The 60,948-nt window shown below is 36.7% G+C and overlaps 6 protein-coding genes and 1 pseudogene across 9 annotated transcripts; 5 read left to right on the forward strand and 2 right to left on the reverse strand.

Moving 5' to 3' along the window:
• The first annotated feature begins 6,147 nt into the window (after positions 1-6,147).
• On the forward strand, positions 6,148-7,762 carry LOC121251475 (heavy metal-associated isoprenylated plant protein 23-like). The gene is made up of 3 exons (XM_041150734.1): positions 6,148-6,772; positions 7,015-7,186; positions 7,283-7,762. The coding sequence occupies exons 2-3, from the start codon at positions 7,033-7,035 to the stop codon at positions 7,579-7,581; spliced, it is 453 nt and encodes a 150-aa protein (XP_041006668.1). The 5' UTR covers positions 6,148-6,772; positions 7,015-7,032; the 3' UTR covers positions 7,582-7,762.
• A 2,767-nt stretch (positions 7,763-10,529) lies between these two features.
• On the reverse strand, positions 10,530-15,060 carry LOC121253154 (photosynthetic NDH subunit of lumenal location 4, chloroplastic). 3 transcript variants are annotated; one of them, XM_041153093.1, is made up of 6 exons: positions 14,534-15,059; positions 13,872-13,964; positions 12,346-12,406; positions 12,182-12,250; positions 11,563-11,687; positions 10,530-10,898 (listed from the first exon to the last, which is right to left on the reverse strand). In XM_041153093.1, exons 1-5 carry the CDS (start codon positions 14,924-14,926, stop codon positions 11,608-11,610), a joined length of 696 nt encoding a protein of 231 aa, XP_041009027.1. In that variant the 5' UTR covers positions 14,927-15,059; the 3' UTR covers positions 10,530-10,898; positions 11,563-11,607. The 3 variants fall into 3 exon arrangements, with proteins under 3 accessions (XP_041009027.1, XP_041009026.1, XP_041009028.1); XM_041153092.1 differs by having other exon boundaries at positions 10,530-10,918; XM_041153094.1 differs by lacking the exon at positions 10,530-10,898 and adding an exon at positions 10,970-11,470 and having other exon boundaries at positions 14,534-15,060.
• Positions 15,061-17,613: 2,553 nt separating this feature from the next.
• Positions 17,614-21,006, forward strand: LOC121253326 (agamous-like MADS-box protein AGL104). Its single transcript, XM_041153358.1, has 11 exons — positions 17,614-17,845; positions 18,197-18,250; positions 18,367-18,385; positions 18,531-18,592; positions 18,739-18,769; positions 18,921-18,982; positions 19,264-19,363; positions 19,555-19,614; positions 20,045-20,178; positions 20,337-20,583; positions 20,771-21,006. Exons 1-11 carry the CDS (start codon positions 17,661-17,663, stop codon positions 20,909-20,911), a joined length of 1,095 nt encoding a protein of 364 aa, XP_041009292.1. The 5' UTR covers positions 17,614-17,660; the 3' UTR covers positions 20,912-21,006.
• A 7,330-nt stretch (positions 21,007-28,336) lies between these two features.
• LOC121252466 (pentatricopeptide repeat-containing protein At1g32415, mitochondrial-like) lies at positions 28,337-31,343 on the forward strand. Of its 2 annotated transcripts, none has more exons than XM_041152131.1 (3): positions 28,337-28,663; positions 28,768-30,168; positions 30,256-31,343. In XM_041152131.1, exons 2-3 carry the CDS (start codon positions 29,109-29,111, stop codon positions 31,338-31,340), a joined length of 2,145 nt encoding a protein of 714 aa, XP_041008065.1. In that variant the 5' UTR covers positions 28,337-28,663; positions 28,768-29,108; the 3' UTR covers positions 31,341-31,343. The 2 variants fall into 2 exon arrangements, with proteins under 2 accessions (XP_041008065.1, XP_041008064.1); XM_041152130.1 differs by having other exon boundaries at positions 28,768-28,846; positions 29,048-31,343.
• Positions 31,344-31,350: 7 nt separating this feature from the next.
• LOC121253327 lies at positions 31,351-34,511 on the forward strand (annotated as a pseudogene).
• LOC121252467 (pre-mRNA-splicing factor cwf26-like) lies at positions 34,499-44,720 on the forward strand. Its single transcript, XM_041152132.1, is given in 8 exon segments — positions 34,499-34,589; positions 34,695-34,762; positions 34,853-34,919; positions 42,716-42,819; positions 43,410-43,482; positions 43,661-43,719; positions 43,721-43,839; positions 44,073-44,720. Coding segments are annotated over 6 exon segments (504 nt in total). The 5' UTR covers positions 34,499-34,589; positions 34,695-34,762; positions 34,853-34,856; the 3' UTR covers positions 44,159-44,720.
• A 14,105-nt stretch (positions 44,721-58,825) lies between these two features.
• LOC121253328 (putative B3 domain-containing protein At3g24850) lies at positions 58,826-59,800 on the reverse strand. Its single transcript, XM_041153359.1, has one exon. It carries the CDS (start codon positions 59,798-59,800, stop codon positions 58,826-58,828), a length of 975 nt encoding a protein of 324 aa, XP_041009293.1.
• Between the last annotated feature and the right edge of the window lie 1,148 nt (positions 59,801-60,948).

Consider the following 60,948-nt stretch of genomic DNA (forward strand, 5'->3'; position numbering starts at 1 on the left):
TTCTTTTGAGTGTTAAGATTTTCTCTTTTTTGGATTCATTTTCTTTCAGGGAGAGAAAATAATGGCAGGTTTCTCTTCTTATTCAATGGCTGTCATTGGAATGGTGGTGCGTATGGTTTGCGGGGTTCTGAATCCGTCTGCAGGAGTTGGTGTTGCATGTTGGTCAATCCCTTTTTTTCGTTTTCTTTTTTGGTGAGCCCACAACCAAGATTCAACACTACTATTTTGTTCTTTGCTTTGCTACCAACAACACATCACAATATCAAATTTGTCGAGATTTGCAAGTTGGGAAAGTACCGAATGAAGCAAGGAGGAATAAAAAAGAAAATGGCGGAAGAGGGCGAAGTGATTAGCTACCACACCGTTGATGCTTGAAAACTACACATGCAGAATGGAAACTAGTCCAAGAAACTGGTGGTGGTGGATTTCACGGCTTCATGGTGCGGGACATGTTGTACCATTGCCCCAATCCTAGGAGAGATTGCAAAGAAATGCCCGAGGTTATATTCCTGAAGGTTGATGTGGATGAAATAACACTGTAGCTGAGAGGAGTATGAAGTGCAGGCGATGCTGACCTTTGTGTTCCTTGAAGAAGGCAAAGTGGTGGACACTGTTGTGGGTGCAAAGAAAGACGAGTTGCAGCTGACTATAGCAAAGCATGCCACAGCCACTGCTGCTGCTTGATATGTAACATGGAGGATATTGGAACCTCATAACTCTTTTTTTTGTTCTTTTCTAGTTTGTGTTGGGTGTGGTTATGGATCTTTCAGAAGATATCTAAAGCGTGTGGCTAGCTTATGTGTGCATGTATGAAGAGCTACACATTGCTTTAATTGATGTTATGTTGTCTAAAATGCTTATGGTACTAAGTTTATGTTCTTTTTCTTGTTGTCGTTGCTCATACTGGAGCCATGAAACGAGGAATCAGATTGACGGTCATGGTTAATATGTGAGTGGCTGACCTCATTTTAAGATGCAATAAAAGAATGGGTTTGATTACGTGCCAAAAAAAAAAAAAAAACTACAACACGCACCGACAATCTTCCTTCAAAAGATCATTTGCACATGAAACGTAAGTACCATGTAGAGAAACCCACTTTGATCAACCCCCACAACACTATCGTCTGGTCGGAGTCATTTGGGTTTTTGGAGCTGCAAAGATAATGGCCATGGTGATTGAGAAGGAAATTTTCTTTGCCGGAAGAAAATAAGAGAAGCTTATGAGAGAAGGAGAAACAAGGTGCGATGAAGTAGAAACAAAGTTTGTTCAGTTTTTTTTTTATAAATCGTCTGATGTGACATAAAAATAAATTGACGATTACACCGCGGTTGTACGTAGAAGGACTGATACAATTATATTGAGACAATCCTAACAGTTATCAACTTGGTATTAAAATTCAATCTCAATTACAAAGGATGTCTCATTCATTAATTTCATTTTTAACGTTATTTAGAGACATAACTTTAATGTCATACTACAAACAATGATTCATACTTGCCAAAAAGTCATGTACATGTATGACCATAAATAAAAATATACTCCCACTGACCTACAAGTATATATATTAACAATAAATATTCTTCTTAAATCCAAAAATAGTATTTCTATTATCAAATTTCAGATACCAGTTTTCAAAAAATCTGTTACATTTTCTAAGTAAACATTTTATTCGTTTCTTGTACACTTCATACTTTCACTCTACAATTGTTTTTATATCCATTTGATATAACTCTATACCATAATGAGCTACTAATATCATAGTGATCCTTAATGAGTTCTTTTAGGTTTAATAGAAAATCTCTCTATGAACAATGCTCATTTCTAAGTAAAATATTTGATTACAAGTCTGACTTTATATTGTTCAACATTACCTTTAAAGTCAGAATTTTGTCTTCAAGACTCATTTACATTCGACTTTTTATATTTTTAGACAATTAGACGAAATGACAGACTTTATATTGATTGATATATTTCGATAACTCTTTTATGCTTCGATCTGTTATAGAATCACTTATTCTAATAACTTGTGACAACGTATGTAAAGTTTTATTTGTTTCTATGTCAAATTCAAATTTTGAAGATACACCACGTAGTTTAACCAAATAGCAAATCAATCAAATTACATGAGGTTACCTGTTTGATGTCTCCATGGCCAATTCTTCAGCGGTATTTCTCTAATAAGGTAAATGATCATTTGTTTGTTGTTCCATATTATCATTGAGATAATCATAAAAAGAAACTACAATAATTTTCAAAGTACAATAATAATGCACTTCATGACAATCACATCTTTAATTTCTATACTCTCACTAATTTTGCCAACCTTAAGGAATTTAACATTTCAATTTCCTCAAAATTCAAACTATAAATAGAAACAATATAGTCTAAATTATTTGAATCTCCCTGAGTAATCAATATTGTACCCATTATCTGTTATACGATCCAACTTCCTTTTATTTGGATTGTAAAGTCTTGTTTTAGATTTACTATTCATATATGTATATGCCTTAAATCAGGTATCATATCACTCCACAACTCAAAATGAGTCTTTGAGACTATTTATTAGGAACATAATATAAGATATACACCATATCTTTAAAAATTTTACTGCATAATTTTTCAAGAAGTTAACAAAATAGGTCGGAGTTGAACCCAACTTTTAATTTTTTCATGACACTGCTTCAATCCAATTCAATGATTTTCACTTGTCTACCTCGTTACATTTCCTCCCTATGAAAAGTACGTCAAGAAATATCAATGATTTGAGACTTCTTATGTAGCAGATAGATATATCCATACCGTAAAAATCATCTATGAAAGTAATGAAATATTTATATCTACCAAACATGATAAAAAATGTTTATATGTGCATTAACTCAAGAACCTCCCTATTCTTTATGGCATCTTTTCTGGATATGTTTGATTTTATACAAATCAAACCAACACACATTTTGAGATTAGAAAATGTAAATGCGAAAAATATTTTATTTGTTAATTTTTATAACTTTTCTTTGGTAATAATCTCCAAAATTTTTATATCACAAATAATGTTTCAAATTCTATGCCACAAATTATAGAGGTTTTTTTTTTTAATTTTTTTTAATTTTATAAATCATTTTTCATTTAGTTCTAGTACATGACTTATGAGTGAAAATGGAAAACTTTTAACAAAAACACTATTATGAATGCATGACAAATAAAAATTTTATTGGAAGGAAAAATGGAATCAACATAAATGGTATTTTGAAACAAATTGAAATTCAAACATTTGTGCTCGAGTTCAACCACCAAACTTATACAAAAAAAAAAAAAATAAAGATGAATATTTGCGTTCGAGTTTAATCTTAAAAAATGTATCAACATATATAATATTTGATTCGAAACTTGTACAGAAAGAAAAGTTTACCCTTCCCTTCGATTCAAGTCTTATGTTTAGGACACATAAACCTTCATATGCCCTTATTTATTTCAAAATTCAATTGACATAGCTCTTACACTTTCGTGACCATCATTTGCTTCATTTTCTAAAAGATACAGTTGTTTTTTCAATAAATTTGTATCTAGCTAACAACTATGCTACCAACTTGTTCATATCTTATTACTTTAATGAAATAATAGTGCTTTTAGAGTAAACCATTATGTACAAAACTAAGAAATTCTTATAGTTTGATATATAACAATTAATTCAATCTTCTTAAACATTATACTTTTTTTACCCTTATCACTATTCTCAATAATAATTGATGTTATATAAACTAGGGTCTAAAACTCTTAGCGTAAATTTTACATGCTCATATTTCTTTAAATTAAAATCCATTCTCTATAGGAAACCTTGTAAAGATAGTCATATACTTGCTGCAAGAAAAATATTTTAATCACATTAATGCTTTGAGTTTGACACTCACAAACAATAACAAATTTAAATAATTATGGATGAATTAATAGTGTCATCAAAATCCCTCATTTGGGAGTGACACCCACACACAAAATGTTCCCTCCAATTTTAAATTCTGTGGATAAACTAGCTGTATCATCAAAATTTTCCTTTAAGAGTAAACTCAGACATACAAAATATTCCCTCCAACCTTAAATTATGTGGATGAACTTGCTGTATCACCAGAAATCTCTTTTGGGAGTAAACTCTAACATATAAATTGTTCACTTTAATTTTACTTTAATGAATGAACTAGTAGTGTAATCAAAATCCTCATTTGGGAGTAGATCTTGATACACAAATTGTTTACTTCAACTTTACTTTGATGTATAAACTAGTAGTTTCATCAAAATCCTCATTCGGGAGTAATCTTGACACACAAAATTGTTCACTCCATTATACTCATTTTTACTATGGAGTTTTATGGTTTTCTATCCAAAATTAAGAAAAATTTTGTACCTTTGGGCAACCAAACTTTTCCTTAATTTTGGGGCAAATCATTTGTCCCATATGTGATAAACAATTATATATATATGGCTAACCATACAATAAAAGTAATAAAAAAAATCAGTAATTGAGAATTTTATAACTAATAGTATAATTCAAGTCCAAATAACTCATATTTATATGGCTTACCATACAATAAAATTCATAGGGAGCAATAATTAAGAATTTTTATAACATATAGCCATAATTCAAGTGTAAATAATTCATATATTTATATGATATACCATAAAATAAAACTCATAAGAAACTATAATTAAGAATTTATAACTAATAACCATAATTCAACTTTAAATAATTCATACATTTATTAAACAATAAAGCACGTTAACCATAATTCAACTTTAAATAATTCATACATTTATTAAACAATAAAGCACGTGCTTTGAGAGAGAAGAGAGAAAAATAATTATTTTTCTATATTTTTTTGTTCAGTTTACTTTTCAGGTTGGGCCACATCACTGGCCCATTGTGTTGGCCCGCTTTTCATTTGTCTCTCAGATTGGATCAGGGTCACGACCCAGTATGGGCCCAAAGTCTAAATGGGTTTTAATGTAAAAAACTCTACCCAAGTCTTCTTTTCTTCTTCACTCAAGTTGCCGCCACACCAGTTTATTTCAACCACTGATCTGGACGAGCTGCTGGTGTCGCTGGTGAGGAGAGGTAGGCATGGCATCCCCTGCCTCCTCTCATCGCTGACGTTCACCTCATTTCACTGTTCTCTCTCTCTCTCTCTTTTTTTCCTTTCTATTATTACTGAAACGCGCGGTCACCTTTGCACTGCCATTATAGAGGTGTCGGGGAGGAGGTTCTTAGCCTCCTCCCGGCGCCAAACATCCTCCCTTCCATTTTTTTTTTTTTTTTTTTTGATAAACAGACTTAGAGAGATTCAGGCCACCAAATCGAGGAGATCTCCTACGGCGGTGGTGGCGTTCTTTCATACTGGAGCACCAATAAGGTCATTCTGACCATCTCCATGCTGCCCATGCTGACCCATACGTCGGCCCATTCCTCAACCCTCTCTTCAATCCAGCAAGTGTCTCTCGATGGTATTTGTAGGTGAGAACCCTTTAACCTCTTAATGTTATTTATAGACTTATGGCCATTTTGAAATCTCGTGTCCTACTATGACTAGATATAGAGGTATTCTTGTCTCACTGTGACTTATTAATTAAATTATACCCATTAGGTTATGGGTGTGTTAGACATAGAGTTTTACACAAGTAGGACCAGAACGAAAGCCTTCTAGCTATGAAATTAAGAGATGTTAATCTCTTTATATAAATTTTTACAATTTGGAGAAACAGAAATATTTCCATTTTAAAACATAATTGTATAAAAAATTGTAAAAAATGTTGTGTATTATCAATATTCTTCACTGAGTATTCGGTAGATGGAGCTCCGGCTGACCAATCAAACCCAGCAACCCATGCAAAAGAAAGAAAAGATGGGAAAACAAAAAAGATGCAGTGGACAGCTAGCGAGCCAGCCAGCCCCACAAACAAAGGGAGACACCCAGCCAGCTCCTACATTCCCACTCCAACTATCTCCACCGTCAGATTCTGCCGCGCGTCAATCGGCTGCACTGATGATCTTGTTGCAGCTCCTTTCACCGTCCATTATTAATTTAATCAATCAATCAATTAAGTAGTAATTATCTTTCCCAGGAACATCACTTTCAATTTCAAAAGGTTTTCTGTACTGTTAGAAAGACATCTTTGTAAAATCCTTGGCGGGCTATTGATATCATCCCCCTCTGATCCTCTCCATCTTAGGCTGGTTAGTTTGTGTTTGTTTCCTAGCATCTGCATCACATTGTTTCATGATAAATTGAGTTGAATGAGTTGTCAAAGAGCCAATTTACTGGTTAAATTTTCAAACAAATGATGTACAATTGGAGAAATCTGGGTCCCTTGTTTTTCCTTTTCTCTTTTGTTAGACGTTCAAATTCAAAGGGAAAAAAGGTGTGTAAGATCTTTAAATGAAAATGTAAATATAAATAGTCACCAAGATGGTATGGTTGCACACAACAAAGTTTCCCTCAAATATCCTTTCTCCTAAGCATAAGGTTTTTGTATCAGGAACTAAGAAAAAATTAGGACAAAGTCTACAGCAGAAAAATATCAGGGATTTTAAAGTTTTAAGTATACTGCAGCAGCTCTTTTCCGGTCCACCACCCTTTTTTTTTCTGTTTGAATGTAATGTAAAGCCCTTATAAGAAGCAGGTCTGTGTAATGAAAAGATATTAGAGCAATTAAAGAAGTTAAGACAGCAGCTTTGATTATCTTTTCCTTTGCTGGTTAGAGGTCATGGAAGGATTCCTTTATTTATAGGTTAGTTCCTTGCAGCTTCTTTGGGTGTTCACTTCAAATGCCCTCTCTATAAATTCACCTTAAACATTCCCTCAAATTGATCTGTGTTCTGTTGTCCTCTCCTCTTTGAATATCTCTGTTTTTTTTTCCTGGTCTACTTTCTGTTTTCCAAGAACTTTCTGAGTCTAGTCTCTTTCTATCAAGCTCATCAAACTTGTAATCAAGCTCTTGATTTCATCTTTCAAAGAGGTTTTTCGTGAAAGGGATTTTTAATACAGAAAATGGGAGTTGGAGGCACTTTAGAATATTTGTTTGATTTGATGGCCAGTAGCCATAAACACAAGAAGAAACAACTGCAGACCGTGGAGCTGAAGGTCAGGATGGACTGTGATGGCTGTGAGCTTAAGGTCAAGAAGGCACTATCTTCGTTAAGAGGTAATTAAGTTGCATTTTTCTTCCCCTTTCTCCTTAGCTTGTTACAAAGGATGACAGGCTGCTAAATTTGACAAGAGAGTTTTGATACTTTGCCAGGAGTTAGATCAGTAGGCATAAGCAGGAAACAGCAGAAGGTGACTGTGACTGGATATGTTGAAGCAAGCAGGGTGCTGAAGAGGGCCAAGTCAACAGGGAAAAAGACAGAGATCTGGCCTTACATTCCTTACAACTTAGTGGCTCAGCCTTACACTACTCAGGCCTATGACAAGAAGGCACCTCCTGGTTATGTTAGGAATGTAGAGAACACTGCCACCACTGGCACTATGACAATATATGCGGACCCCTATATCACAATGTTCAGTGATGACAACCCCAATGCATGCTCTATTATGTAGCTGAAGAAACAATACCAAACCTTCTGTCTCATTTACTTCTCCTCCTCTTATGATTAGTCTACCTATAGACCATTTTCATTGTCCTCAATGTAGTAGGGGGTTTAATATTTCATTCTTGTTTTGTGGTTAAGAAGTGATTGAGAAAATCTGTAAGCTAATTCATGTTTTCATTCTTTTCTTCTATGGAGGGTCCTGAATAGGTGAATCCTGATCAGCTGTACTCTGTACTTTTACAGTTCTATGGTGGTTTCTATAGGTCTTGAAAATGTGGAATGATAATTAAGTATATGGTGGGTTGTTCTGTGAGTTGTTATGAGGCACCCACTGTAGCTTCTATACTAAAGCTCCGTTTGGATAGTGAAAGTGTTTATCTAATCCCATTTCATCATTACAATTTTTTTAAATTCTCACATAAATATAATAAACAATTCAATATTTTATTCAACTTTCAATTTTTAACTTTTATCTCAACTCAACTCATCTCAACTCATTATCAAAACGGCACGTAGTTGTTGTTCTCCCTGATGTTATGGTTCCACTTTTTTCTGCCAGGGATGACTCCGGGTGGTCCGCGACTGTAATTCGCCTCAAAGTGGAAACCCATTTTCAAGTTATTGCAAATTCGTCTGCAAGTTGACTGTTATGAAAAAGGTTTATTTACAAGTTCGTTTGTTGACGTATGACTAATGTGAAAATCCGCCATATCAGCTAACTTAAAAAGGTAGAACTCGGCAGCTATATGCAGGCAGTGGGATGGATGTTTGCGATATCTATGTAAAAGCTATTTCATGAGACTAGAGGAAAGTTGAATTGCAAAGTTTTTGCTCTGGAAACCTTGCATGCATTCATGACATTTAAGATACGAATTACGCGTACAATGTGACGTAGTGAAAGATAAGTAGAGATTCTAGTGACCAAGTATTAGGTACAAAACAGGAAGGTACAGATCATAATATTGTCAAGACGGCTTTTTAGCAGCTAAGGCTAAGGAATTCCTCTTGTAGTACATCTCAAAGCACTGGTATTGGATTATACATCTATATATCTACTTACATATTTATATAATATGACTTTAAATTAGACTGTATTGGATTATGCATATCCAAAAATTTGAGCAGCTATAAACAATATTTCTATAAATTTGAAGCTGCACTGTTCACACTCTAAATTTTCTTTTATTATTATTTTTCTCTCTCCTCTCTCTCTCCATCAACTGATAGAATTTTAGGAAAAAAGTTCTAGTGGGTGCTAAATGATAGAATTTGCAGTGGTGCTATTTGCAAAATATAAAAAAAAAAAAAAAATTAGGAAAAAATAAATGACTCAAAGATGCATAATTCAATGTGAAAATTTTTCTTGATATGCAAAATCAATCTCTAAAAAGTATGATTTTGCATATGCAAATAGAGAAATCAATACTAGTGCTCTTATGAAAGTAAACTTGTAAATGTACGATTTAACATGTTAGATTGTAACACGTCTTATGTAATAGGCGAGATTATAAAGTTCATTTTTGTATTATAAAGTAAATCTGAAGTGATATCCATTTACAAGTTTACTTTTCTAAAATAGACCTAACAGTTCTGTGTACTACACCATTTCAGAACAGTATGAAGAGAGAGAGCTGAGGCAAAGAAAGAAACTGCTAGGAAATGCGTATGTTTCTTTCTTTCTTTCTATATTCTCCACCCAGCCAACGTACGGGTGGAGTCATCTTTACTTCCTTTCGGCTTTTCTACTGCCATCAGCCTTTCTAGGATCCGAAGGAAGCGTAAAGGCATGCATCAATCCCTAGAAAAGAGAGATTCACGTGCAATACCTGGAGTCATAAAAGCATACCCACACAGACTTTCCCCATCCCAACTTTCTTCTACAGTCCATTCCCTACCCTGAAGCTAAAATCTCTGGTTCATAATTTCTTTGATCCATAACCTTCCTTAGTTGAGATTTTACTTGACATCATAGGAAACCCAAAAGTCTATCGATCAATTAATACAGGCTTTACTAAAGAATGTTTTCTAATATACTTATTATATGGAGTTGCAATGCCTGCATTGATACCCAACTAGCGAATGGACCTTCTGCTCTTCGTAAACTACGAGCAACAATAGCCTACACAAAATACTTTCATTTTTTTCCATTTGTTTTTTATTTTTCATACGCGATTGAGGAAAAGAGAAGAAAAACAAAAAACATGCCAAGTACGGAGGCCGAGGATGAAAGGAACAAAGCCATTTCCCAATACTACTTGCTAAACAGATCATCTGCCACAAATAAATAGTGCTGATATTGTGGCAATTGATATGGATTTTGACTTTTGAGTAGCAGATTAAGCGATGTTATGAATACTAGCATTGGTTTCTCTATATGCATATGTAAAATCATATTTTTTGAAAATTAATTATGCATATCAAGAAAAACTCCCACATCGTATTATACATCTTTGAGCCAAATAATAATAAATATTATAATTTTTTTATTATTTATATTTTTCCTAAAATTATTATTATTTTTTTATATTTTGCAATTAGCACCACTGCAATTCTATCATTTAGCATCACTAGAATTTTTCCTAAAATTCTATCAGCTGGTGGAGAGAGAGAGAGAGAGAGGGGGGAGGAGAGAGAAAAAAGTAATAAAATAAGATTTGGAGAGTGAACAATACATCTTCAAATTTGCAGAAACACTATTCATAACTATGCAAATTTTTAGATATGCATAATCCAATGCAGCCAATTTAAGATCATATTATGCAAATATATAGATGCATATGCAGATATGTAATCCAATACTAGTGCTCTTCAGTAAAAAACTTCCATGATTTATTTGTAAAAAAATTCGTTTACCATGGTAGATATATTTTTCATGTAGCATTGTAATGGTAAATGTGACAACTTGGGGACAAGATTGATGCACTCGTCAACCCTTGATACCAAAATCCAATTCTCAAAACAATATCTTTTTCTTATCCTTCATTTTGGTTCTCTTCGTGGGGAAGGAGGGATGGGGGATTACGGTTGGGGTTTGGAAACAAAATTCACAATGTTATGTACTCTTCTTAAGATCAATATCACATATACAGGTGGGCTTGTTGCAAGACATGTGCAAAAGACAAACATGTTAAATCAATCGATTACCACCAAAATAAGAACTTCCAGCTTCAAGGGGAGCTTGATGCGAGTCTTACTTCAGGAAGAGAACAGTTGGAAAGCAGTTGGGTTAGGCAGCTATGGCACTTCTTGCACTTTTTGAGAAGGGTGACTAATGTCAGCCATACAATTTGAACCATATTCAAAAGCAAGATGCACTTCAGCGCCCAAAACATTGAAAACCAAGCCTATTACAAGTAGTCAGAGGAGAGGAAGTATATCAGCGCTAATGTTCAGAATTAAAGCAAGTGATGCAAAAAATCTACAATCTACTAGTATTTGCCTGATGATCTTTGATGGTGTACCACCTTGTGTTGGTACTACACATGTTGATTTTTATAAGACCACTATATCATATCAAATATCTAAAAAGAGTCATCCAATCAATGAAAATATGAATGTATGAATGCTGCAGTATGAGGCTTATCGTTATCCTCCGTTAGGCAATCTTGACCCTAGACATTACTCTGGACAATTGGATCTTTGCTTCCTCCTGTATGCATTCACAGCATGTGAGCCGTAATGCCTTTTTATCTTTTCCTGTATTCCTATAGAAGTCACTTCAGTTTGACCCAAGAACCAAAGCAGCAAACATGTTTTGTCAAGGTCTCTGAGAAAGGAGTGACAACTGCAATTATGAGTGACAGCTATCTTGATTTCCCATTTCTGGGAAGGCCAACTCTCAGGCCAAGTGTGCAGATGGTAAAGCTCGTATAGGGTCCTGAATGCTTGATCACCATCTAAACTTCCATCTCATAATCAGGTTCTTGGGTTACCATCTAAACTTCTATCTTTTAATGAGATTTCAGTTCAGGGTGCACAGAACACTCACTTGAACCTCATAGGCTTCCCATCCATATGCTAATGAATGTGAGCTTCACTTTCTGTTCCCGCTGTAGATACGAACAAAATTAATATCATATAGAAGAGTTGCATTGCCAGGTACATTGCAGTCACCTATACAAAAAAGACATGGATGTCAGTATGACCTGTGCACCATTCCAACAAAAGCATGTCATAATCATGATACAATCGGGATAACTCATGCAACCAAGGAGCTTTGAAAATTTTCAATTACTGGCATTTTGTTGACTGAGGTTCACAAAATCTTTGCAGGTGACTTGTCAAGTCTGATCCATTAGGAATTTTTTGTCAACAAAGCTCCACAACACTATATATGTGCCCCGAGAAAGTTTTGACCACAGACTATTTTCTAGGCATATCGTCACACACATTCTCACCAGCAGAGGGAGAGGAGAGGAGAGGGAGAGAGAAAGAGAGAACAGAGGCAGATAGATAGCAATTATAGTTTTTTTCTGTTTTTTTGTTCTGTCCCTTTTCATTAATTCTGTGAGTGTTGTTGTAGGCGTTTATGACCATATAATGTTTCATCTTTGAAGACTACAATCATTATGAGAGTCGGGATATTGAATTTCTCTCTTGAACCCCACCTGAAAAGCATCCCGCAGGTTCTGGCCCATATGCTAATTCAGGAGGAATGTGAAGCTTGCGTTTTCCACCTGTTTAAGGCAGAGTGAAAATTACTTTTTGGCAAAAGAGAAACAAAATACAGAAAATAACCTCTATAAATCTATAAACAGTTTGAGTTACATACCTACGTGCATTGGAGGTACTCCTTCACCTCCAAAAATCCCCTGGTCCAATCCCTTGATGACCTGGACACAAATACTTATATTGAGTCAACCTTGTTAAATAAGGTTTGATTTTTCTACAATTTTGATTGTTGTCTCTAGTTTTGCAGGGAGAAAGGAGAACTAATAAGTGGGAGAAAACCTAAATTGAAAAAATTGCACATTAATGTCAACCGAGCTTAGTTCCTAGCCCAATGTTCGCTTTTTTTTTTTTTTGGCCACTAGGATGCTGATTTCCACAGCTTTTGGCTCTCTAGGTTTTCATACAGTCACTTTGTGCACTGTTTCCTTTTTACTAGAAAGTTCATGAAGGGCTTCTGGGGCACATGAAAATTTATTTCAGAACAGCACATTAAAGCACTAATGTATTTCAAAGAGTGTGTACAAAAGATTCATCACCACTATAAGATTATGCTGCACAACCAATGCCTATAAGAAGTAACAACCATAAGATGAAATTAGCACAAGATAATAGTGGATGAACAAGAAAGAAAGAACTAGACTTTGTCTAGTACTCAATTCATAAAACAGATCTACAGAATGAATAGAATGGCAACATAATTTTTTCCCCTCTCTAATCTGATTAGGTGAGAGAATATTTTCGAGTGTTTGACAACAACCGTGCGGAGTCTGTTCATTTGAAAAGGTTCCATACCATGACAAGAATTAGAAAGGTTCTTATGCTAAAATGTTTCTAGGGTACCAAGTACGAAAGTACTCACTGTCTTGAGAACGGCCTATAGGACAAGAGTTTAGTGGTTCCAGACACTCTATGCCTGTAGCATGAACAGATACAACATGCAGAATATCTAACCTAAAAAACAAAGATAAAGCAGATTAAAGGATAGATTTTTGCTACTCATCATCCCTACACACCACACTTATTTTTATTTTTTTTAGTTTTTTTTTTAATTTTTTTTGTTTTATTCTTCCTAAACTAATTGAGTTATTCTACTCATCATCTATACACCACATATTTGGTGAGAGAAAAAAATTAAAAATTAAAAAATTATGTGTGGTGTGTGGTGTGAGGATGATGAGTAAAATGCAGATGTCCAAGGCATCTCTATGTGCTTCAACTTCAATGCACACAAAGTAGGTTTTGATCATAGGCTTAAAATTTCTAGTATCATCAATAATAAAGTGAGAAATCGGGAGATAAGTAACGAGGCCACTCTAATGATTGGAAATAAGAGTGGGTCATTTTTTTTTTATTGCCATTAGGTGTCCGAGAACAACGTCCCGACTAATCCTGGGGGTACACAGGCCCTCGGCAAAGAGTTTCCCGCAAGTGCACCTCGGGTAATTCAAGAGGAAATCCTCTAGTCCGATAGCCCCTAGAGATCGTTTGCACCCATAAGGATTTGAACCTTAGACCTTGGAGGAAGCATACCAACAAGACCAAAGCCTTTACCGCTTGAGCCAATCCCTAGGGGTTATAAAAGTGGGTCATACCAAGTTAATGTATTAAAGGAGACATCATATATACCTTGCCAACGCCGATACGCATAGTGAGAGGTCTAGCACGTTTATAGCTACTGTCAAAGACTGTCCCATCTTCGAATCTTGCAGTGTAGTGAATCTGTGTAGGAAATAGATTTTGGAAAATTCAATTGCATAACTAGTAGCAATAATGTTATGCAACACTAATATTACATAGAGACATCCAGTACTCGTACTCAGACTGCTGAAAGTCATATCATGACCAGAACAGGTCTAAATGAGGCCAGAAAATAGAGCATGTTAACCATGGGTCTGACTAATGCTACATGCAACACTCCCCATCTCAATTTATCCCACTGTGTAAAATGTGGCACCCTTGGATCCACCTTAATTTTTTTAAAGAAAACTTCAAAGGTTGATGGGCGTATGTTGGATTTTTCCCCAGTATAATTCCTAAATCTACGACTCATTCTAAACGATTATTAATATGATCCAGCAAAAACCTTAAATAATTAAATTAGTTAACTGATGTCCCCGCAAGGGTCATACAACATATAAAAGAACAGCATTTTAAACAAGGATTAGAGAGAGATAGGAACAGGCAATGGAACAATCTAACGACTAAGCGCCACGGTAGGAAATTTACATAAACATAAAACAATCAAAGTAAGAATGAAACCCAATATAAGATTGAATCCTAAAACTCACATCGATAAGCTCAGCGTAAGGAGCTTCGGCACCGGGGCCGACCGAGACGTCACAGTAGCCAAGCCCAGACCGAACGAAATTGAGTTCACACAAAGGCTCTCCCACAGTGGCGTAGTACTCAATTCTAGTAGCATCTGCATCTAACGGTGAGAAAGCCAGAACCGAGGCTGCTAAAATTCCAACACCCACGTCAAAAACACGGTTCTTGATTGCAGAATTTGATAGCTTTGCATTGACTGCATTTGAAAAGCAAGCACGAGAAGCACCGGAACAAAGAGAAGACGAAGAATTTGGAGACGAAGAAGTGGGTTTGGTGGTGAAGAAGGACTTGCGATTGAAACTTTGAAGGCTATGAAGATTTGGGCTCTTAACGTTTAGCGCAGAGACGGCCATTCTGATCTCTGCTTGTTTCGATTAAGCTTGAGCTATCTGGAGCTGCTCGAGGGTTCGATATTGTATGGCTTTGCTTTCGCAAAGCGCTTTTGAGTGGGAAAAAGTGGATATCGTTTGCGACCCACAAGTGGAAAATCCTCGCCGTTAATGTCTCAACTTGTGGAGTTCACTGACAAACGAACAAGAAAACGAAAAAAATCTAGGATTTAAAAAAAAAAAAAAAAATCTATAATATATGAAACCATATTGCATGGAAATGATGAGTAGTAAAACTCTTAAAATAGTTAGATAGAGATTTTTCACTACTTCCAATCTCAAAATGGATACACATAATACAATATGTGAACCATACAATATGAAGTACTAAGAGTCATATTAAGGGATGGGTTTGGATACTGGTATTTTAGAATTATGTGAATAGTAATAAAATAGTCAATAGAATAATTTGAATTAAGATGTTTTATTAAGTTTTGAAAAATGAAAGAAAAAAATGAATTAAAATATTATAAAGTTAAAAAATTATTTGAATATAATTTTGTAATATTATTTGTGTTTTGAAGTTTATAACATTTGTAATAATTAAGTAAAAAAGTTAAATATTTGAAATTAAAAGTTGTTTTATGTTTGAGTGATGTTTGAAATTAAATTTATAAAAAGTTTTGAAAATTTCTCATCCCATCTCATTATTGAAACAAAAACTTCTGTAAATACTAATCTATTAACCTCCTCCTCCTCTTTTTCTTCTTTATATATATATAAAAAAAAGAGTTACACTATTCAAAATTTTATTAATTGTCCTATTTTTTTAGAATGAATAACTTTTTCATAAAAAAAAAAAAAAAAATGAAAATGAAAAAAAAAATGAAAAAGAAAGAAAAGAAAGAGAGCTTAGGCATTCCCGAGCTGACGTGCATGAGTCATAGATCTATTACCTGAGCCAGAGGATTTGAGCACAAATGTAAAGGGAGGTGGAGTTTATCCATCTGACTAGCAGCTGATTTTTGTAGAGCTAAAAGATATGAGAAAACCAATGATACAAACACAAAGGACGAAATTAATTAGCTTGGAATTCATGCTCTGTCAATTGCGGAATGAGCAAGTAGCTGATGATCGTAATTGATCAAGTGAAGAAACATGTAGATCCCAGGTTCACATGTTTGTTCACCCATTTGCAAGTTGGTTTTCCACCCTATATACATGCAATGCATTTAGTACATTACAACAAAGAATAGAGAAAATGGTAGTACATGTGAAATCATCATTTGTCCTAAAAATTTAAATTAATAGGAAGTGATATATTTTATTATTTATTATATACCTTAACACTCTCTGGCCCTCACGTGTAGGCAGGCCAGGCTCCCTCTCAATGTGTGACCCAACACGTAAAATATTTAATTAAATGAAGTAGAGTGTAAAGTTAGGATTCGAATTCATTGACCTGTACTGCTCCGATACTATATGAAATTACTACTAATTCTCCCAAAAGCTTAAACTAATGAAAATAGATATATTTTATTATTTATTTTATATATATCTTAATTGCCAAGTGACAAGTAGTTTCTGTCATGACCATATTAATTGATTTAACATAGTTTCAAATCCCATATATTGCAAAACATGAATAAAAGAACAATATTCATGCAATTTTGTAATGTCTCCACAGCTCGAGGTGCTCGAGTTCTCCTTGGATGCTCCATAGCTAACATTATTAGAGTCAAGAACGAATAAATAAAAAAAAAAAAAGTTTTAGCATTTTGTAATATGGAATATTGAATATATATAGTAGGTACATATAATTCATGATAAATACAAATTGAAGGAATAGTAGTACTCATGAGTCAAGCAGGATATCATGTTTGATATATATGTAGTGTTGAGAACTGCTTGGTCTAAAGAAGAACTACTTTAATAACTAATAGCGTGAGTTTATGCAATACATCAAATTATGCAGTTATTTTTTTTACAAAATATATATGACGCATTCCATCAAACAGTCCAATTTGTTGATTTTTTATTTTTTCATATAATTCTCTCTGTAGGCTTATAATTAATCTTAAGCGCTTGGTTTTTATATTCTTTTATTTGTAGTTTGAGTTAAATAGAGTTTTATTTTGCATATATTTGATACAGATCACTCCAACATTAACTCTCTCTCTCTCTCTCTCTCTCTCTCTCTATATATATATATATATATACTTTCTTTTTGGAAAATGTTATTTTTTATTATAAATTTTATCATCTTCAATAATCGAACTGCATGCACCACATGCATTAATTGGTGTGAATAAAAATAAGAAAATATAAGATGTAGTGTAGCATTAATTTTGTTTGAATGGTGGAACTAAATATTAATGGGGGTACGTATAATATATATATATATATATATAATAGTGTATGAAAGCCGGATTAAATTCTGTCCATTCACTACCTTTTCTGAGAAACGACCTCTTCCACTCTTCAAGGTGAGATTATAAAGATTTAACCAAGTCTGACTCCTTGTATCTCTCCCCTTCCTTCGCATCGATCTCTTGTCCTCTTCCTCTCTCTCTCTCTCTCTCTCTCTCTCTCTCTCTCTCTCTCTCTCGATTTGCAAGCAAGTGTGCTAAATTATATATATATATATATATATATATATATTTGTTTCCTGATCCAAAATAAAATTGGGTTTGGAGGATTGTTTTTGTTTAAACAGAGACGTCGACAGAGAGATGATGATCAAGAGATTTGTTTAAAAATGGGTCGTGTGAAACTCCTAATTAAGAGAATAGAAAACAATACGAATCGACAAGTCACCTTCTCCAAACGTAGAAATGGACTCGTTAAAAAGGCTTACGAGCTTTCCATTCTTTGTGACATTGATATTGCTCTCATTATGTTCTCCCCCTCTGGCCGTCTCACTCACTTCTCTGGCAAGAGAAGGTACCTACCCTCCTCCTCCTCCTCCTCCTCTTCCATTCCTTCACTACATCTTCTTCTTCATTATTTCTGCATCAGTTTTTTCCTTAATAATTTCATGCATGCATGCATGCCTGTTTGTTACCCTACAATCAATCAATATATATAATTTGCCTATGTATATATATTTTTTTAATTCTTTATAAATATTATCTCATATATTCCTTCGTTGATCACCACGATCAGCTAGCGATCTCTGTCGTCTCAGTACTACTACTTCAATGCATGTATTTTTCTGCAGGCCTGTAATTAATTTCCTCTTTTTCATATTTAATTTAGTGGTTTTTTATTATTATTATTTTGTTCTTCCAACAGAATCGAGGATGTGCTTACACGTTACATAAATATGCCCGATCATGATAGAGGAGGGTATGGATGATATCGCACGATCGATTGATCGATATCCTTTAAAGAAATTTCTTGTTTTTTATTTTTTATATTTATGTAAAAATAAATTGTTGATAAATATTTCCCTTTTCTTGCAGAGTTGTTCAGAACAGAGAGGTAACATATTAAATAATGACAAAAAAAAAAAAAAAAAAAAAACACACACACACACACAAAAAAAAATAGTGTAAGAAAGCAGCTTACGTACTGATCTTGCAAATCGTATTATATATATTCAGTAATGATCATCGTATCCATGCAGTTTTTACTCGGAACCCTAAAGAAACTCAAGACCGAAAATGGCATAGCCCTTCAACTTGCCAAGTATGATCATCTCTTAATTAATCCTCTCCTCTCCCTTATATATTATATGTCATGTGATCGATCGAGGTTTTCATTGGGTATACTTCTTCATGATTAATTATTTCTTTTTCTTTTTTCACTTATATACAAACTTCTTCTAACTGCAGTCCTGCGGAAAATGATTCTAATCATGTTGAGGTAAAATACTAGAATTGTAATACTATATTGTCGTTATATACTTCCTTAATAGATTTAATAGTCTAGCCATATGTTTGTATGCGTGTATGTGTGTGTATATATATATATAATTTGTTGATTTCGTATACTGGATGCATGTTTGTATATATAGGAACTCCGAAAAGAAATTAGCAATTTGCAACATCAGCTTCACACGGCCGAGCAACAGTTAAGGTTAGAGAGATTTTTGAATTATTATATTCTCAAGTCGGTATGTAAATCACACGATCATGATTCACATTATATAATTTGAAAGATTTGATTTATAAGATTTAAATTTTAGATTTTATCTTTTAAATCAAATTATATCATAGATAGAAACACTCTTTTTAAGTATGTTGTACATATCGATTTGAGAATAGAATTTTTTCAAAATTAATAAGTAATGGTACAATTTTGGTTCGATTTGTGAGTAATTTCCTTGGTTACTGAATCGATACTCGACTGTTGATAAGGATTTTTGAGCCGGACCTTATGTTGCCGAAATCGATGGAGGAACTCGAGTCGTGTGAGAATAACCTTTTGGAGGCCTTGAGGCGTGTCAAGCAAAGAAAGGTACTGGAAGGAGCCTACCCCTAGCTAATTGTTTTCTACAATATTGGCCTGGCTGGCACTTATTAAATCAGTAGTAGTACTGCTTTTATATATATATATATATATATATATATATATATATATATATATGCATTCCAAAAATTGCAACATTAATTAACGAACGTACCGATTTTCTTAATTTGTTCGTGCAGGAAGATCTTATAATTAGTAACCATTTATCTACGTATCAATACCCATCCAGTGTGCAGCAGGTAATCTTAATTAAGATCATGAGCCCCATTATTTAGAGTTTCATTTACAGTACTTTTCGATCATGCTTTAATATTTTAAGAGTTATATATATATATATATATATATGTATATATACACATACACAACACGCGCATATCATTCCCGTTACACTGTATTGGCTGTGCATATATATATATTGACAAGATCAATATATTCTGTATTACGTCAATACAATAGAGTGTATGACATAAGTGAGATGAGAATGTAATATATACATGGGTTATAAGAAGTTTCACTCTACTCATATTTTACAAAAAAAAAAAATATATATATATATATATATAATAAAAATTGAAAAATTATTAATATTGTTGCATTTTTTAAAATAGTAGTACTCCTTCATATTGATTAATTATAATTAGCATTCTCAAGATCGATGATTAAACGCAGATGTACTTGGACACGAAAGATGGGGTACTACCGACGTCTTTTGAAAATGAGGCTGTAAACTGGTTGCCAGAGAATAATGGACACAACCCGACCCAAATTTGCTTAGGATCTGAATCATCTTGTATCCCTCTCCGGTAATTAATTAATTAATTGACGTAAACTGTGTTTTCTAAATACTTTTCGAATTAATGCTGCATGCAGGCTTTGCATGTGTATATATATGTTTTCGAATTCAATTATATATATATATATATATATATATATAGATATATAATACTTTGATGATGGTCAGGAACCAATCCTCGACGGAGATTTATAATCAGGTCGACGTGTGTAATTCCACAAATATAAAGATGGAGGCATGCAATTACGTGCAGGGAGCAGCTGGGTGCCACATCGGCAATATCAATCCAGGTAGTGATCATGATCATGATGATCATGTTGATGGCTTACCGTCTTGGCATCATTCCTTCACTGCAAGCGAGCTCCTCTCTGCCTTGATGCCCCAAACATCCTTCCAGCTTCCTCCCATGATGAAGGTACGCTTCTTTTAATCTCGTACAAAAAAAGAAAAAGAAAATACAAAATACAAAATATTATGTTACTATTTATGTATCAAAATACAAAAAAAAATAAAATAAATAAATAAAAAAAATAATAATAATAAAAGAAAAAGAAAAAGAAAAGAAAAGATCAAAAATAAAATATATATGTGATTGTCTGCAGGAAATAGCAGGAACAAGCCTTTCATCAATGATGTCGCAGCAACAGGCCGTAGAGATTGCATCAAACTGCCCACCGATATTGCAATCCAGCGATGAAGATAATGCAAACTATGACATGAACACGCTGCATGCCTTGGATTAATTATCATGTAGATCGATCGGTGACAACAATGAATTAATATTCTTGAGTAGTACTAATACTACTATTTATATATAGTACTGTTGTTATTAGTTGTGTCACATGCATTTGTACCTGCAAATTAAAGAGGACGTTTTCTTAATCTCCACATCCTGCCCTTTCGCTGCAATTAATTAAATAATTATTATTACTATTTCTGTATGCATTACAAGAAAATTTTTTATTCGTAGCTAATCATTTTATGTTAAAATGATTATTTTTTACTAAAATAAGTTTAACTATTCTCATCACAAATAATCAATTTTACCGTAAATAACACGTCGTAAAACTCATTTTACTTGTAGCGAGGGGTGGTCAGGTTATGAGCTCAAAGTTCTGTGCTAGCTACCTACCTCTTGTAAGAAGTTGAGTACTATTTGTTAAGCTACTATCTGCAGCACAGCCCACGTATGTAGCAACAGACACATCTACACCAACTGATAGCACGGAGACCACATAATCCCAAACTCTAATCTCCAACTCAAACGCTTGATAGTTACAACACATGTTTATTTGTAATTTATAATTTAAATACTTGATAGAATTAGAGCTGTATTGTAACTTATCATCTCTAATTTTACTTATCAATTCAAGTCTATAAAATCACACAGTGGTCAGTAATAATTTCAAGCTGCCATACTCAATTCCTCTGCTTTCTTTACATGGTATCCTGAGCGAAAAAGCTTTACCGCTCTCATGATCCTCCAATGGCTACTTCCGCCTCCCTAGTTCCAATTTTCCAAACTCCCAATCTTGCACCTTTGATCTCTGTCAAATTAAATGACTCCAATTATCTCCTATGGATTTCTCGGTTCCTTCCAGTGCTCCGCAGTCACGACCTTATGGGGATTGTCAATGGGAGTGAGCCCTGCCCATCAAAGTTTCAGGTTACTGCCAATGGCAAACTAACCGATTCTTTCACACCAGAATTTGTTCTTTGGTATTAAAACGACCAGTTTTTGTTAAGCTGGCTCAATGCTACTTTGTCTGAGAATGTGTTGTCCCTCGTTTATGGTCTCAACTCTTCTCAGCAAGTCTGGAACCTTCTTACCTCTTGGTATGCATTGCAATCCAGTTCTCGGGTTTCTCATCTGAAGCTGCAACTTCAGTCCATGCGACAAGATTCTAAATCCTGCAATGAATTCTTGCGGCTTGCCAAAACTTTATCAGATCAACTGGCCATTGTGGGGAAGCCAGATGATGATGATGATCTTGATGATGATGATCTTATCACCTATATAATCAATGGTTTGTATTAACCATGAGCAAGTCACTGCCTCTCTCAAAAATAAATTGCAACAGACTCCACCTCAGCAGACTCAGCAACGGCACCAGTAGCTCTAGAATATTCTAAATGTTTTGTCGTCTAGCATTTCGGTTGTAACAGATTTTATTCTACTTTATTTTCTTATAGTACTACCTGCTGTACCATCTGTCTATATAAAGCCTGTAGTCTGTCTGTAAAATGTTAAGGTTGAATACAATGGACTTTTGCCAAGGCATCTTTACCTTCATTCTAATATGGTATCGAGAGCCAGCAGACTAGCAGTCCTCTTACAATTTTTTTTTTTTTACCATGGCCACTTCCTCGTCTACGTCTGTTCCTTCATCTTTTTCTCATCTGGTTTCTATTAAACTTAGCTCAGAAAATTACACGCTATGGAAAGGTCAGATAATTGCCTACTTATGAGGCCAGGATCTGTTCTCATATGTGGATGGTACTCACAAACCACCTCCCAAAATGCTTCCTGCCGAAACCAACACCAGTTTCAAAATAAATCCAGCGTTTCTTGCTTGGCAACGAACAGATCAACTCATTTTGAGTATCTTGTTCTCTTCACTAACAGAATCTGTGGTTACTCATGTGATTTCTGCAGGTACCTCACGCGAGCTCTGGCTCACTCTTGAATCTATGTACAGCTCCCGCTCACAAGCTAAAGAATTCCAAGTTAGATTCCAGCTTACCAATCTGTCCAAGGGTGAACAATCCATTTCGGATTATTACAGCAAAGTTAAAATGCTTGTTGATACACTTGCTGCAACAGGAAGCTCCATCTCAGATAAGGAGTTTGTTACATATCTCCTCAATGGTCTTGGTCCCGACTGCGAACCATTCATAACTTCAATTACAATTCGCACTGAACCCATTTCCTCTTATGAGCTATACCACCTTCTTCTCATTCATGAGAGCAGAATGGCCCATAACACCCGTTCCCTTATCTCTTCTCCCTTTGAACCATCTGCACATCTCAGTACAAATAGCCCCAGAGATCAAAGAGGAAGAGGCTTCTATCGAGGTACTCGAAATGGACGAGGCTGTGGACGTTTTTCCTCTAACCGAGGACGTTCCTCCTCACAGCAATATCTTCATACCTACCCAAACAGTCAATCAAGACCCACCTGTCAGGTTTGTAACAAACCTGGTCATGTTGCCTTACAGTGCCATTTTCGATTCGATCATGCCTACCAATATGATCCTCCACGATCATTTTCAGCCAACCATACCACTCCATCAGCCCACTATACCTCTCCATCAGCCAACCCAGATCAAACCTGGTACCCAGATAGTGCTGCAACCCATCACATAACCCATGATCTCTCCCATCTCAACCTCACATCTGAACCCTACAATGGATAGGAGCAAATTCGAGTTGGCAATGGAACAGGTCTTCCGATCCATAATATTGGTGAATCTTCTTTCTCTATTAACTCTACTCCTTTTAAACTTTCTAATCTCCTTCATGTTCCCACTATCACCAAGAATCTTATTTCTATTTTCCAATTCTGCACTGATAATGTGTGTTTCTTTGAATTCCATGATACTCATTTCTTGGTAAAGGACAAAACGACTGGGAGGCTCCTCATCAGCGGACCAGCTCTTAAGGGACTTTATCAATTTCCCACCTCTCCTCTATCGAAGTCCTCTCCTTCAATAAACCTTGGTGAGAAAGTCTCAATCAGTTCTTGGCACACGAGATTCGGTCATCCATCACTTGCTGTTGTCTCCAGAATATTGCACACTCATCGCTTGCCTTATTTTCCCAGTCAGTCTTCATCTATCTGACCCGAATGTCCTTTAGCTAAGGCCCATCAGCTACCTTTTTCTTTAAGTTCAGTTTCTTCTGTAAAGCCCTTGGATCTATTATGGGCCGATGTATGGGGCCCTGCTCCAATTGTCTCAAGAAATGGATTCAAATACTATCTCTATATTGTTGATCATTTTACAAGATTTACGTGGTGTTTTCCTCTTAAGAATAAATCGGATGTTCTAATTGTTTTCACGTCTTATTCAATTTGTTGAACGGTTCTTTAATACCAAAATCATTTCATTACAAACTGATGCTGGAGGTGAATTTCTTTCTCTCAACAAACTTTGCAAAAATCTTGGCATCAATCATCGTTTCTCTTGTCCTCATACACATCAACAAAATGGTCTTGTAGAGAGAAAACATTGTCATATTGTAGAAACTGGGCTTACGCTCTTAGCCCAAGCCTCTCTTCCTTTCTCTTTTTGGGCTGATGCTTTTGAAACTGCTACATATCTCATAAATCTACTCCCCACCCTGGTCTTGCAAAATCGATCACCTCACTTCATGGTTTATCATAAACACCCCGATCACTCTTTTCTAAAAATTTTTGGGTGTGAGTGTTGGCCAAATCTTCGACCATATAATCGACACAAATTAAGTTTTCGATCCACCTCATGTCTTTTTCTTGGATAGAGCACATCTCACAAGGGATATAAGTGTCTTGATTATACCAAAAATCGTCTATACATTTCCCGGGATGTGACTTTTCATGAAACAAGCTTTCCTTATAAAAAAATTGCCCAAGCCCAAACCGAATCCCAGCCTCCCTCCGTAACTCTCCCCATTTTCCCAAATTCTATTCTCGGCCCACCCCAATTTGAACTTAACTCCACTCCTTCTAATTCAAGCTCCGGCCCACCTTCACATTCCTCTAATTCAAACCCACTCTCTCCGTTATCCGCTCAGCCCAACCCACCCTCACATGTCTCTGTGTCATCCTCGTCCTCTCGAAATCAATCTCCCGAAATCCCTAACTCAATTTCGACCTCAACTCCTGCGTTATCCTCTTCATCACCTCAACTCTCCACTCAACTCCTTCCACCTCGGTCTCCTATTATAACCCGTTCACACACTAACTCCTCCAAACCGAGGATCTTCACCGATGGAACTGTTCCGTATCCAACTCCAACTTGCCTTCTCTCTACTGCAGTGGTTTCGGATGAACCATCCTCATTTACCATAGCCTCGAAATTCTCTGAGTGGAAATCTGCCATGACCCAAGAATATCAAGCCCTCATGAATACCAATACCTGGACCTTAGTACCACCCTCCTCAGCTTCTAATCTCGTTGGGTGTCGTTGGGTATTTCGCACCAAGATGCGATCTGATGGGTCCATTGAAAGGAGAAAAGCCAGACTTGTGGCTAAGGGATTTCATCAACAAATCGGTATAGACTATACCGAAACATTTAGTCCAGTGGTTAAATCATCTACTATTCGGTTGGTGCTGTCAATTGCTGTTGCTCGAGGATGGTGCCTCCGTCAAATTGACATCCAGAATGCCTTTCTTCGTGGTAAGCTTTCTGAGACTGTATTCATGCAACAACCACAAGGTTTTATTGATCCTCTGAGACCAAACTTTGTCTGTAAACTCAATAAGGCCATTTATGGCCTAAAGCAAGCTCCACACGCTTGGTTCTCTGAACTCAGTTCTTGGCTGATCAGTTATGGCTTCTCGGCATCTAAGGGTGATCCCTCTCTGTTTGTATTGCATACATCTACTCTCTGTATGTTCATTCTTGTGTACGTTGATGATATGATTATCACTTCCTCATCTTCAATTGCTGTTGATGATTAACTTTCCGCTATTGGAAATGCGTTTCCAGTAAAAGACTTGGGTCCATTGTCATATTTTCTAGGCTTGGAAGTTGAAAATCTTGTTGATGGTGTTTTGATTACTCAAAAAAAATACATCTCGGATTTATTGCACAAAATAAATATGTCTGGTTGTAATCCCATTTCTTCCCCAATGTCAACGTCCACAAAACTCTCCAAGTTTGATTCTCCTTCATTTGATGATACTACTCTATTCAGAAGTACTGTTGGTAGTTTGCAATACCTTTCATTAACTAGGCTTGATGTGTCATTTGCTGTCAATAGAGTCTGTCAATTTATGCATGATCCCAAACTTCCCCACTGGACAGCAGTAAAAAGGATCCTTCGCTATCTCAAATCCACCATCAATTATGGTCTTTTTCTCTCAAATTCATCACCCTTTACACTGCATGCATATTCTGATTCTGATTGGGCTGGGTGCCCGGATGATAGAAGATATACGGGTGATTTTTTGTATTTTTTTGGGAAATAATCTCATTTCATGGAGTTCAAGGAAGCAACATATAGTCGCTCGTTCTAGCACCGAGGCTGAGTACAAGTCCTTAGCCAACACAAGTGCTGAACTTATATGGTTGCAAACACTGATCAAAGAGCTTGGTTTCTCCCTCTCAAAACCTCCTATCTTGTGGTGTGATAATCTAGGGGCGACGTATCTGACCTCTAATCCAGTGTATCACTCTCGCACCAAACATATGGATATAGACTTTCATTTTGTGCGTGACAGAGTGGCTGCCACGACACTGCAAGTTCAGTTTTGCAGTAGCAAAGATCAATTGGCTGATGTTTTTACAAAACCATTGGTAGCTGACCGCTTCTTCATTCTAAGATCGAGTCTAACTGTGCGAGACACCCCGCTAGGCTCGAGGGGGCGTATTAAAAATGAGCAAGTCACTGCCTCTCTCAAAAATAAATTGCAACAGACTCCACCTCAGCAGACTCAGCAACGGCACCAATAGCTCTAGAATATTCTAAATGTTTTGTCGTCTAGCATTTCGGTTGTAACAGATTTTATTCTACTTTATTTTCTTATAGTACTACCTGCTGTACCATCTGTCTATATAAAGCCTGTAGTCTCTCTGTAAAATGTTAAGGTTGAATACAATGGACTTTTGCCAAGTTATCTTTACCTTCATTCTAATAGTTTGAACTCCTCTTACCATGCCTTTGTCACTTCTTATTCTTTTGCTACTCGAAATGCTTCTCTCTCTTTTGATGAATTTTAGATTGAACTCTTGAATTTTGAGATGCTCGTTAACAATCAGTCATTTGGTAATGATGTTGATGCTGGAACATTTGCTCTATTTTCTCAAAAGAAAAAGCAGCCCTACCACAAGCAGCAACGCAATGGTTTCCCTAGGCTGTCACATTCTCAGCAAAATCCACTCAAGTGGTCTTTCAACTCAAAGTCAACACAGCATTCTCCTAAAGATGATAGACTTGCTCCACCTCGTGCACCATGTCAAATATGTGGTAAAAATGGGCACCAGGCTCCTGATTGTTTCCATCGTATGAGTTTCTTTTATCAGGGACGACATCCCCCTTCTCAACTGGCTGCAATGGCTGCCAAATACTCAGATACAGGAGAAGAAGAGACCTAGTTAGCTGAAAGTGGTGCTAGCTCCCACATCACCTCTGACCTACAAAACTTAACACTAAGTGAGCCTTATACTGGTGGTGAGGAAGTCGCAGATGGTAATGGTAATGGTTTGCCTATCACATCCATTGGTTCCTTTGTAGTTCGTAACTCCTCTACATCATTTCATTTATATCGTTTGCCAGATACCAACTGCTGTAAAGATGCTTGTTGCTGCTGCTGTTGGGCCTCCTCTGCTTGCTTGACTCCCGCAAGAGATTCAACAAGTTGTGAATAATCAATAGTGTACCAGTTCCACCTTCCGCCAACTCTGTATACCACTATTACGTGTAATGTAATAGTAGTAGAGAAAATAGAACAATTAGTTACTTCGAGGGAATCCAATCCTCCACGTTGTTTCTGCCATAATCAACTTGGCTTTTTCATTGAAAACTGTCAATTAAATACAACACAGGAAATAACCACCAGTAAAGATCCGCTGGAATTTAGCACCACTACTAACAACATACAAGACTACTAATAACAATATGCAAGAAATAACAATAAAACATCAAAATGATCCTGACAAATTCTTAAGGCTGATTTGCAGCCCAAGACTTGGCAGGACATGCACTAACCATTTATTGTACTCTTAACAAATATCACATTAAACAAATAGCAATAACTAGCTTAGTTGTTTTTACAGATGAGATAAATTGAGATTAAAATTAAAAGTTAAATAAAATAATATTAAAATATATATTTTTAATATTTTTTTATTTTAAGATTTAATAAATTTAAATTATTTATTTTATTTTACGTAGAGATTTAAAAAAATTATAATGAGTTATGAAAACAGACTACACCGAAATAACCAATCAGTTACCGATAACGGCCAACCAGCTAAGCCCAGCTTCCGAACGCTGCACCATCCTTCAACACGAACCAAGCCCATCACCACAAGGCCTGTGGCCGAAGCCCGGCACATGACAACCGTGCGCAGCGGCCACCACCGGGAGTTCCTCTCCCCCCATCTCAACTTTTCTCTCTCCATCTCTTCCTCCGACGGCCTCCCCCTCTCCGTATCTCTCTCTCTCTCTCTCTCTGTGGCCCTCTCTCTATTCTCTCCGGCAGCCCCTCTCTTCTCTCCTCTGTGTTGCGCACCCCGCGAGTTACCAAGCGCCGCCTCCTCCCGCTAGTGGTCTGACTCGTCACGCTAGTAAGTACTCGGCCCGTACCTCTCTCGCTCTATCTCTCTTGTCTCTCTATATATCGCGCTCTCTCTCTCTCTCTCTCTAACTCCTCGGTCGCTCCCTCCTGCAGACGCTCTCTCTCTAGCTTTTAGACCGCGACCGACAGAGGTCACCGGAGCCAACGTGCGCCTCTCCCGGCCAAGTTATGGGTATCTGCTCTTAAAGCTGATCGTAAAGCTGATCTCTTTAAATGATACCCACGTGTGAGAGATATTTTGGATACAGCTTTCAAGTTATGAATTTTTTTAAAGTGTAACTACTTCCCTGATAATAGAATTTGTCTCAATGAACAAGATTTATATTATCATCTCTGGAGAGCTAATACACAAATGTTCTTTTTCTTGGGGTAGAGGGCTGATACAAGAGGAAACCGTTTTGCTTTGACGGTTATCTCGTTTTGAAAAAAGATTAATGTGTGCCGTTTCTTCCAGAAGCTTTCAGCTTTATTCTCTCTCAAAATCCTCAACTAGACTTCAGTGCCGTTTCATTTATGTTCGTCGCTTCAAAACCCAGATCACATTTTCCAAGACTGATTACCCGAAACTCACTAACAATGACTCACAACTGCTCCATTTCCTTGCCGAACATAGTCTTCCGGATGCACGTAATATGCTTGAAGAATTGCCTGTTGGAGAACGGCATGGCCGAATCCGTCTTTGGACTTCGTTTCTGTCGAAGTTCTCGAAGAGTGGCTTTGTTGATGAAGCCCGGGCTCTCTTCGATATCATGCCTGAGAGGAATGTTGTTACTTATAATGCGATGTTGTCTGGGTATGTGCAGAGTGGGAGGTTGAGTGAGGCTTGGTCGTTCTTTGGCGAGATGCCGGAAAGGAATGTTGTGTCGTGGACTATAATGCTTTGTGGGTTGGCGGATGCAGGGAGGATAGACGATGCACGGTGGTTATTTGAGGTGATGCCAGAAAGGAATATTGTGTCTTGGAATTCCATGTTGGCAGGGTTGATTAGGAACAAGGATTTGGAGGAAGCAAGTCTGGTTTTTCAACTAATGCCAGATAAGAACATAGTTTCTTGGAATGCCATGATTGCAGGGTATGTTGAGAATGGTAGAATAGAAGAAGCAAAAGCATTGTTTGATGAAATGGAAGAGAAGAATGTGGTCACTTGGACCAGCATGATGGCTGGTTACTGTAGGGTGGGTAATGTGGATGAGGGGTATAGTCTGTTTCAAAGAATGCCTGAGAGGAACATTGTCTCTTGGACAGCCATGATCAGTGCATTCACTCGGAATAGCTTATATATAGAGGCTTTGTTGCTTTTTCTTGAAATGAGTGGGGATTTTGAAGTAAAACCAAATGGAGAGACTTTCATTTCACTTGCCTATGCTTGTGCAGGTGTAGGTTTTGCTCGTCTTGGCATGCAATTGCATGCTCAACTGATTATTAAAAGTTGGGACCATGATGATTATGATGGCAGGCTCCATAGGAGCCTCATTCACATGTACTCTACTTTTGGTATGATGGACTTTGCACACTCTATTTTTATGAAAAACCCAGATAAACGTTCTTACAATTCTATGATCAATGGCTATATTCGTACAGCGCAGCTCGAAAAGGCTCAACATTTGTTTGACATGGTACCCATCCGAGATAAGATCTCATGGACTTCTATGATTAAGGGCTATTTTGATGTTGGCCAAGTATCGAAGGCTTGTCATCTGTTTCATAATATGCCTCAAAGAGATGCAGTTGCGTGGACTGCAATGATTTCTGGACTTGTTCAAAATGAGCTTTTTGCAGAAGCTACCTGCTTATTCTCAGAATTGCGAGTCCATTGTGTTTTACCTCTGAATTCTACATATTCTATTCTTCTTGGAGCAGCAGGTACACTGTCATATCTTGATCAGGGAAAGCAGTTCCATTGCATGCTGATAAAAACATTATATGAATTCGACTTGATTCTTGAGAATTCTTTGATGTCAATGTATGCAAAATGTGGGGAGATAGGCGATGCGCACATCATATTCTCAAATATGACTTCTCGGGATTTAATTTCTTGGAATTCCATGATCATGGGGCTTTCACATCATGGGCTGGCAAATGAAGCCCTCAAGATCTTTGAAGACATGCTTAGATCTGGGGCCCACCCAAATTCTGTTACCTTCTTGGGTGTCCTATCAGCATGTAGCCATGCAGGGCTGGTCAGTCGAGGGTGGGAGTTATTTAATGCCATGAGTGATGTTTATGCAATTCAAAAAGGTTTAGAGCATTATATTTGCATGATTAATCTTTTGGGCCGAGCTGGGAAACTAAAAGAAGCAGAGGAGCTAGTCCTTAGACTACCTCTTGAACCAGATCGTGCCGTTTGGGGTTCATTGCTTGGAGTATGTAGTTTTCATGAGACAACTACCGAGATTGCTAGACGTGCAGCCCAGCGACTCTTTGAATTGGATCCTTTAAATGCGGCTGCCCATGTGGTGCTCTGTAACATATACAGAGCAAAGGGGTGGCATGTTGAGGGGACAATGATAAGAAAGAAGATGCAACTGGAGGGTGTCAAAAAGGTTCCTGGCTGCAGTTGGATTCTGCTGAAAGGGAAGGCTCATGTTTTCCTGTCTGGAGATAAAATACCCCCACAAGTGGATATGATGCTATCTGTTTTACATGGGACAGCAAGTGAATCATAAGAAAGTGGGTGAAACATATGAAGTGTGGGGAAGTTTGACCCATCATACCTAAGGAGACTCAAACTTATGACCTTCAATCTCAGTAATCAACTTGTCAGAACATCTGTTTGTCAACATGTTCCTTCTCTTTGAGAATACAGCCTTTCCTTTCCCGTGTCCTATGAAATAGCTAATATGTGAGTTTTCTTATTTGTCATGCATATAAACATCTTATGATAATCTTTCCCGTGACTTTGTATCTTCTGAGCAGGCACCACTCTGTTCTTCCCAATACAAATCTCATCTATTGATTGATAGTGAATAGAATGTGAACTAAGATCAGTTGTGAAATCACAACTATATATTTTAAACATGTCTGAAAACTGTTCTGGATCATGGGGAGACTGGTGGCATAACTCCATTTTCAAACTGTACCAAGAGCATCCAAATTTTTCTCTGCTTCTCCCCTCCAGGTATTGGAATGGTACCCTTGCAAATGCACCAGATTATAGCAACTTGGGAAGATTTATGCACTGGTTCGAGATTTGGTAGGCTCAACTATTGGACTTGGGAGCATGTTTGAGAAGTGAAGGTAGACAGAGGAGCGACGATGAGTTGGGACAAAAAGTAAGAGAATGGTGTAAATGAGGGAGTTGGAAGAGAAAGTAGATCAATGGAGAGCATACAGCATTTGGTGGCGAAGGTGTGGTTAGGGACAATGTAGGCCATAGTGTGTTTGTGTTTGAGACACGAAGGTAGGGAGAGGACTAGCGAAGAGTTGTAAAGAGGGAGTTGGAAGATAAAGCACATCGATGGAGAGTAGAAGACGTTTGGTTATGAAGGTGAGTGGATATGATGTGGGCCATTGCAAAACTTAGGGGCCAAGAAACAGTTTCTTGGAGCTTTTTGTATGAGAGGAAGCATGAAAGAAAGTTTAGAAATGTAAAATTTCATACTGAGTGATGAGTGTAGGGGGTGTATGGGATCCCACATTGCTTGGGACCATTTGTGATGCCCAAGGGAGGCCCAAGCCACATTTGGTCCATACTCCAAATTCCAAAAGGACTGGTCAAAGATAAAATTGGAGCCTTATTGGAATTATTATAAAAAGCAAGAATTTATCCCTCCAAGCAATGTAAGATCCCATTCATAATCAACACTCATCAGTCAGTGTGGGGTATCACAAGAAAGAATATCATTTCTTCTTTCTGGGTACTTACTGTGTAGAAAGAGTATTTTTTGTTTAAATGAGACCACCTAACATTAATGCTTAATTAGTCAATTGACCGATCCATCCCAAAATCTATGGCCTAACCTATTTTTACAAGCAGGACCATATCAGAAAAATTCATTGGGAAACTAAATCTATCCCTGACCATGTTGTGATTTGAAACCTAACTTTCCTCAGAAATATATTAATGGGGATTCTCCACCTTTGTGGTCCCCGATAGGCATTATATTCTAATGGTTAATCTTGTCTGTATAGGTAGGTTAAACTCCTTCACAAATGTCATAGCCTAAGGTCCAAACTGTTCATGCCCGTGCCAACAACCCTCCTAGAAACAGCTCTCCTTTTCTTTCTTTTTATTTTTGATGAGTGAAACAGCTCTCCTTTATTACTAGAAAGAGAGGTCAGAAGGAAGAAATTTCCAATTTGGGCGGCATATTTCTGAGAGACTACTTATCAAAGACCCTAATACAAGATAGCCTTGAGAAAGGGCAGATGTATAGAACCTTCAACGAGATAGTGCTTTTGCAACTCTTTCAAAATGGAATCTATTCCAAACATATATGCCATGGTTTCTTACTTTGACAGGGTACAAATATCTAAATCGGATATTTGTAGATACCTTCTCAGACCTATTGCCGATAATATATTTATGTATGGATAGGTAGATGTTGTGTGTATAAGTTAATGAATTGCATGGGAGAAAGAAATGAAAAAACTTCGACATAAAAAAAAAAGAAAAGAAATGAAACAAATTCTAGGTGAAGTTGTAATATGTAAAATTAAATTAAATGCGTTTGTGGAGTTGTGTCAATTATCAATGTTTTTTTAGTTTATTGTATTCTGTCAATCAAGATTCGTCGCTTCTTGAAGAGTCTGAATTCATGGCATAGAAATGTGTGAATGAAAATGGATGCAACTTGATATTTATATTGCCCGGTTTCTTTCTGATCTCTTGCCTATTAGACTGGGAGATTGTGATATGTAGTCAAGCTGCTGATATAGGCAATTGAAGCTGTTAATAGATTCTGCTGCTTCTATGTTGGTAATTCTAATGGGTTTAAAATCCTTTTTTTTTTTTTTTCGTTGAAAATCAAATGCAGTAATATTGTCTTTCCTGCAAGTTCAAGGCCATTGATATTGAATGATGGCGGCGGCTTCAACTTTGGGATCCAAGTCGCTTAAAGAATATCTGAAGAGATATGAGAGCAATGATGAGGAAGAAAAGGAAAATAAAAAAAAAGGAAGAAGGTGGTCCAAAGTAAACCAGATGTAAAAGGTGTTTTAGTCGTGAATGAAGATCCAGTTTGGCAGAAACCATTTAATCTTGAAGAGGAAAACAATGATGATTCAGCTGGTAAAAGTCATTGCATTTTGGTTTCTAGTATATAGTATTCCGTATCTAGTTGAGTTTGTTATAATGGTAATAAGAACATTTTCTGTCGTTTGATGTAGATGAAGAGAAGCCACAAGTTGATGAGGACATTGAGGTTAAGCGGATGAAGAGGCTCGAACAACTGAAGGCTATGCGTCCATATAATGCCATATCAGAGGATGGAAGTGGTTGGGTTTCTCTCTCTCCCAAAGCCACTAATTCTAATGATCCAAATTCTGATATGTCACCACCACGTAAGCCGGCAGTCCGGAATGACACACCTTCACCAGAACATGAATTGAAGCCTGCAGATTTTGGCAGAGGTAGCTCTGATTTGTCACCTTCACGACAGTGGCTGAAGCACCAACAGAACGATACAACATCTGATTTTCCTGACATTTCTCCTCCTAGATGGAGGAGTCGTGGTCCTTCGTGCCAAGATGACTTCCAGGCTTCTCCAGGGTCGGACCTTTCACCCCCAAGGAAGACCAGGGAGGATTTCCAGATTCCTGGGTCGCCTGATCTTTCCCCTCCACATAAACGTTCAACTGAAACCAATGCGTCGCGTGCATCTTTTCTTCAGGAATGAGCAACGAAAAACAGGTCTGCTTACTGGCAAAGAGATCAGTGAAGAGATTGCTAGAACTAAGAAGACTGATTGGTTAAGGTAAAACCGACACTTCCGGCTTATATTATTCTGCATGCTCCTTTTAAGTTTATGTTCAGTGAATATAAGTTGTTTATTGTGTCTGATATTCATTCCTCTCTGTAGGTTTAAAGAGATGGATCCTTCTATAAGTGGTCGAGGTGCGGAACCTGTATATCGTGATAAGATAAAAGGTGAACAAAACTAATTTTTTCATTATTTTTTTGATATTATGTCTGAGTTGGCAATGCTTACATTCTTTGCTTTGGCTCCTAATGCTGCAGGGGAATGCATATTGAAGGAAGCTTTTTGAAGTCAAGGCAGAAAGTAAATGTAGAAGAGAAGCCCAAGGTACTTTGGAATAGAACCTTAAACCTGTCATGGACTCGTGTGAGGAGTGGTATAGTGAGTATTTTTAATAAAATTCTTGTGAGTATTTTATACCTTAAACCTGTCCCGTGTATTTGGCTTAGACTATTTTTAATAAAATTCCAATTTACTGATCAAAAAAGAAAAAAGTCTGTGAGGAGTGGTATAGTGAGTATTGTGAGTCATGTTTGATCAGTGAATAATGTCTTGATCCAGATTCTGCTGGAAGTTTTAGTAATTGACCATTAATTTGATAATAACAATTATTATTTATGGCAACCATCATCATCATCATCACCATCGTAATGGTCAACATTCATTAATTTTGCTAGTTTTATGAGGTTCACGAAATTTTTTTCTTTTCTTGGATTATCATTTCCCCCTTTTCTTCTCTCTCTGTTTTTTTCTTGGTGTGGGAGATATGTAGAATATCCATGCAAACTGCTGATTAATAAAGATCTTCTTACTTACAAAAAAAATGTAGAATATCAGTGCAAGCTGCTGATGGCAAGAAACGTCTGATGTTCATGTTGAGAGAATTACAGTTTTAGAGATCATTACCACATTATATCTGTCCCTCCCTTCTTCCTTCTTTCTGTTTTCTTTTGTTGGTAATTGTCGACTTTTACCCTTGAGCCCATGTTACTCAATTATGCTGACAAGTGCCACTGTGGCCCTTCAGTATTTTTCATGTTTCTTCATAAAAGAAATTTCCATTTTATTACAAGAATTACAATTCTCATGAATGAAGGAAATTGGTGTTTCTAACGGATATATTAGGATAAAGAGTGCATATACATATTTGTTAAGGTTATCCTTCTGCTGAGCAGTTGATCCATTTAATTCTATTGCACATTCTGGATATTTTTTCTTTTTGGGTAATCGAGAAATTTTTTTTTGATAAGTAATAATCTTTATTGATGTGAATGAAATTAGGCGAAGCCCAAGTACACAGGAAATATACTAAGTGAGGCACCTAATTACATTCTAGTAGACTAGAAAGAAGATAAAAACTCATGAACATTCCCTCCCTTCAATACAATAGCAGAAAACCACTGGAAAATAGAGAATACAAAAAAGTTCCAGATTTCCCCCATTGCATGCTCCTTGTTATTAAAGCACCTGTCATTCCTTTCCAACCATAAACACCACATTAAGCACAAAGGAATCATCCGCCACACGGCTGCTAGTTGGACACTACTATGAGGTCTGTTCCAGCATGCTAATAAATCCACCACACTCTATTAAGAATATCAGCCCAAAGCTCCCCAGCCACCTCACAATGTAAGAGCAAGTGATCTACCAATTCCCCACACTTTTTACACATGTAGCACCACTCCGTGATCATCATACCTCGTTTTCTTAAATTGTCAACCGTCAAGATCTTCTCAAGAGCAGCTGTTCAAGTAAAGAAAGCAACTTTAGAAGGTACTAATACCTTCCATATACTCTTCCAAGGAAAGAAAGTGGGCTGTAGGGCTGTCAAAACATTGTAGAAAGATTTAACAGTAAACTTTTCTTTCCTCATGTGAGTCCACAACATACGGTCTCCCCCATTGGCCCCTAGCTTTGCTAAATACAAGTAGCTGTAAAAATCTGCCAGCTCTTCTAGTTCCCAGTCCTGAACATTTCTTGTGAAAGTGACATTCCAAGTGACCATCCCATTGGCACGACATAGAACTTCTGAAACTGGGGCTTGCTGATTTCTAGCCAAATTAAAAACAACTGGGAAAGCCAAACAAAGAGGGCTCTCCCCACTCCATACATCGAACCAAAAGCGGATACGTGTTCCATCACCCACCTCAAACTTAAGATGTTTTTCAAAGGTATTCTACCCCTTCCTTATGAATTTCCACAGGCTTACTCCGTAAGACCCCCTACCCTCCTTAGAGCACCATCCCCCCCACACACAACCATACTTATGATCAATAACCTCTCTCCACAGCGAATTCCCTTCCATATGATACCTCCACAACCACTTCCCTAAGAGTGCCTTGTTGAAAACACACAAATTTCGCACCCCTAACCCCCCATTCGCCAATGGACAGCTCACCCTTTGCCAACTCACAAGGTGAAGTTTGGATTCCTCCCCCAATCCACCCCACAAAAAAGCTCTAAACAACTTTTCTAACCGGTTTGCCACACCCACCGGTAATGGAAATAGAGAAAGATAGTAAGTGGGAAGGTTGGAAAGAGTACTTTTGATAAGGGTTAATCTCCCCCCTTTCGATAGATATAGCCGCTTCCATCCTGAAAGTCGTTGCTCAACCTTCTCTACCACTCCATCCCAAATACTCCTTGCTTTGAAAGACGCCCCCAAGGGGAGACCAAGATATTTCATAGGGAGAGAGGCAATTTTGCAACCTAGTAACTCTGCTAAAGAGGCTATATTGTTCACCTCCCCCACCGGAACCAACTCCGACTTCCCCAAGTTCACCTTGAGTCCCGAAACAGCTTCAAAACACAACAAAACTGCCCTTAAAGCTTGAATCTGTCCACTAACAGCATCACAAAAAATGAGCGTATCATCTGCAAAAAGTAAATGAGAAATGGAACTGGTATTACTATTGCTTCCCACTGAAAAACCAGCAAGAAATCCCCCCTTACAGCTGCGTCCACCATACGACTCAATGCCTCCATTACAATAACAAAAAGGAATGGGGATAGCGGATCCCCTTGTCTTAAACCCCTGGAAAAATGAAAAAAATCACAAGGACTTCCATTGACTAGTATCGAGAACCGAGCGGTTGAGACGCAATGTTTAATCCATTCACACCATCTATCCCTGAAACCACATCGTCTAAGCATATAAAGGAGAAAATCCCAACACACATGGTCATAAACTTTCTCCATGTCGAGCTTGCAAAGGACCCCCGGCATGCCCTCTCTCAACCGACTGTCCAAGCACTCATTTGCTATCAAAACTGAATCCAGAATTTGCCGACCCCTTACAAATGCATTTTGAGGTTTGGAAATGAGTTTGTCCATGACCAAACTCATACGATTAGCTAACACCTTTGATATGATTTTATATATCCCACCTACCAAACTAATAGACCGGAAATCTTTCAATTCATATGCACCGACTATTTTCGGAATGAGAGCAATGAAAGTGGCGTTTAGTGATTTCTCAAACTTTTGACTAGTATGAAAAGCATGAAAGATCTACATCACTTCCTCCTTCACTATGTCCCAACTCTCTTGAAAGAAAGCCATAGAGAAGCCATCCGGACTCGGTGCTTTGTCTCTGCACATACTTTTCACCACAAGATGCACCTCCTCTTCATCAAACGGCCTCTCCAACCAACCTGCTACATCCAAATCCAGCTGAGCAAAGGGTAAACCATCTAGTTTGGGACGCCATTCTTCTTTTTCAGCAAGGAGATTCTCATAATACTGCACTATGTGGTCTTGGATTTCTTCGGAAGAATGTAACACATTTGAACCGGAATGGAGTACTTCAATAACATTGTTGCGCCTATGTGAGTTAGCCACCTTGTGAAAAAACTTAGTACATTTATCCCCCTTCTTCAACCAAATTGCCCTTGAATTTTTGCCTCCAAGATATTTCTTCCAACAACAAAACTTTCTCAATTTCGGTCACCACCACTTTCTTCCGTAATAAAGAATCCGCATTAACTACCCCTTCCTCCAAAGCTTGCAACTCATCCCAAAGGATATTTTTCTGCACTTCCGTATGTCTAAATTCTTCTTCGTTCCATTTCTTCAAGTCATACTTGAGGGCTTTAAGTTTACCCGCCACTATGAAACTAGGGGTACCCTCAAAAGAATAATTGTCCCACCAAGCCTTTACCTTGTCCGCAAATCCTTCCACTTCCAACCACATATTCTCAAATTTGAAGGAATGTCTACCCCCACGAATTCCACCACAATCAAGCAAAATTGGGAAATGATAGGAGCAAACACGTGGCAGCCTTTTCTGACGTAGATCCGGAAAGTGCATCTCCTAAGAAGAGGAGACTAGAAATCTGTCCAGCCCGGACCCCCCTCGGCTATTGGACCAAGTGTAGGCCCCCCCAACCAGCGGAAGATCCACAAGATTCAGATCAAAGATCAACTCTGAGAAGGCTTCCATTGCCCCTGACGACGTAGAGGCCCCTGCCCTCTCACTAGGGAACCGAACAATATTAAAATCTCCACAAAAAACCCAGGGTAAATCCCATAAGGATTGAAGACCTGCCAATTCCTCCCACAAAAAGCTTCTATCTCTATCTATATTGGGCCCATGCACACCCGCTAATGCCGACCTCCACCCATCCGCAATGTTCCTAAAAGATACAGCCATTGTGAATGCCCCTATGCAATCCTCTACCATCTCCACCACTCGCTTATCCCACATTACCAACACACCTCCCGAAGCCCACGATGAAGCTAAAAAACACCACCCCACAAAGGAATAGCCCCACAAGCTACGAATTATGTATCTATCAACACCACACAACTTAGTCTCTTGAAGACATACAATGTCAACCTTCCAACTACGAATGAGGGATCTAATACGGAGACGTTTATTCACGTCATTGATCCCCCTTACATTCCAAGAAAGAATTTTAGGCTTCATTAAATAACGAAGTACCCTTACCCTCCAACCTCTCTCTCCCCACACTTCCCTCCTTGTTATCGTAATTAATAGAGCATTTGAGACGTTTCAACTCCCAGTCCTGTTTCACTGCTGATTTCAGAGCTGTAGGTCTCCCTACCTCCATCGCAATCAAAAGGGCCTTAAACTGATCTTCATACCCAGCAAACGAGATTCCCACACACTCTTGAACTTCCTCTACTTTTTTTAACAGCCAATCTTCTGTTATATTGTACACTGGCTCTGGAGAAATAATGCGTAACGGGATAGGACTTTCCAACTCATCCTTATCACCCTCAATACCGCTGCCCATAAGCTGATCCACTGGTTGAACCATAGAGTCAGCCTCCTTCAACACCACTGAAGATGACCCAGTACCCCTATCAATCCCTCCTTCCATATCCACTAACCACAACTCCCGAGTGTTATACCCCTCATCCACCTCCCCATCCTTCAAAATTTTCTCAAAAAGCCCAACTTTTTCGACCTCCACAGCCTCCAGAGCCCCCTCAGCCACTTCCGCCGCCATGGGCATTGCCCGAACTGCACCTGAACATTCGCAGGTGGTCGGTGGAATGTTCTGTGCATTCCTCGACGCCGCAGGGGCATCAGCGACCTCTGTCGCACCCAACTGTGCAGGTCCCGAGACTGGATCCGCGTCCATCTCCCCTGAAGCGTCACTCCCCAGTGGACTAAACTACTGCAATGATGTCAGAGAGACATCGGAGACCTCCATTGCGCCTATCTGTGCAAGTCCCGATGATTGGACACCTCGTCAACCTCCGTCGACCTCCATCGCACCTTTCTCCTCTATTTCTCGGAGTGCTGCCAATGATTCCGGCACCCCAGATGTCAACGGAATGCCCGTCCCCTCTGACGGCAACCCCTGGTCCATTGTCGGCGGTGGGTGTTGAGACCCACCCGACGATGATGGAGTTTCGGCTCTTGGAGGCCGACGTCTCCAAGCTATCCCTGCGGCCTGCCGCTTGACAGGCTGGGCCTGTTGAGCCACGCAGGAGGCCTTATGGGTCTGCTGGACATTCATTGGCCCATAGGCAGAGATCCCTTTCCCTTTAGAACTAGGCCCTTCTGCCTGACCCAAGCCCAACTCCCTCCATCCCCCCTCCTCAACGCTGCGTTTCACTAACTCCATGTTCCTCTGCAGAATACAAATTTGAGTTTGCATTTCTGACAAGAGACGAACCATGCTTTCCTTGTCAAGTCCGTCACATCCCCTGCCATCCTCCCCACTCCTCTGCACCCCAACCAAACCACCATCCCTCCCACGCATGTCAGAGCTAGAGCCCAGTCTAACAGTACCTCGAGCAATGTCCAGGTAGCTCGGTTTCTGTAAAGCTACCATGCTGCCGCTGGAGTGATGAGGCAGCACTGCCGTCGACGCTGGAAGGACCTCCCTCAAGACCTCCATCAACCTCCTCCATCCCGCTCCCTCACGGTCCTCAGGAATAAAAATACAGTTCCGACGACCCCCTTGTTTATATTCCACCAATGCCATGAATGCTCCTTGAGGGTTGGAACATCGTTGAGCTATAAAGCCCCTATCTCCTTCCTAATGAGCTATGTAGAACTCTCTTTTCCTTACCTTCAAGCAGTCATTCAGTGCCTTAATAAACCAACTTGTTGCAGTTGATCCCAAGTGTAGTTTTTTTACAAACTTCCAACCACGTTCAGTGATGATCACCCCAGAACCATCTCTCACCACCACAAAAGACTTAAGTTCAATGTTAACAACATTCGAATCTACCATCTTCCTATCCATGTACTCACCCATCTTTATCTGAGGAAGTTTCAGATATTGCTACTAAAAAAGAGAAAATTCAATCATAAAAACACAAAGAATGAAACTGGACAAATGGTTAAGATGGAACAACACAACTGCTTCAATATAACAAAATCGAGAAATTTTTCATCTTGATTGTGAAAAATCTTGTCTTGATAGCAGTCATAAATTTTTCTATCACACTTTGTTACTTTGGGCTTCTTCTATTGTATTGAATGGAGGGAATTTTAATGACTTTTATGCTACTTTCCGTAGCGTGTAGTTTGTAACTAGGCTTTTTCTTGTATATTTCCTGTGTACTTGGGCATTGCCTTTTTACGTGGATTAATAAAACTTCTTATTTATCAAAAAAAAAAAAAAAAAAAAAAAGCAGTCATAAAGTCTCCCTATTTTTACCTTGCTGCCTCTTTTAGAGTGACATACTTCTAAGGAATTTACAACCATTTTTTTTAATTTATTAGGTACTGTATAATATTGTCTTATAAAGTTAACATTTTTTTCTTCAAAATGGAACATTTTGAGTTAAACATAACTTGAGATGTATAGATATGAATTGGTAAAAATTTTGCGGTTATTTGTTTGCGATGAGTGGATGAGTGGACAACTATTGGGCTGGGGGGTGGGAGCTTTAATTGATCCATTTTCTTTTTAACTTGGCTGAATAAGCAATTTATTTTATTTTGAAACAAATAGGTCATTGATTTTTACTATTCTTTTTATCAGTATCATTGCTTTCGACTGATGGTTGGATAAATGACTAAAGTTTAGTCCAGAGAAGAAATGGCTCCAGTGGAGTTGTGGGGGGCGATGGCAAGTTGGGTATGGGGCGTATATGTGAGTTTATGTGTTAGATAAATGTTTATGTGGGTGGTGGGCCAAGCAATCTCATCTTGTGAAGTTTTTCACGAGAGGCGTTTCTTTTTTCTTATTCTTTTTTGCCCTTTCATATTTCCCAAATCTTTCAAGAACTTAATTGTGGAAGGGACAGATTCAGGCTTGTACAATTGCAGTCTGATGATGTTCATGACTCTGAAAAATTTTCCTTGTTCTTTTTATCTCTTATGAGGCTTTGGTGCTAATGTTACAGTAATTCTGCTAGTTATCAAAGAGACTTGGTGGTTATCAATACAAATGACTATTTTTAAGCTTGGCAGACGCTCTGAAATTCTATTATGGAAGGCAGTTAAACCATGAGATTGTAGAGGATGTAAAAACTTGCGTAAATAATATGTTAAGTTCATCATAGTTATGGACTCAGGCATCTTTTTAGTTTTAATATTGTAGCGTGAGTTCGAAGCTTCTTTCTTTGAAAACTAAATGCAGTCCCTTTTCTTTAAGTTGAAGAGTCAATTTTCATTTCCTGTGCATTTTAATCGGGAGAAGAAGTTGGAATGGGGGAAGGGCTTGACTCAAAAGCGGGAAGCTGAAGGTAAGCTGCAGGAATTGGAACTTGAGAAGGAAAAACCATTTGCACGAACCAGGTAAACCAAAGATACCAGATTTTATTTTATTTTTATTTTTTAATATGGGAAAAAAAACCAGATTTTAAGGTCTTTTTTTTACTTGCATTGTTGTGCTGACATTTTTTATTTGCATATTTAGACGTTTTATTGTGCCACAAACATCTGGGCTTCTTGTTGTTTAGATGATATTATACTAGGGGAAATATAATTCACCACAATAATGGGTGTATTTTTTTACATTTGTAATAATGGGCGTATTGTTGCTGGCCTGATATAAGTCTGTTCCTTTATTGTACCCAAGTAAATTTTTGCTTTATAATGGCATATGATCAAATTTTGGGCTATCTTGATGATTTTGTTCTCAATATGATGGTGTAATCATTGGGTATTGTGGAAATACACGTTTGTATGAAATTGGACATAATAAAATACTTTTGTAAGAAAAGAAATGTTCTAAAAAAAAAAAAATCTCGATGAAACATTAAGCATGCTCGACTGCTTGGCTATCCATCTTCGGTTTAACTAAGGCACTACACTGTACTTTCATCCCGTCTTCTTTTGTGTACCTAGTGGCGTGTTGGAATTGATAGACGGATTCTCTGATGCAGGGATGATCCAGAACTATACAACATGCTGAAGGAGAGATTAAGATGGGGTGATCCCATGGCGCATTTGGTGAAGGTAAGTTATTGACTGTCTTATTTTTTGCTGCCAAAATTATAGAATTGATTTCTTATTCAACATCTCTCTGACATATTGCAGAAAAAGCATCCTGTGTAGCTCTTGTATATGTCCTGTGTACTTGGCTTTGCCTATTATCAATAAAATATTTATTTACTGATAAAAAAAAATATTGCAGAAAAAGCATCCTGAAATGGTTCTCCCAAACCTAGGGGATAGTGAGGAGACGAAGGAATCGGTTTGTTGTTCCTCAGGACATTCCTGTCCACAGCTGGTTAAAAAGAGGATTAGATGCTGCACTAAATCAATATGGCATAAGACCAGGAAGACATTGGGATGGAGTTGAACGTAGTAACGGTTGGTTCACCTCTACCATTCTTGAGTCAGATATTTCTTATTTACCTTTCAGAGAAGCTATGGACCTTTCCTTGAGTATCTTCCAGTGTGCCATGATATGGCGATCCCAGTCATGTTGTTACCACAGGAAGATTCTTGTGCTTGGAAACATAGAGCCAAAGAAAAAAGACAAGTATTTAGAGAATACGTTTAGTTATTAGAACTGATTAACTTTGCTGTTTTGCATCTTATAGGATTTGAGAAGGGATTGTTTAAAAGGACGGATGAGAGACGAGCTACAGAAACAGAAGCAAACCTGTGGTCTGTCTCTGACATGTGACTTGAGTCTTGACAGCGTATGGACTGTGTAAGAAGATTCCAATGGGCTTTCTATGTGTTTTTGGAAAGGCAACGAGGCGCCCGACTTAAAGCAACTTCAAAAGAGTTAATTGGTTGTGGTGGTGAGTGGTTGGCGTCCTGAATTGCTAAACAGCATTATGTTTGCATTGCCAGTGAAGTTTCTGTGGTATTAGTCCAGGTAATTTTTGTTGCCTGCTCTGTGGATTACACCACAATTTTATAAAGCATGCAGACTCGAAGGTTTTATGCTTTTCAGTGAGATGGCCTCTCTTATTGTGGGTGGTCTGTTGCCAAGCAAGCCTATATGGTTTTGGCTTTGGCAGCTGTGACCACCTCCCTTTTAGCTTTTCCTTCCATTGCATGTGATCTATATTGATGTTTTAGAATGTAAAATGGTTAAAAACTGGAAGATGGTCACTTGACTGCTGCTAATTTGTTGCTGCTTGGAGTGATAGTGACTGTGATTAGGAATTGCAATATAGCAGTTATACAATATGGGAAATTCTGCATGAAGTCTGATTATATGATAAGTTCAACAATTCCGTTGGGCCCAAATATTGTGTGCATCTCTCTTTTAATTGTAAAATATGTTTAGAGTTTAGATACAAAAAAAAAAAAAAAAAAAGAAAAAAAAAGAGAAATGTTTTAGTAATAAAAAGGATTTCATAAAAGTAAACTTATAAATTGATATGGTTAGATTTAATACGTTCGATTATAAAATTACTTTTATTGTAAAGTAGATATACAATTTATATAGTCATGTCGGTTTTTAAGTTTACTTTTATAAAATATATTTATGTATATAGTACTTTTAAAAAACTATATAATAAATCTTAATTAATTGTGATCCTTCGCATTTGTGTTTATAATGGTTATGTTTAAAATGATGACTTTAATTAAAAGTCAAGTCTGAGAAAAAACTTGAAAATTTGACTTCGAATCCGACTTCGCACTAGCTCCTCTCCGACTTTGTTTTGGAGTCGATTTCTTTTTTTTTTTTTTTTTGGTCGGAGTTGGATGTGTTGTTGGACCGATTTCGATTTGATTCGACTCCTACTTTGTCCTCCGAATCTAACTTTGACTTTGAATCCGATTTTAGTATTGTACCTATGTTTAAAAAAATATGTATTTATTTATATATTTATCATATATACTAATATATTTATATAGTTATATAACTAGAATTTATATAGTGAAATTCAATAATATACTAGCATGAGCTAATTATTATAAAATAATATACTTGTAAATAAATTAAAAATAGTTTAGTATATGTAAGCATCATAATATTACTACCATATATAATCAAATATAGAAATAAGTTAGACATTAATATTGAAATAAGCCTAGTATAATAAGTTAATAACACAAAATACTAATTTACTAAAGTATAATAACATGTAATACTAATGTATAATAATATGTAATTAGACACTATAGTATTCTTGTATAGAAATAAGAGAGACATTATTATACAAATAAATCTAATATAATAAGTTAATAACACATAATACTATGGTATAATAACATGAAATTATACACTGAAATAATATATAATACTATACTATGATAAAATGTAATTAGACACTATAATATAAGACTGGTATAAAAATAAGTTAAATAATTAGTATAGAAGTAAATTAGCAGTGAATGATTTAGTTTGTTTTTAATTTTTGAAAAAACTAAAACTTGAAAGCCCACAAAAATTCTTTTTTAAAAATGGGCTAAATATGAAACTAAAAAAAAGTCTAAATCCGACAAGCCGAAGTTGGAGTCGGATCGGAGCCTACACAAATCAAAATCCAAGGCAGAGTTCAAATTTGAACTCCGACAAAGTCAAAGTCGGAGTCGGATTACTTGAGTCAGATTTAAGGAAATTTGACTCCGACTATGTTGATACTCACCAAGTTACTTGAGAATTTTATTTGCTAACAATATAAATAATTGCATTAAAAAATTTTTCTAATTCTCTGAGTAAGCATAATAACAATGAAAATACAGTAAGAATTTATTTGAAAGGTATAAATATAAAGAGTAATTCTACATACAATCGTGAAGTATATAAACACCGCGTAATCGCTTTGAAAAAGAGTGAGGTCTACTATTAAAAAATTAATTTTTTTCATGTGGGTCTCATATTTTATTCACTTTTTCAAAGCGATTACGTAGTGGTTGTACAATTTACAGTTATAAATATCTTTTCTCAAATATAAAAACTGATTGTAACAATATCTAGCTAGACGTCTATAAATACAACTGTACTCCCAAGTCATATTTTTCTCCATCTTTCCAGTCTTGGGGTATATATGTTATTAATGAGAATTAAACATGGCACTACAAAAAATCACTTTTTGCAGTGCTAAAAATCAAGCAAAAAGTAGTAAATGTTGCCACAAAAAATTATTCCTTTTTGTCGCCGCTAGGTGGATGCTAATAATGTTAAATACAATATCTTTCTACAGCGATATTTGTTGCTGCAAAAAATCATATATTATATAGCAAAAATATACACACCATGGTTAAATATGGCTGCAAAAGACATTTTATTTTTTTTCCCACAAAAAATATTACTCATCTTGACTCTTGAGGTTTGGCCACAAATACTAATTTGTGGCGATTATTGTCACCGCAAATAAGTGTTTGTGACAACAAAGTTATGAAATAGTATATTATAAAATAAAATAATACTGAATCTAGAATATATTAGGCCGGCAAAAAGTGATGCTTATAGAATAATAATAATAATAATAATAATAATACTTATAAGAGACCTGGTTAGTGATCGCGAACAGCATTAGAAATAGAAATATATCTTATTCATGGTTAATTGATACAGATGCATCTTAGTTATATGGCTCAATATATATATATATATATATATATATAGAGCAATGCTAGGTACAGTCCCCAAATGGGGACTGCAATGCAAGTCTAGATAATTTTAACTTTAAAATTTTTTAAAATTACAAAATTATCCTTCTTAAAATGATGTTTTCTCTCATTTAATAAAAGGTCTGCATATGCAGTCCCCAAGTGAGGACTGCAAATAGAATTTCTCTTAAATAGCAACGCAACTTTCTGTATCCTATATTAGATTTCAAAGAGATTTTTCACTATTTGCCATACCACTACCACAATCTTTTGGTGGCTTCCAACAAACATGGAGACAACAAATTAAGGGGAAAACACAACTGCAATACTTGATCTGGATCGATCTCTGTTTAAGATTACTCCTTGAATATATATATATATATATATATATATATATATATAAAAGACTACTAAAAACCACTTCCATCTAACACTTCATATTTTGTTACAAACAAAAGAATAAAAATGCTAATTTCTAGAATTAATTCCTAATTAATCAATGATATTAATTATTCCCATTCCGCAAACTAGATATCATGTTCTAAATATTTGAACCTACAATTAACATCATATAATTCCAAAATAAATTCTAATAAACAAATTAATTATGGTTGCCACGGCGTGAGTTTTCAGTGAAGCACCTCTTCCACATAGTTGCCGCTAGCCACTGCCCAAGGCCTAGCCTACTGCACCTCCACAAACCACCAGCCCTTACTTAGCCTCCATCTCATAGCATAACAGCCCCGAACGAAAACCACCCAACGTGTCGAGATCTCCCTCGCACGACAGAAGTTGCCAGGCCCACTACCTTAAACCTTCGCCCCTATCGCCCACACTACCATTGCACGTCTAAGAGGCATCTGTTTCCCTCACCAAAAACAAAGTATTTCATCCCCATCTGAACACCCATAGACCAACGTCCCTCTCAGCCATAGTGCAACGTCAAAATCCTCCATAACGCTATCCTACACCACCATCGCCAGCCACCGAAAATACCACTGGTAGTGCCCTATGCTGCCACACCGAAACATAGTAATTCCACAACTCGAACCCGCCACCACTGCATCTAAGGAGAGCCACCGCACGTCGCCAGCCCCCACCTCGACGTCTCCACCTACACAAAAAATTCCACCGGACACCTTACACCACCCCAAGCCATTGCTATCTCTCTCTCTCTCTCTCTCTCTCTCTCTCTCTCTCAGTGCTAACCACCCACGACCACTGCCTAGTCCCTTGCTCCGCCGCATGCCTCTTTCCCTCTCAATAAGCCTCAATCGTATCACCCTTGCTAGTGTCTGCTTGGTTTTCAAATACGAAAGATTTATTTTTCCCCTGTAAAGATTTATTCTGATGAAAGTACACTTATGCCATTTGAGTTACAACTAAAGTTTGAATTTGTATATTTTTATGTTAGGCGTGATTTTTACTATGGGCATCAGTTGGTTTGCAAAAAATTAGTATAATATTTTTAGTGGGCCTGTCTCACTTTATATTAGTACAAAAATCTTATTTTACAATTAATGTATTAGTAGGAGGAATTAAATGGATATCATTGAAATTTGGGAAGTAATGATATTTTAGGGTGAAGAGAATTTTAGATATTTAGGAAAAATAGGTTATTTTAACATTTTAGGTTTAAGTATCAAAATACGTGTTCGATAAAAAATTTACGAAAGTTACGTGACTATTTTATAGGTAACGATTAATATTTGCTCAGCACTTTGTTCTGTGTTATCACATCCATTTCCCCTCACTTCAATCTTATTTGAAGATGGTTTATATCTAAAATAGAAATTATTTTATTTGATCTGTTGGCAATAGATTCTCTTATTCATTACTTTTTTTATTCTAATCATTTAAACTCATTAAATTGTTTTTCATCTTGAAATGAATCAAGATTTATAAGGAGTTGGTGAATGATGCTCGAACATGTACTTGTTGTGAGTGCCTATTTGTTGGAAAACTTTTGAAAAGTTAAGAAGTCCAGGTAAGCAGGGTTCCTATGCTAGACTTTGCATAAAAGAAATGAATTGAGGTCGATTTTGGAAAATATATGTGTTTTATTATGAAAAGAAATTTAAAACAACCTTAGTTATTTGTTCTGAATTACTCATGAAACTTTATATAAGAAGAAAGTATTTTTGGTCATGAACGATGTAAACATGAGCTTATTTTTAGCATTCTATTTTTGAACTGTGCAAAAAGAGTAAATATGAAAATTTGCGCATAATTATATAATGTTGATCTGATTCTGTTATGTTCTGAATATGTTCTGAACTCTAATATGAAATGATGTGATCTCTGAAAATCTTTAGTATGACATTCTGTTTCTATTATGTTCTAACCTTACCACGAGTGTAAAAATGTGGCCTTTGTTCAGGTTGGTACCGACTTTTCTATTTTTGGTGCATCCACTTTGGAAGCCAAGTGGTTTTCTGAGTGGTTTTTTTTGTATGCATACTCGGGACTTCGAGAATGAATAAGGGGAAGATTTTACATTCTTTTTCTACTCGGTTGGCGGTCAGGGTTTGCACAACCCTACCACGGGGTTAAACATGAGATTCTATTCTGATGTGATATTTCAGTTATGCTATGTCAAATGAATTTTGAATAAGAATATTTTTGAACTTTCGCTCTGATATTTTTGATAACATATTTTGATTCTACATTCTGAAAATAAAAATATTTTGTTCTGCATTCTGAACTTTATAATGATAATGTTTACATACTATTATATGTTTTTTGGTTACTGAGTTGTTGATAACTCATCCCTAATCTCCACAATATTTTTTAGATAATTTTGATGTCTCAGCTGAAAGTAAAGAGTAGGAAGTATTAACAATGTTTGATGGTCGAAGAGGAATAAGTGTCAAAATATACAAATATTTATTGGAGAGTTTTATTTAGTAGATTTATTATTTTATTTCATTTTGGTATTTTGAGACATGGATAATTCCGAGTCATTGTGAAGATTTTAGTTTATTTGATTGAGGTATTTATTTGGTGTCTCCAGTCTTGATGTATGAACATATATTTTTAGTTTTGAATAAATGAATTATATTTTATGGGAAATTAGGAGTATATAAATATATTATGGGAGATAGTTTTTAGGTTACAAATGCTAACTCTTCAGACTTTAAGAACCGGGGCATTACAATAGACTTCTATATATATAAATATAAATATAAATATATATTTCAGTGGTTGCCCTGTATTTCTCGTTTGTATCCGCTTATCTTTTCTTTTCACCAGTTGTTTTCTTTTATTTGGGTAAATGCTGGTGGTATCTCAAAACCTTCGTAGAAGTAATTGGTTCATAATTTGGAGAGGCATCGAATTGAAAGAATGATATGACCTTTTTGAGGGCAGAAATTGAAAAAATATAGTATAATTGGAGTCCATACATATGCACTTCAGCACTATGTCAAACTCGTTTTTTTACCCATAAGGGGGTACTTGTTTTACTTGATATATACATTTGTGTAAGGGTGAATACCAAAAATCACAGGATAATATTTTTCTATCCTTTTGATGTGTAAATTAAATTAATAATCTAGTAAATATAAACTCACAAGCAAGACACAAGATTTTTACGTGAAAAACCCTCCAATGCGAAGGGAAAAAACCATGAGACCTAATCCAGTTAAACTTCCACTATCAACGATAATGAGGTTATAGATTGTCTTCTCTAGAATAACATCTAGAGGCTACCGATACATCAAGAATATTTATATTATTGGTTCAACACAAAATCATCACCATACAGATGGAAAACCACAAGAGTGACAAGAAAGACTTCCCCAAGTGAATATTTGTAGTCGACAGATGAAGATGAATCTTAGCGATCGACACCAGTCAAAATGAATATGTCGACATCATGAACAACATACTGAAATTTTATCAAAATCGAACCACAGATGATCTCTCAAATGTTTGATGGAAATGAGAGAAAAAAAGGAAAAACTTCGTACACGTACGCACGACTCTATCCTTTTTCTCTCATGTCTATTCATCTTCTCACTTTTATATCTTTTTTGTGTAGGTCCGTCACTTTCAACCGCCACTCTCATTTACTTATATATGTGTATGATAAGCAAAGTTACAAGTATGTCATTACCATAATTTCCCTCACATGGAGGGACCCATCATAACAAATCTCCCCCTCCTGACTATGTGAGAGGTTCCATTAAACATGCTTTTGCATTTTTGCATAGGCAGTTGTTTTGTCATCATATCTGATCCATTTTCATCAGTATGGATTTTTTCAATCTATAACAACTTCATCTCCAATGCATTATGAATCCAATGATACCTCACATTAATATACTTGGATCTTGAATGAAAGATTGAGTTCTTGCTGAGATGGATAGCACTCTGACTGTCACAGTAGAGAATATACTTCTCTTGTTTTTGACCCAATTTTTCTAAGAATTTCTTCATCCATAGCGACTCTTTGCTAATTTCAATTATAGCAATATACTTAGCCTCTATGGTAGATAGAGCAATACATTTATGCAGTTTGGATTGCCATGACACAACAAGTGGAGAACACACTTGTAGGACTCTGGTTTGAACTTAGCTTCAAATGACCAGCAAGTGGAGAACACACTGGTTTTGCCTTACCCAAGTTGAACCCGTTTAATAGCTTCTCGATATAACTCTCTTGAGATTGCCACAACTTGCCATTATTTTGTCACGAGAGATCTTTATACCAAGGATCTATCTTGTAGGGCCTAAGTCTTTCATAGCAAAAGACTACTCAATTCTCCTTTCAATTTATTAATTTTTCCAAAATCACGACCAACAATCAACATGTCATCCATTTATAGTAAGAGAATAATAAAATCATCTTCAGAAAACCTTTTAACAAATACACATTAATCAGAAGTAGTTTTATCATACCTGTGCTCACTCATAAAAGAGTCAAACTTCTTGTACCATTGTCGAGGTGCTTGCTTGAGTCTATGTAAACACTTTTCCAGTCGACACACAAGATGATCTTTACCCTTTGCTATGAACCCCTCTAGTTGCTCCATATATACTTCATCCTCTAAATCACCACAGAGGAAAGCAGTCTTCACATTAAGATGTTCAATTTCCAAATTCATACTAGTATCCAAGTCCAAAACAACTCTGATAGACGACATTTTTACTACGTGTGAAAAAATTTCTTCAAAATCAATGCCTTTCTTCATCTCTTCACAACCAAACGTGCCTTGTACTTTGGTTGTGATCTGTTTGGCTTAGTCATCAATCTAAAAATCCATTTATTCTTCAATGCTCTTTTACCCTTTGGTAGTTCTACCAGTTTATAGGTATAGTTCTCATGCAAGGATTTCATCTCTTCTTGCATAGCTCTCAACCACTCATATTTCTGATCATGTTTCATTGCCTCTTGATAACATTCTGGCTCTCTCCCATCATAAAGTAAAACATACTCAGCAACAACAAATCTGGTGGAAGGCTTATCCTCTCTAGTAGATATTCTTAACTGATTTTCTGTAGGTGGTTCTGAAGGAGATCCCTCTACTTGTTGATCTAATCCCATATCATCAATTTCAGGTTCACCTCATTCAACTGTATCAACCTGTTCTTTTAATGCATTTCCCCCATACTCATCATGTATCACAGAAGAAGGAAAGATTAAATCCATATAAACAAATTCTTCATTTAGAGATTCATGCTTCTTCTGATTCACATCTTCAATGGTCTGATCTACAAAGAAAACAACATCTCTGCTTCTTTGAATTTTCTTCTTAACTGGATCCCACAATCTGTAACCAAATTCCTCATGTGCATAACCCAGGAAGATGCATTGTTTGGATTTGCTATCAAGTTTAGACCTCTCATATTTAGGAATATGAACAAAAGCTTTGCAGCCGAACACCCTCTCATGCTCAAGAGAAATATATTTTCCTGTCCAAACTTTTTCAGGAATGTCACCATCCAAAGGAACTAAAGGATAAATGTTGATCAAGTCAATTGCTGTCCTCATTGTCTCACCTCAAAAAGAACTAGGCAATTTTGCATGAGAGAGCATACACCTGATTCTTTCACAAATTGTTCTGTTCAGTATCTCTGCTACACCATTTTGCTATGGTGTCTTAGAAACTGTTTTCTCAAGCCTTATGCCGTGACTTCTACAGTATTCTTCAAATGGTCCTCTATACTCACCTTCATTATCTGCCCGAACACATTTCAAATGTCTTTCTGTTTCTCTTTCAACTTTCACATGTAGTGTTGAACACATCTAGCACCTTATCTTTAGTTTTCAATAGAAAAGCCCACAATTTTCTAGAATGATCATCAATAAAAGTGACATAATATAATGCACCACCAAGACTTTTAGCATTTATAGTACAAACATCAGTATGAAACAAATCAATAATGTCACTCCTTCTAGAAGGAGAAAACTTCTTAAAAGAAATTATTCGTTGCATACCTTTGATATTGGATAGGACTTGCTTCTTTGCAAGAATATGAAGTCATTTCTCACTAATGTGGTCAAGCCTCTTATGCCATAACCCAGTGGAGATTTCATTCTCAGCAACAATAACATCGCCCTTGATGAATCTTGCATCTGTCCTGTAGAGAGTGTTGACCTTCCTTCCTCTTGCTAGAATAAGAGAGCCTTTACTAAGTTTCCACTTTCCATCTCCAAGATGATTATGGTAGCCTTCATCATCCAATTTTTCAATTGAGATCAAATTAAAACACATATCAGGAACATGCTTGACATCTTTGAGAAGCAATTTGCATCCAATGTTAGTTTCTAATTGCACATCTCTGATGCCCACAATCTGACACTTTGCTTCATTTCTCATCCTAACTCAACCAAAGTCACCACTGGTATAGGAAGAGAAGAAATCTCTACATGAGGTAATATGAAAAGAAGCTGTTGTATCAATTACCCAAGTAGAATCCTAACAAGCAATATTAACATGAGCATCATCACAAATAATGAACACATCAGTATTAGATGCAACTGCTGTAGTTTCTTTTTATTTTTTCAGCTCTTCACTTTTTTCTTTCAGTTGTTCATTTTTAAACTTTCTGCACTCTTTCTTCATATGCCCAAGCTTACCACAATGAAAACATTTTATTCCTCTTCTTTAAGCAGACCTTCCTATTACCTTGTCACCACTGTTATCACCACGAGGTTTTCTACTTTTACTCCTCCATCGCTTTTCTGTAACAAGTGCCTTTGAATGAGAAGGAATGCCATGCTCTTTTCTTCTTACCTCTTCATTGAACATGCTATCTTTCACCATACCCATAGTCATTAAACCACTCGGCGCAGAATTACTAAGAGACACAACCAAAGTTTCCCAACTGTCTGGCAAAGAACTCAACAAAAGTAAAGCCTGAACTTCATAATTCAAGACAAGTTTCATGGTAGACAACTCATTCAATAATTCTTGAAAATTATTAAGGTGCTCTGTAACACTTTGTCCATTCCCGTATTTTAAACTCACAAGCCTTCTTATCATAAAAGCTTTGTTTTGTGCAGTCCATAGCTCATAAAAACTTTCTAATTTCATCCAAAGACTGTAAGCATTTACTTCTTTGGCTACATGATGAAAGACACTTTGGTTAACCCATTGCCTGATATGACCAACCAACAACTTTCCTGTTTAATTTCTTCCACTCATCATCAGTTTTCTTTTCTGTTTTAACACCGGTCAACTCAATAGGCTCAAATAACTCTTTGCAATACAGAACATCCTCCATCATTGTCTTCCAAATTGAGTAATTGGAAGAAGTGAGTTTCATCATACTACTAGATGAATCCTCCATATTTAATTCACACCGATAATTAACAAAATAATCAACCAAAGCTCTGATACCACTTTGTTAGGGAGAATACCAAAAATCACAGCAGAATATTTTTCTACATTTTCAATGTGTAAATTAAATTAATAATCTAGTAAATATAAACTCACAAGCAAGACACAAGAATTCTTAAGTGAAAACCCTCCAATGTGAAGGGAAAAAACCAATGGACCTAGTCTAGTTAAACTTCCTCTATCAACGATAATGAGGTTACAGATTGTCTTCTCTAGAACAATATCTAAAGGCTACCAATACATCAAGAATATCTATATTTTTTATTCAACACAAAATCATCACTATACAGATAGAAAATCACAAGAGTGACAAGAAAGATTTTATCAAGTGAGTATTTGTAGTGGACAGATGAAGATGAATGTCAACGATCAGCACCGGTCAAAATGAAGTTGTCGACATCATGAACAATATACTGAAATTTCATCAAAATTGAACCACAGATGATCTCTCAAATGTGTGATGGAAAAAGGAAAAACTTTCGTACACGCACATGGACGGAAACTATCTTTGCTTGGTTCACTAGAGCCTCCAAATCATCGTCAATGACACTTATGGGTCTTATTCCCTCCATTGTAACTTGGAGACTCTGGCTCGGTCGGTGTCGAGCTCGAATGGAAGGAAAGTGGGAGTCGGTGGAGGATATTTGGCGAAGCATTAAATTTTGGCTATTTAAACTGAGTGAAAAATTAAAGGTTTCAAAACCTTTATCTCGAGGCGATGACTTTGTTGGCTGATTTAAATATTCCTCACAGGTGGAAGAAGTGCAGACCTTTTCAGGTAGTGTGTTGGGACCGACCAAGGGAAAATTGGGTGAAATTAAATATAGATGGGAGCAGTCGGGAGAGCTTAAAGAAGGCTAGTGCTGGTGGTTTAGTACGTGATTCATCAGGAAATTTGGTGCTAGCTTTTTCCGTCCCTCTTGATTTCGGTACTAATAACTATGCTGAATTCATGTCCCTGTTGCATGGGGTTAGACATTTGAGCAGATTGGGTTTCAGTAATGTGGAAATAGAGATGGATTCCATGGTTGTTTTAAATTGGATTTTTGCCTCTAATTGTCCCATTTGGTATTTAGAAGATTATTGGATTGAGCTCATGGAGTTACTTCAGGACATCAACTTCACCATTCGGCATGTTTTTAGGCAAGGCAATGGCCCAGCAGATTTCTTGGCAAAGCTGGCGTCTGAGATTGTGCTGTTACTTGGGAATCTTTGGCTATGGTCCCTTCTTTACTAAGGGGTCTGATTAGGACCGACAAATTAAGCCTTCCTTATATTAGATTTTGACTTAAAAGGGTTGAGTTTTTATTGTTATCTGTTGGTTTTACTTGTTGATTTATGTTTCCACGGTTTTCGTCCGCAAGTGAGGTTTTTAAAAAAATTAGGAGCTTAGTTCTCCTTCAAAAAAAAAAAAAAAAATACATACGAAAGTGATGCTCACCGTGACTTATTCAATTTGGAGGGCGAGAAGGATCATATCAAACAACATTCATACTTGAACAAGTCTGAACATGGGCATTTTCATCTCAGCCCCCCATTCAGCTAAAGGATCATATCCAAACATGGCTAATAGCAGTGGGGTTGGGATGGATCTGAGCATGTTACTATATGAGTTTAAAAGTAATAAAACTAAATCTTTTGAACTTTCAGAAATTGCAGGCCATGTTGTTGAGTTCAGGTATACACTTACTAAAATTTATAATCTGTTACTTGTTGTAGGCCTTCAAATTTCAATTTTCTTATAGAATACGGCCTTCTTGAACAGTGCCAGTCAGCATGGTAGTCGATTTATTCAACAGAAACTTGAAACTGCCACGGTAGAAGAGGAAAACATGGTTTTTTGATGAAATTATGCCCCAAGCACTTTCGTTAATACTGATGTCTTTGGTAATTATGTGATTCAGAAGGTAATTTTGTCTACTGTTTTCCCTTGTCTATCATATTCTTTATTATCTAATGTAAGCCGGAGATTGGTAAATAAAGTACCAAATTATTAAGCCTCACAGTTCTTATTTTGTATGCAGTTTGTTGAGCAAGGAACTGCGTCCCAAATAAGAGACCTGGCCGACCAGCTCAATGGTCACGTGCTGACCCTTAGCCTTCAAATGTATGGCTATCAAGTTATCCAGAAGGTATGGTCATTCAATTGACCTGATATACAAGTTCTCAGTACATCATTCATATTTGTTTATCTGGGTTTTCTTACTTGATCTTCAGTAGTGGTATCTTCTACCTTGCATCAACGTGTTGAAGAGAGACTTAATGTTCTATATATTATCATATTCTTAGCTAATTTGAGAAATTGTTAAGATTCTCATCCGAGTTCATGCTGACATTCACCTGCTTAAGTATCAAATGAATCTAATTAGATCACTTGCTATTTTTTCATTATAGAGCGCCCTAAATCTTTTGGGTCTTCAAGTGTTCTTACCTTCTGTTCGTTCTGTTTTTAGCTTCCTGACCATGGATGACTGTTTTTTTGCTAGAAAAAAGAGCAACTCTCAAAGCAATGCAAGTCAGTATCTTTTGTTATTAGTTATAAAAAAAGAAAAATATATTTATGTATTATACTTATCAATTGTGGCTCAGTCTGCTAGTATTCTTGGTGTATTATGCCAATATCATATCAACCTATTCTAGGCAGTCAGTTAAAGAGATATATGTATGGTTTGCACCTCATTAGTTTACTCTGTATTTAAGTACCACCTTCCTTGCAGGTATATTGACCACCAGCTGTTGGGACATGAAGTTGAACTTCATATGATTTGCAATAAGTTGCCCAAACACTTTGGTGCACCCGGCCTTCCACAATTCAATGCCTCTCAAGTATGCTGCTCTGATTCTACCTTTCCAAGTTTAGCTCGAACTTTTGTTACAAATGTATGCAAAATATATCATAATTGGCTGAATGTTTTAGCTATGGAAGAAACCTGGGAAGTCTACAGTTGCACACTTGAATATATATAGGAGATTTTTGTCTTTGAAAAGCCTATGAGAATGTAAATATTGGGACTTTGTAAGCCTTGGCAAAATATCACTTTACATATCCAGAGGAAGTTTATGAAAAATCTCTAGAGTGGTACTCCCCCTTTGTTTTCTGCATAAACCAAGCCATTGAATCTCAGAAAAACCATTTTATACCTCTTTTGTTATCTAATCTATGAGAAATTGTAGGATGCTCAAGGTGATTATAGTTTCATGCATAGATCAGGTAGGAATTATGGCAATGAGGTTCTAATTTCGTATAATGCTGTTATTGGATAGGAATGATCAGAAGAGCGTGATACTGGATTCCATAAAGCTGGATACGTGAACGCCTTTAATTCACTGCAACAGGATAGTCTCTGTGTACATTTATATGATCTGATTGAAGAAGATTGCTGGCATGAACCTCCTATATCATTTAATTGTAGTAGATGGAGTAATTTAAGAAATTATGTATAGAACATCAATGGTTCCACAATTTGGATGTTCTATCATGCATGTAGCTGTGATATTGACAGATTGATGTGGATCTTACTCTTTAATGAATGTCACCAGCTGGGTAATTAGAAATAGCCCATGTGATTTTTATTTATAGAAGTATTTTCAATCACTCCAAAATGCCAGCCGGAGCTGCAATGCACAAAAGCTCTATAATTACACCTTAAAATACTTCAAGCTAGCAGCACAAAATTAATGGATTGGAGGCTCTTAATCATCTACATAAAAAATAAACCATACAAGAAACCCTCCTAACCTCGCACACGGCTGGGAATTAGTAATAACAACCACAATATCTGGCAAACAAATATTATGGAATTCAACAAAATATCTAATAAACTAAAACTACCAAGTACTGCACCCAAACATGATATCTAATAAACTGACCATCAGGAGTTTATTCCATGCATATACATATCATCACTTTGGTTTGTTCAGCTTGAATCCTACTGCCAAATTCCCGTACTTGTCACGTGAGAGTGGTTCTCCCTATGATCGTCGATCTGCTCTTGGGCTGGTGCTTGCTTCTTCTTCATCAGACTTATTGCCTTGCTATTTTTCAAGCTCCCTTGGTCTTTCTTTCTATTAACCACGACAAGAGCCAAGCAGAGTCGTTGTTCATTACCAACTCGGAAAGACCATACCTGCACCACATCACCATCCTGGAGATCATTCGTTAAGGTGACATCATGCCAGCACTTCCTCAGCACGTACATTGAGCTCGTTTTTCCCCTAGTTTTGCGCATGTCCCACTGCCTCAGAACAATCTTACTAAACACATCAGAGGGTTCAATGAATGGAACTTCCATGTCATTTTGCCGGCGAAGATAGTCTCTCTCTCCCTCTCTCAAGAAATCCATATTGATCTGTCCAAATGGCATGGACAGCCGAGCTTGGCATTTTTTTACGTCAGTTGCTGTAAGAGCTTTCTGTATTACCATAACCACTCCGGTTCCATCCATAACCTTGATACGATTCTTTAAATCTTCAGGCAACTCCTGCCGCCTGTTTGAAACATTGGTCACGATATTCTTCATCAGGTTCTTCTTGGACCGCGGGTTTCCTCCATTAATGGTTTGAAACCGGATGATCTCTTGATTCTTGATCTTGGAATCTGTATCTCCCATCTCGCTTCGAGCATAACTTCGCTTCCTTCGGCTCGAACTTGCGTGGGATATTGGTACTCTTAGCCAAGGATCACTAGCCTCGAATACATCATGATCATCATCAGTCGTCGTCGCTGGCTTCTTCAAAAGATTTTCTCTTGTAAGAATTCTCCGTTTCATGATAGCCTTTTCCTTTACATAGATCTCAGCAGCTACTTGAGTAACATCAACCAACATTTCGAACGGAGAACTTGGGCCATGAACATACCGACCTACAAAATCTTCAAAACTCAACATGAGCGGCGTATTCTCCATGATCAAGTACTCCTTTCTTTCTTCTTATTCTCCAAGATTTTCAGAATAAAGGCTGCATGCAGGAACTCTGTCTCTCTATATATATAGGTGTTGAAACATTGCCACGTACCGGTATTAGCCAGTTCTTGCGGGTTTAACTCCTATCAAAGTCCCAACATTCCTTCTTGAATTTGGATTTGACGCAAACATCGCTGTTCATTTAATGTTTTTAAATTTGGATTAATTACACTCGGTTGCAGTTCGTGAGGATAATTTAGCATATCTTATGGTTTCAATATTTCTATTGTCACAGCCCAATTATAATCTTCCATGTACTCTTCTTTCAGGAGTAATCTAAGTCCTGTTACAAGTTTATCTCTGTCTCTTACGACTGTGATTCAAGATTTTAACAACATACCGCGTATCCGCGTATCTCTGTCATTCGTAATTTCGTAGATTATTAGGTGTAGTAGCTGTAGGTCTAAGCCAAAAGCTATTTTCTTGCAAGTGCGTAATTATCGCGAAAGATTTTCCTTTTTTTTTTTTTTTTTTTACCGTTGGTGATATTATATAATTAACTACTTGGCTAAAAGACAAAACGAATAATAATCTCTCTCTCTCTCTCTCACTTGGTGTCCCCTGCCCTCACCACCCTCGAAATTAATTCAGGACATAAATCTGATTTACGTAGTACTCTCGTTATGATTGGTTTAAATATATAGGATTTTCAAAATAAAAATGCATTTTTGACATCTTATTTTTTTTATTTAGTAGTTAAAAGAAAGTAATTATTAATGTATTGATATTTTTTAATATTTTTTAAGCGTATTTTAAAATGATAAAAAAATACGAATAAAAAAAATAAAAAGATAAATTTGTGTTAGGCGGTACGCTCAGCAGTCAATATTGGACGACAGCCTAATACTACTCTTTTCAAAAGGTGAGTCTCATTTAATTAGCAAGGATTTTGATTAGAATGAGTGCTACAACTTTAAAAAAATTACATAAAAGTAATCTTACAAACTAACGTGACTTTATGTGATCTGTTAGATCTGTTTTAAAATAAAAATTACTTTATAATTTGATAAACTACATCAAAACACATCAATTTATAAGATTACGTTTATATAATTATTTTGTTGTTAGAATATTTCTCTTTGATCAAAGGG

This window comes from Juglans microcarpa x Juglans regia, chromosome 2S, assembly GCF_004785595.1.
Source record: "Juglans microcarpa x Juglans regia isolate MS1-56 chromosome 2S, Jm3101_v1.0, whole genome shotgun sequence".
Lineage (NCBI taxonomy): Eukaryota > Viridiplantae > Streptophyta > Magnoliopsida > Fagales > Juglandaceae > Juglans > Juglans microcarpa x Juglans regia.

Excerpts from the sequence above, each read along its gene's own strand:
- LOC121253326 (XM_041153358.1), top strand. The coding sequence starts at position 17,661 with ATGGGTCGTGTGAAACTCCTAATTAAGAGAATAGAAAACAATACGAAT. Across the intron at positions 17,846-18,196 it reads CACTTCTCTGGCAAGAGAAG|AATCGAGGATGTGCTTACAC; the intron begins GTACCTACCCTC and ends TTCTTCCAACAG. Across the intron at positions 20,179-20,336 it reads TCATCTTGTATCCCTCTCCG|GAACCAATCCTCGACGGAGA; the intron begins GTAATTAATTAA and ends GATGATGGTCAG.
- LOC121253328 (XM_041153359.1), bottom strand. The coding sequence starts at position 59,800 with ATGGAGAATACGCCGCTCATGTTGAGTTTTGAAGATTTTGTAGGTCGG.
- LOC121253154 (XM_041153093.1), bottom strand. The coding sequence starts at position 14,926 with ATGGCCGTCTCTGCGCTAAACGTTAAGAGCCCAAATCTTCATAGCCTT. Across the intron at positions 12,407-13,871 it reads TGCGTATCGGCGTTGGCAAG|GTCATCAAGGGATTGGACCA; the intron begins GTATATATGATG and ends ATTTGTGTCCAG. Across the intron at positions 12,251-12,345 it reads AGTACCTCCAATGCACGTAG|GTGGAAAACGCAAGCTTCAC; the intron begins GTATGTAACTCA and ends TGCCTTAAACAG.
- LOC121252466 (XM_041152130.1), top strand. The coding sequence starts at position 29,109 with ATGTGTGCCGTTTCTTCCAGAAGCTTTCAGCTTTATTCTCTCTCAAAA.
- LOC121251475 (XM_041150734.1), top strand. The coding sequence starts at position 7,033 with ATGGGAGTTGGAGGCACTTTAGAATATTTGTTTGATTTGATGGCCAGT. Across the intron at positions 7,187-7,282 it reads GGCACTATCTTCGTTAAGAG|GAGTTAGATCAGTAGGCATA; the intron begins GTAATTAAGTTG and ends ATACTTTGCCAG.